The following is a 52,608-nucleotide window of genomic DNA, read 5'->3' as shown; positions in this document are numbered from 1 at the left end:
TGAGCAAAATGTTGGTTAAATGGAGATTTTAGTAATAGCCTGCCTAATAAGCACTAAATATGATAAGAATTAGAACATGCGGAATTTAGCTTAAGGTTATATGCCTTCAGTACGCAGTGACTTTCTAAACTGATTTTGTAATTAGGAGGATATTTTTAGCTTACTTTTCATTGGAAGGTTTTATTATACTCATCTTAATACATGTAATTTCACTTGAATATTTTCTGATTCAAAAAACGAATGAATCTTTGCCCCTTGGTGCAGCACAGTGTGAAAGAAAGAGCTTCCATTTTGTGTTACATCAAACTTAAGGGATGGTGAAACCACGCAAAGCGGTAGGTCCCTGTGATCTAGTGATCGTCCATATGAGGTGCTTCCTCAGACCCTGACGAAGGATGAGTAAGACACTGGGGAGCCCACCCCGGAGGAGCCCACCCTTAGTGTAAGGATGGCCTTATTCACAGAGAATGACAGTGCCAGGCAATGCTGCTGGTTACACAGAGGAAGGGCCTGATGGGATGCCCCAGGGCGCCTCAACCTGAAGGGTGAAGACTTAAGGGGGCGGATGGCAGAGTCCTAGTGCAGGGAACAACACTTGCAAAAGCCAGGAGCCTGGAAAAGAGTGTGGTGACACCAAAGCCTCAGAAGAGGCAGTGAGGGCAGTGGCCCCAAGGAAGCTAGAGAGGACTGGGACGCCTGGTGAAGAGCCGGTGACAGAGCCAGGAGGCTGGCCTTCACCCCCCCCCCCCCCCCGTGACGGGACTCCAAGGGAGGTTTCTAAGCGGAGAAGGGATGGAAGCAGACGTATAGTTTAGAAAGGCGACAGAGAGAAGGGTGGACCGGGGGAAGTCCAAATGCCAAGGAGGGGGCACTGCTTTGAAGGACTTTGGGGATCCAGGGTCTCGGTGTGGCATCGTCCTGTGGGGTGTCAGGATGTACGGAAGAAGTGGAGGCCAGCGCTCACGTTCTGCCTGGACTCCTGGTTGGCTGCTGGTGGCAGATGTGAGTGCACTGGTGGAGTGTTTAGGACACTTTTTAGGCGACGTCCAGGCAGAGATGGCCAGTGAGCAGATGAAAATGTCACCTCAGGAGAGGGCCGTCTGGAGACACGTGGAATGAGTCAAGGCAGGGAGGGGCTTGGCTCATAGGGAAGACCAGGCGGTTGTCACGCAAATATTCAGAGGCCTTAAGGGAAAGAGATCAGATCTGTCCATTCCGGCCCCTAGAGGGGAACGAGGGCTAGGGGGAAGGTTTAGGAACCGGATTTCAGTCAACCTGAGCACCTTTTCCTAGAGTCAGAGCTGGGGGAAGATGGATAGGCAGGGACCTTGGGAATGTGTGCGCTGGTGTCTGGGGAGGGGTTCCCTCCCAGGCAAAAGCTGCTTTCTTTCCTTTCCTCCTCAACCCTCTCTTTATCACAACCGTCTTGTTCAAGGCAGCTGGCTAAGGAATCAATTAAAGCCAACCTACTAACTAGTAACTGAAACCCTCCCACCAAGAGTATTTGCATCCAAAAACGGGGAGTTTGTTCATTTAAACAAATGCCCTGTGGGTAGAATGTGCAGGAGAAGGTGCACAGGAAGGTCTTCCACCTTGCTCTGCCCTCCACTCCCCAACCCCGGGGGTATCCTAGGCACTGGAGCGCGCCCACAGAGGCAGGCCGCTGGCCCTGAGCTCCCTGGAGCCCCAAAGTCTTTCAAAGTGAAATCCATCAAGGGGAGCGGGCGGGCTGACCTCAGAAAAGGGCACTGGGGAGCGTGCCAGTCGTCCTGCTGGATGACAATCCCCCTAGACTCCCACGTCACACCAGGTCACTCCCTCCCCTCGACTCCAGTTACCCATCCGTGCCTGCTTTCGGTATCCGGAAGGGCACTGAACTGACTACCAGGAATGTACAGACCCCAAGGGTCAATGTGACCGGGCAGGAGAACTGGCTGGAGGTGTGGGGCACTCCGCTTCTCCTGCTCTCGCTACCCCATACACATCCCTGGTGGCCAGGGCCTCAGGGTCACCGAGGGAGCCCAAAAGAGGCCCCCGCGCTGGCCCCTTTCCACAGTCAGGGTCAGGAGCGGAGCGCAGGGGCTCTCCAAGACCCCAGTCTCTGCCTCGGACTGCCTCAGAGGCACCTCCAGCGAGGACACACTCCCCCGAGGTTGGACCCGAGGAGGCAGAGGCGGGGGTTCCTGGGTCGGTCCCTGCGGGGGACCGCAGAGGATGCGCGGCGTGGGCGAGGCAGAGGTTCGAGGGCGCGCGGGGCCGAGGCTCACCTGGCCCGTACCTTTCAAATTCGCCCCGCGAGCTGGTGCGGTCGGGTCAGACGAGGGGGCGGGAAAGCTAGGGCGCAGCTCACCGGCCCCCACCGGTCCTGCCTTCCCCCTCTCCCCGGGCGGGGCGCGGCCGCGGCGGGGAGGGAGGCGCGGGCCAGGCGGGAGGTCCCGGGTCGCGCCCAGCCCCGGCTCTCCCGCCCGGCTGCCACCCGGCCTCGCCCCCGCCGCGCGCGCCCTGCCCGCCTCCCCCGTTGCCGTGGCAACCCCGGGAGCCTCCAGGCGCGCGCCCGCCCGCCCGCCTGCGGGAGCGCTCGGCAGCGGCGGCGGCGGCGGCAGCTCCGGCTCCACCGCGCGCGCTGCGACCCGGCTCCGGAGACCGCTGTCGCCCCTGGCCCGGCCCCGGGCCCCCAGCGCGGCCCCCGACCCGGCCCCAGCGCTCGCCCGGCCGCTGGCCTCCATGGAGCTGCTGGCCGCAGCCTTCAACGCCGCCTGCGCCGTGGACCACGATAGCTCCACCTCGGAGAGCGACGCGCGCGACTCGGCGGCGGGACACCTGCCCGGCAGGTGAGGACGGGCGGCTGTCCCGACCCCCGCGCGTCGACCCCGCGCGCCCGGGGCCCCAGCTTGCGTCCCTGGCCGCGGACGCCGACCCGCGCGGCCTATCCCCAGCCCCCGGGCCCGCCGCCCTCCACTCCCACCCGCGGCCGGGTCGTGCCGGCACCCCACCTTGGGTTGGGGTGCGTCTCGGCCCTGGCCTCTGACGCTCCGATCCCTGCTCGGGGCCGTCTCCCGCGCCCTCTCCCGGGCGCCCTGGGCGCGCGCGTCCCGCTCGGTGCCCGCTCTCCGCGCCGCGTGGCCCTGGGACAGGAGCATCGCGACCCGAAGGGGGCCGGGGTCCGGCGTCGGGGTGACAGCGAGCGGCGCGGGGGGCGCAACGCGGGCTGGGCTCCCGGCCGCGGGACCCGTCGGGGCGGCCGGTCGGCGCCGCGGAGCGGGCAGGGCGCGCCAAGTTTCCGACGCCCGCCCGCGAGCTCCGAAAACATGGAGGTTTGGGCGGGCTGGGGTGGGAATGAATCACCCGGTCGCGCCCTGGTGGGGTGACAAAAAGGGCCTGTGGGGCCCTCCTGGCCGGGAGGGGCGGCGGCCACCGTCCCGGGCAGGGTCCAGCTGGCCAGGGCCGCTTGTGCGGACGCCCCTCAAAAGCTGGCCGAGGTGTGTCGTTGCTTAAAAATAACCGGCCCCTGCGCCTCCTTCTCTCTGGCAGCGAGTCGTCCTCCACCCCGGGAAATGGGGCCACGCCCGAGGAGTGCCCGGCCCTGGCCGACAGCCCCACCACGCTCACCGAGGCCCTGCAGATGATCCACCCCATTCCCGCCGACTCCTGGCGAAACCTCATTGAGCAAATAGGTGGGTGTCCCGGCGGCGCGGGCTTCCCTGGGAAATGCGGGTCCCGTGGACTCGGAGCATCGCGCTGCTGCGGAGATGCTGTTGCGTTTCTGTGAGCGAACGCATCTGACGTGGCTGAGGGACATTTCTGACATATTTGGTTCTGAATGGCTCCATGGGCCAAACTGCCACATGTTAGTGGTGCCTTGTAGTTAGGCTTCAGCTATCCTGCCCTCTCCGGAGAGGTCTACCGCCCGGCCCTTTCCCGGAGGAGCCCTCTCTGTGCCCTGGCCACTTCTGCCGAGAGACGGCGGGGGAGGCCCTGCTGGGCCACGCAGGAGGGAGGGCTCCGTGGGCCCCGGCCTGGAAGGGGCCCGCGGAAGACCCGGGAAGAGGGGCAATCTGCGGAGGGGCATTCTGGAGAGAGCCAGGCTGCCTGGTGGGATTCAGGGAGAGAAGGCAGTGGCCGACTTTGCACAGGGGAGGGAGAGGGAAAGGAGAGAAAACGTGGGAGCCCCAGTTAGGGTTAGGGAGGGAGGCCTGGCCTCACCTGCCCTTCCGGGAACGCGGCCCGAGGTGCGGGCACAGCCCGTGTGCGTCCAGCTCTGCGGAAGCGCTGTGAATGCAGACAGCGAAGTGAGAAGCGCCCCAAGAACTCCAGCACGTGCATTTTAAAGTCAAAAATTGCGGATGACATCAAACTAGTTCTTATGTGGTCCCCAGAGGGGGCAGGGAATGGGTAATGTGAGTTCTCTTTCCTCTGCTTAGAAAACCTTTTTGTTCTCCAATGTCAGAGCAGCAGTCTGTTCGTTAAAGTAAAATTCTGGGTTTGGGAATTTTCTTACCTGAATACATCATTGTCGTCCTCCATCCCAAACGCTCAGACGGAAGTGAAGTGTCTCGAGGGGAAGTGCAGCTTCCATTGCCCAGGAGACCCTGCCTTTGGGAGACTTTTGGGGCACCCTGCTGTCCTCTGGCAGAGGTTTTCCAAACTGAACCCTGAGAGGAGCTGAGCCCCTGTAAGCTGAGGGGGTGGAGCGCACACGCACGCTGCTAAGCCTTGCTGACTCCAGGAACTTTGTTCCCAGCGGGGCCCCTGGGTGTCAGGCTGGTGGCGGTGGTGGCAGCTTTTCCCTTTGTTTGCTGGGGGCATGGAGAGGGGCTGATCCGAAAACAAAGACTCCTGAAAACCCTTTTCTCCCGCTCTCTGCCACATTGTCCTTCATCGTGAGGAGGGCCACCTCTGCCTTGGCATACACTGGAAGCCTTGACTTCCACCCTCTTGAAAGGGATCCTCTTTGGGTAAGATCAATGTCATGATAGGAAGGAAGTTGGGGTGGGTGCTCCCGTCTGCATTATGGGTGCGTGGAGACACCTCTCCTGGAGACAGCTGGACCTGCTGGGCCAGTGGCCTAAGCTCGAAGCCGGGAGTCAGGGGCCCTGAGCTCTGGGACCTGCTCGTCCTGGCTCTGAGTTTCCTCCTGTAGTAAACAGCAGAGACCAATGTCCCGAGTCTTCCTCCCACTGGCCCCTGCCAGACTCTGCCAGTAGGATGGGAAATATCTTTTTCTGGCTCCTGGGCTGGATCCAGACTATGTGCTCAGAGATGTGCTGAATGACAGCACAGAGCTGTGGCTGCCTTCTCCTCACCTCCTTCATCATAGACATGAGGCCTGTGCTAAGCAGATTCCCACCACAGCCCTACCTGCTTTTAGCTCCGTGAATGAAGTGAATTCTTTGCCACGTATCAGGGAAGGAAGACAGTTCCTAAAGACACCGTGGAATTAAGCGGGGAGGAGAGAGGAATGAATATAGACCACTGTGCTGGATTTTGCAGTGGCTCCCACAGAGGCCAGAACAGAATTATGCCGGGATTATGCACGACATGGTATAAAATATCATTACAGATCATAGGCCCTGAGACCCTGTGATTGGTGTGTGTGTGTGTGTGTGTGTGTGTGTGTTGTGCACACACATGCTGTTGTTGTCTCTGACACCTAATGAATGCTTGCACATAGAAGGTGCTCACTAAAATATAAAAGAATTCCCTGCCCTTTAGAAGTGTCTATTTGAAGGATACAAAGAAAAAAATTATTCTCTTCAGCAAGTGAGGTTTTGAATGACGCTGGGGGCTTTGGAGGAGGAGCTGGGAAGCTACCTTCTTTTGAGGGCAGCACAGCCAGCCTGGTATAGATCATTTTAATTCAGAGAGCTGGGCACTGAGCCTTCTAATTCTGCATGGATATAATACCAGGTGCAAGATTTTACAAGTAAAGTTAATTTCCATATAAAGTTGTGCTTGCTGAATGTACTAAATGTAAGATAGGAAAACATGATATATAAACAGGACATTGAGTACAGAAATTTAATCAGATAACATATAGTTCCTCAGGTAAAGCTACTCTATTTCTATTATAATCTGAATTTTAATGCTAATAAAAATAAACAGGCTATGAAAAATGGTTACACAGTGTGTTGGATAACTCTTTGTAATCACAGTAACTCCAGGAAAATTGGTGTTTAAATTCATATTCTAAATGCTTCAGAAAGAAGTATGAAGGTTTAAGAAAATTCTAAAATTACTTGCATTGGGAGTCTTTGACTGAAAGTAACAGAATATCCAGTAAAAAATGACCTTAAACAATAGAAGTATTTTATCTCAGTTAATGAATCCAAAGGTAGGAAGTTCTGAGGTTGGTTCATTCAGCCAAGCAGTCACCCAGCTCCTTTCCCTCCACCATTCTCAGCATTTGGGCTTCATGTCACAAGATGGCTGCCACAGCTCCAGATATCACATCCTCAAGCAGCCATGTGTAAAAGAAAAAAAGGGCAATTTGTCTTCAAGTGTCTATTGGGGAAGGACATCTTTTTGAGAAGCCCTTCTCAAAGATGTAAGATATCCCCTTCCTCTCCTTGGCCAGGTTGTGTCACATGCTCATGTCTAAACCCACCACTGGCAAGAGGAAGGGAACTCTCCTGGTAGGTTTTGATCAGTCAACATTCACTCACTTCCCTGGGCACGGAATGGGTCAGCACCCAAACAAAACCCCTCCCCTGACAGCTGGGAAGAAGGAGTGAGGGGATAGAGGAGAGGCAGCCAACGGTGTCTGCCATGTGTCATTTCAGAAATATTATTTTCAACGCAGCTACCCACAATGCTGATATTTTCATCTCTTTTCAACATATATATCACAGTGAGATGTTGGAGCTAGTATTTACCCATGATCTGCCGACTGTAGCATACATAAGACAAATTTTTGAACCTTCAAAAAGATGCCAAATTAGTTAGATACATTTGTGACGCGTGGAAACTGCATTTTTAAAAGGTGTTCAATTCAACAAATATTTGAGTTCCTACTATGTGGGAGGCGCTGTGCTAAGCATCGAAAAGTGAATCTAAATCGACTTGTGGAAACCTGGTTTCTCTAAACCTCCGTCAACAGTATGGGAGTCGCAGGAGAATGATTGGTTCGATGTCGGCAACAATAATTCTGTCTTATGTTCGTGAGCCAGTTTACGTAGTGACGTTAAAGCTCTGTCTCTGTGGATCTTCAGTCTGGATTGCAGTTAGCACAGACTTCGGTTTTCTTTCTCATTCCTTTGTCAAATTAACTCCATGTTATATTCTGCAGGATTGTAACACTGTAAAATCACAGGATCTTCATTTTTTTGAAGTAACTGCTATACTTAGCATAAAGGCTTTCTAATTTAGCGTTATGGAGCATAGGAAGCCAACCGATTTAATCCACATGGCAGATTTATTGGGTTCCTGTTTATGAATATAATTTATCCAGCCAGATTCAGGATTTCAAAGTGTCTGTTTTTCTTTCCATCCTTTTTCTACCGTTTAGATATATTTAATAATTAGATAAAGAAGGAATAATAGCTAACGTTTGTACTGCATTGTAAGAGAAAGTGCTTTACAAGTGGTACGTTTATCCCTATTAGAACTTTCCTGGGAAAATCCTCTTTGTTTTATAGATAGATATCTATGTTCATATCAAGGGGCCCTGACCGCTTTCCAGACCACTACGTCCAGCTGCCCACTGGACCTCTCCCCCTGGGTGCCCCTCAGGTGCCCCTGGATCTCCCTATCGCCGCCATCCCCAGTCGGACCCTCCTCCTGTGTTCCTCGTCTCCCCGAATGGGGCCACCAGACTGTGTTGCTGAGCTGGTCACCTGAATATCGTTCATGACCCAGCACCAGCCCCAATCACCAGGACCCACCTTCCACTTTGTCTGTGTCCCCTGTATCAAGCCTGTGGTTCCGTTCCTGTGCCACCACTGCAGTTCAGGCCTCCGTCATCACTCTCCTGCAGAATTGTCGCAGCCTCTTTCTTCCCATCCACGGTCCTCCTAAGTTGTAGCCCAGAGCCACTTGCCTGAGGTCTCTTGGGGCCTCTCTCTTGCTTATGGGATAGACTGCCACCTCCACGGCACAGAAGGCAGACAAGACCCTTGGGGTCTGCCCCTCCCCAGCCTCACTGCCAGCAGGATTCCCCCCCAGCCAGGACCCCCCTCGCCACTGAAACTTCTGCTGCCTCTGTGTGAAGAGACAGTCTCTGCGCCCCGCAGCAGGATGTCCGGAATGGGTTTTCCCTATGGAGGTGCCACATCTGTGCCGATTCATGAGCACCCCCAAATCTTCTTGGAGACTTAGAATGCATTTATTTCAAGGACAATTTGTCAGGGACGGAAGTCTGAAACTGTGGGAGCAAAAAAGGAACGTTTCCCTTTTGAATCATAAGGTTGATGAAATATTCGTTTTTCCTTCAAAATGAGAATTTACAACTACTCCCATTTCACAAATGACTATACTTGAGTTTTAATAGTGAAGCATTTAAGGCTCTGGAAAGCATCCTGTTGGGATACAGAAACGTAATTGGGACACTTCCATCAACTCGGCGCACATTGGTTATTAACACATGAAGTTCCAGATTCTCGTGGTTTGCCAAGTGTGTGTGGGGAAAGCCTATGTTTGTGTGGTTGGATTTTGAATCGGTTCAGGGATTTCTTTACTCTTTGTTCAAAAAAACTTATGCATGCTGATCCTTCCCAAGAAATGAAGACATGGCAGTTTATCGGTGGTGTAGAGCTGTTTGCTGCAACATGTGCGGGTCTGGCTTTTTTTGTGTATTCGGACAGAGCATTCGCCCTTGATGACAGTACAAAGCCTGGATGTGGTGGTTTGGAAAGATCTTCACCTGAAACCTTTTTCTTTTCTTCACTGCAATTCTGTTTGATTTCAGGTCTCCTGTATCAGGAATACCGAGATAAGTCAACTCTCCAAGAAATTGAAACCAGGAGGCAACAGGATGCAGAAATACAAGCCAACGCCCACAGCTCCCCGGCCAGCGAGGAGACTCCAGAGGAGGAGGAGGACGAGGAGGAGGACGAGGAGGAGCTGGCGAGCCCACCCGAGAGGAGGGCTCTGCCCCAGATCTGCCTGCTCAGTAACCCCCACTCGCAGTTTAACCTCTGGCAGGACCTCCCGGAGATTCAGAGCAGCGGGGTGCTGGAGATCCTGCAGCCCGAGGAGATCAAGCTGCAGGAGGTAAGGGGCTGCCCAGGGGCGGGAGCTTCTGTTCAGAGTGCACAGGGGCTTTAACCAGTGTGGGCGAGGCTTCCTCTGTGAGTGGGGCTCCCCGGCTGGCTCACCAGAAGAATGACAGGCACAGTTTATCCATCCAGAACGTGCAGGAAAATTCACATGATTTCACAGGCCACGAAAGATACCTAGTTCTCTTCTAGGATAGCTCGACCCCAATACTGAGTGTTCTCAGATTGGTGTTCCATTAGACGGTAAGGTTGCATTCTTCACGCCCTGTTCTTGTTGTTGCGTATTTCCGTGGCCCCGTGTGAACGCTAACGCGCTGGGTGATGCTGAACTCGTTGTGACTGAAATAACCCCAGTCCTCTGTGGCTTACCTGTCACTCACGTCTTGTCCCACGACTTTATTTTGGAGTCCCTTGGATGAGTGGGGGCTCTGAAAGAAAGCCCTTGGGTACCCACCCCTCCTGAAATGGTGCAGAAATCTGGGGCTTGTGTCTCCCTCTTCCTTGGATGGTCCGGGCAGACTTTGTCCATCAATAGGCTGGGGCAGTATCATTGAGTTGCCTGACGGTTTCTTGCTGGCAGGGAAAATAACCAATTAAAAATGAACAGTAACCAAAATGAGTAGCTAAGAAATCTAAGTGCTCATTTTAGTTGAATGAAGATTATTTGGGTCTAGAGGGAAAATCTGTGGTTTAGAGAGACAAGAGTATGGTCAATAGTAAGGAGAGAGAGTGGGCGAGAGAAATGTGAATATGCAAGTGTGTGTCCATTGGGAAGTTTAAAAAGGGGAAGAAATGAAGAGATTTGGTTTTTTTTTATCTTGTTCAATCCAATCCCAACATCTCCACCCTCCAGGATCCCTCTCGCCCTCACCCCCCTCACCCCCCTCACCTGCTCATTCAAGCCTGTACTTGAACTTGCAGCTTGTCCCGGTCATGACTCCAGGCGTTCTCTCCTTCTTTAACCTCGTTACTCCTGCGCTAGATTCTAGAGAAACATTGCGCTTCTTGCTTATTTAAAAGGCAGCGCTATAAACTGTGCGCAGTTAATGACCAGCGCTGAGAAGAGTCTCCGACCAGGGCCATCTAACTCAGACTTGGGTTGTACGATGCATTTGCTACTAGGGAAGACTTGGTAAAGCTTGATTTTGGAGGGCCACCTAGGCTTCACCTGCGTCCTGCCCAGTAGAATCAGGAGAAATTGGTTTAAACTTTGACATCCTTGTGACTCATGAGCAGTGATTTGTAAATGGCTGCCTCGAGTTTTTTATGGAACTTCTGGTGTAAATAATGTCCAGTCATCAGTTCCTGATGTAGCTTCTCCCAGTTTCCCACTAAAATACTCATGAAGAGACATAAGGAAGCCACTCACCCCCACCAGAAATGAAGATGCAGAGACAGGGGATGTCCACTGAGTCAGAAGGAGCTGGACTGAGAAAAGCTTTGCCCACTGAAAGCAACCATGTGGAAGGTTCTGGAAGTCATGGAGAAATCCCCCAGCAATTGGCCATCCCACCTATCCCAGAGACCAGGGTCTCCCCAGCCACGGACAAGGCCATGATCACTAACGAGGACTTGCATATAAAAGGAATTATACAATACTATTTTGCATTTGGCTTCTTTCACGCAATATTGTCACTGTGGAGCCTTTTTTTTAGTCCTCAGAACAAGGAAAAGAGTCCAGTTTCTAGGGGGGAAATACTTATTTTTTTACCTTGATAATTAGAGAAATAAAGGTTTAAAATACTTTAGATAGCTTAGAGATAAACTGCAGTAGAACTTAAAGTGTGGTATAAACCTTCTACAACATCAGCAAAGCTGAAAGCAAAGCCTGTGTAATAAAAGGAAATGAAACGGTAAAAAAGCACAAAAAACAAATAGCGTAAAATAAAGTGGCAGAGTTAATAGCAAATGCGTGAGTTATAACCATAAAGGTAAATTGCTTAAATCCTCCGTTGAAAGACAGAAATCCTCCAATTGATTAGAAAACTAAGCCAGAGTAGAATTCGGGGCAAGAAAAGTTACCAAAGGGAACAGTGAGTTGTATTGTTAAAATATCACTTTATTTTTAAATGTTTTAAAATTAAAGTAACTCATTAATAAGTTTTCACTGTTTAGGAAAAAGTGCAAACAATGCAGATGTGTCCGGACAGGAGGACCAGCTGTGTCTGCTTTATCTGTCCTGATAAAGTACAGTCAATGCACCCTCTGATTTTGGAGTTTAGACACTTAGGGAGACTCTTCAGTGCAAAATCCTTAACAGATTTTTGTGTTTTCCCCAGTATTTGACTCTTGTTTTATTCAACAGCAGTTTGATTTGAGTTTTGGTTTTTAACAACTTGTCTTACTGAACTCAGAGATTTCAGCTTAGTTTTCATAAAAACAACTCCCTTTGCACTGAGAATTCTTTGATTTTTGTCATTAAAGAACATAATTGCATAGCAAGTACACCTGGCTTGAATAAGTTTAAGGACACACACAGGGGACTCACAGGTGGGGAGATAAGGGTGCAGGTGGCCAGGAGAGTAGCCTGCTGCCCTGACCGCTCGCTCGGCGGACGCTCGCGCAGCTTTGTAGGGAACAGTGCAGGTGCACGTGGGCTGCTGGAGCTCGGGTAGGAGAGCTCCTGTGTGCGTGCATCTTCGTGCTTGTGTGAGACCGTAGCTGTGGAGACAGGCCTAGAGGTGGAGCTGCTGGTCAGAAGTGAAGGGCGTTTGAAATGGTCGTGGATACTGCCAACATGCCATTCAAAAAGGCGTCGTAAATGTAACGCTACTCCAGCAGCGTGTGAGAGCCCGTTTCACACACCCTCCCAGCCCTGTTAGCAGAATTCTTCATCGTCACTCTAATCTGTTGGACGGGAAATCATATCTTGTCTGTCCTGATGACTTGTAAAATGAGCATCCTTTCTTACGCTCATTGGCTGTTTCCATTTCTTGGTCTATAAATGACCTGTCCGAATCCTTTGCCCGTTTTTTCTATTGGGTCATTTATATTTGTCTTCTTGATTGATAGCAGCTTTTTATACATTTTGGATATTAAATTTTTTTTATATGTGTCCAGTGTTTTCTCCCGCAGTATAGTTTGGGGGGGCGATGTAGCATGGTGGTTATGCACACAGGTGCTGGAGCCCAACTGCCTGGGTGTAGTCCCAGTTCTGCTGCTTCTTAGCTGTGTGACCTTGGGCAGGTAACTTAACTTCTCTGTGCCTCGATGTCCTCATCTGTAAAGTTGGGATAATCATACCTGCATCACAGGGTTGTGAAGATTAAATGAGTTAATACGGATAAAGAGCTGCAGACAGTGCTGGCGACAGGCTGACTTTGAGCACCTACTTGCGTTCTCACTTTGTGGTATCTTCTGTCATATAAAAGTCTTTTTTCACTTTTATAGAAAATCTGGCAGTCTTTTTATTTTTTTAATCCTGATCTCTGGCTGTTGTGTCTTATGATTCTGACGGGCCATCCCAAGATGTACGCTTGACAATGAAAAGGTCACTGTTAGAAACTGTCATGAACAGCCAAGTATTGCCGACTATCAGAAGCAGCAGAAGTTGCCATGAACACGACACTATTTCTGTAGGGCTGGGACGTAACGGGGACGGAAGGAGCCTGAACAAAATCGTGAGGTTGATTTAAAATGTTTTTACTGAACTATGTAGTCCGTGAAGCAGCACTGCCCACTGTGGTAGCCACCGGCCACGTGTGGCTGTGGACCACTTAACACGTGGCTGGTCCTAATTGAGATGTGTGTAGGTGTACAATACACACCGAAGTTTGAAGACTTAGACTATCTCATTAATAATTTACATTAATTGCATGTTGACATGACAATATTTTGGATGTATTAAATTAAATAAAATATATTAAAATTTCCCCATTTCTTTTTATCTATTTTAATGTGGTTACTAGAAAATTTTAAAATGTGAGACTCATATTTCTGTTGGACAGCACTGCTCTAAAGAGAGGCAATATTTTATTTTCCGGTGTCCATAAACACCACCAAAAAGTGCTTGTATATTAAGCCATTACAAAACGCTCGATAAATATTTATTAAAACTGTAGAGGCCATAATTTCTCACTACAGTGCAGTGAAACAAGAAAATAAATTTAAAGAGCATAAAAACCTCAAATCAGAAATGTTTCAAATGCTCCTAACCTTTGCAATAGGAAAATAAATGTCATAATTGCAGATTATTTCAAGGACACTGATGAGGATACTATTTTTTAAAACATATGGAGTGCTGCCAAAGCTGCACTTGGACAAAAATTCACAACCTTATATGCTTTAATTATTAAATAAGGATTAAATACAAAATTAAATGAACTAAGATGTCGGCTTGAGACATGAAGGGGGAAAACACACTCCTAAGGAAAGCAGATAGGATAGAGATCCAGAAAAATACTACATAAAAGTCATGATGAGATGAATGATTTTCTAGTAAAATATAAGCTACCAAAAATTGACTGAAAAATAAAAATTTTTAAATCACTAGAATATACCCCCAGGAACCAAAAAAAATCATCTACAAAAGAGATATTGCACCCCAAATGACCGAGTTGTGCCAAACGGTCAAACCACAGAAGAATCCCATGTTACCTAGAATGATCTAGAACAGCGCTGTCCAGCAGAACTTTTTGTGATGATGGAAACGTTCTGTATCTGCATCTCCAATAGGCACCAGCCACATGCGGCTACTGAGCACTTGAAATGTGGCTAGTGCAACTGAGGAACGAATGTTTAATTCTGCTTAATTTAAGCTAACTTAAATTAAATAGCCACACGTTGCCACTATATTGGTCAGTGCAAGTCTAGAGCGGGGATCTTCAAACTTTTTCTTAAGGGGCCAGATAGTAAATATTTTAGGCTTTGCGGGCCATGTGGCTTCTTTCAAACCTCTCGCCCCTCCATTGTTATGTGACAGCAACAAATAGACAGCATGTAAAGGAATGGATAGGGCTGTGTTCCAATAAAACTTTATTTACAGTTACAGGTGGCAAGCCCATGGGCCATAATTTGCTGACCCCTAGTCTCGAGCATGGAAAAGAGAGAAATAAGAAAATTATTTGAAGATAATATAATATTAGTAACCAGATCTGAGCATTAGCGCACATACACATTGAAACAAAATCCACAATTATAGTTAGACTTCAACACTCCTCTCACAGTAATCAGTAGGAGGAGGAGAAATAAAATCAGTGAGGATATAGAATTGAATGCCATCGACCAACTGGGACTAATTAACATTTATAGAACACTCCACTCTGCAGTAGCAGGATGCATATTTTTTTCAAGTGCACACGGGACATTCACCAAGATAGACCATAATACACTTTAACAACTTTAAAAGAATTGAAATCATACAAAGTACGTTCTCGGACCATAAAGGAATTAAACTAGAAATCAATGACATAAAGATTATAGGAAAATCTCCAAACACTTGGAAATTAAAGCATTATTTGTAAATAATCCCTGAATCAAAAAAAAAAGTCTCAAGGGAAGTTAGAAATAAATGAACTGTCCCTATTCACAGATGACATGATTGTCTATGTAGAAAATCTCAGGAACCTACCAAAAAAACTCTTAGAACTGATTATAATAACACACACTGGCTAAAAAAAAAAATTAAAATCCAATACCGAGTGCTGGTGTGAATGTGGAACATCTGGAACTCTCGTACATTGCTGGTGGGATTACAAGATGGTGCAGCCCCCCTGGAGAAGAGCTGTCAGTTTCCTATCAAGTGAAACATACACTTGCCATACGCCCCAGCAATCCCAGTCCTAGGGCTTTACCCAGAGCAGTGTCTCAACAGCAGCAATATCAACATTCGGGTTGGATCATTTGTTGTTGTGGGGGCTCCCTGTGCATTGTAGGAGGTTTAGCAGCATCTCTGGCCACTACGACTAGATGCCAGAAGCTCCCCTACCCACAGTTGGGACAACCAAAAATGTCTCCAGACCTAGCTGATGTCCCCTGGGGAGTGAAAATAGTTCCTGGTTGAGAACCACTGCCCTGGAGAAATTAAAACTTAGGTTCACACAAAAACCTACATGCGAATGTTTATAGTAGCTCTAGTCAGAATTGCCGAAAATCAGAAACAACCCAAATGTCCTTTAACAGAAAGATGGATAAACAAACTCTGGAACATCCATATAACAGCATACTACTCAGTAATAAAAAGAAACACACTATTGATACGCACAACTTAGATGAATCTCAAAGGCATTTTGCTGAGTGATAGAAATCGGAAAGGTTGCATGCTATATGATTCCATTTATTTGATGTTCTGAACAAGACAAAACTATAGTGACAGAACAGATCAATGGTTGCCAGGAAGAGGGATGGAGGAGGGTGTGACTAGAACTGGATGGCACAAGGGAGATTTTTGGAGTGATGGAACTGTTGTGTGTCCTGGTTGTTGTGTTGGTTATGAGAATCCATAGATGTGTTAAAATTTATAGAACTGTACACCCTCTAAAACAGGCAGTTTTGCTGTATGTTAATTTTAAAAAGTAAAACATTGTAAAAAGTGTTGAATGTCTTCATTTTGTTCAACCCAACAAGATAAGTACTCTCCTCCTCCCCACCAAAGAAAATAAGACATAGATCTGTCTCACTGTGAATTAAGGCAAAAATTTACATAAAACATAAGAAAATCAAATCTGGAGATACATTAAAAGAATAACATACATTGAGCACATATAAATTAATGCAAAGATGGTTAATGTTTGGGACCAAAATTTATCATGTTGATAAGTGAGAGAAGAAAAATACCCTGATGATCAGAGGTTGAAAAGGGAAGTAGTACAACTATTACCATGTAAACAAAACCCAGAAGGATTCTTTCTGAAATTTATAAAGACTATCTCAGATCTATAAGCAAAATCATACTTAATGAAGAATTGTTGGTGGCGGTAAAGACAGGACAATGATGCTTGCCAACACTGTTGTTGCTCCGGAAGTTCCAGCCCAGGCAACAAGACAAGGAAAGGAATAAGAGATAAAGCTGTAGAGAAGGAAAGTCAAAGGCATCCTTATTTGACAATGACGGCTGCCTGCTTAAAAAACCTGAGGGAGGGGCCAGCCCTGTGGTGTAGTGGTTAAGTTCACGCACTCCGCTTCGGTAGCCCGGGGTTTGCGGGTTCGGATCCTGGGTGCGGACCTACATGCCACTTATCAAGCCATGCTGTGGCGGTGACCCACATACAAAATAGACGAAGACTGGCACAGATGTTAGCTCAGGGCCAATCTTCCTCGCCAAAAAAAAAAAAAAAAACCAGGGAGTCAAAAAATACTGGATCTAATAAGGCAGTTAGTTCAAGGAGGTGTCCGGTTATAAGATAAACATGCAAAAATCAGTTAGGTTTTTTTAATACATCAGCAAAACCCAGGTTTCAATCAATTAGCAAGCTCTATCAATAAGAAAAAGATGAGTACCCCAAAGGAAAATGAGCAAAACACTTCTCAGAAAAAGTGCAAATGGCTAGGGATTAAATGAAAAAAGAAAAAAATCTAAATCACTGGCAATCAAAGACGTACAAATTAAAGCAACATTGAGTTACAGACTTTTCAAAATGGCAAACACTTTTGAATATATATACATTTAAAACCTAGTGTTGGGGGAATTTCTAAACAAGCACTCTCAAACCCAACTGATAGGAAGAGTATAGCACTGTTTGTATCAAAACCCTTACAAGAATATGTTTGTACGTTGTTTAGTGTTTCTATTCCTAGAGATCTATCTTGAAAATTAATCAGAGATGTGCACACTTATTAATTAGGAAGTCATTCCAGCAAAAATTAGGGGAAGAAGGGGGGGAAGAAACCTACATGCCCAATGATGGGGGAATCGTTTAGTAGGCTAGTGTACAGCTATGCAAAGACTATAAACATTAAAAATCATGTTTTCAAAAAATGAAATAGGTAAATATTTATGACCCGTTACATTTTTAAAAGGCAGGATAGAACATTACATCTATAGTAGAGTGGGCATAGAAAATAAGGATATTTTATTTTCTTTATACATTTTTGTAATTTCCAATTGATCAGATAAAGATATTTAAGTAAATCAGGATAAATGAATATATTTAAATAAATGCCTTCACATGCAGTAGTGAATAACACGGACACACAGGCTTTGATATGAGTTTCTCTGAGTTTTTGTAGTCTGACTTTTCATGTGTATTTGAAAGAGCTCAATGTGAGTTTCTGTTTTGTTAATATCTGGCAATGGATACTACACTGAAATCTTCAAATTCTTTGCTCCAAATCAATGACTTCTGCATTGGATCACTCTTCATTTATCCAAGCAAGTCAGGCAACTTCTGCTGCCAGCTCAATCTGTTGTTGGCACGTCTCTTTTTCTTTACGAAAGCAGCAGGTCGTAATGAACTACTGTTCACACAAGGAAAATACCCCACAATGACGGCCTTTCGGTAGGGACAAGTCTTAGTCATTGAAGAGTTAGGATTTAAGAACGAAATTGTATGTCTTTCTCCTCCTTTTTTAAGCAAAAATGAGGTAGTTGAAATTGGAAAGTGTTGTCTTAGATGTCGTGTAGGATTTTCTTAGTTTAGTTTTTGTTTTTTAACTTATTCTGAAGCTCTTGCTTCCCACTCTTCTTTTTGGAATGGTTCTTGAGTTACTGTTTGAGAACACAACGTTACGAGAAAATAATTAGACATATTCAAATTACAAAGTTAAGAAGGAGGAAGTGTAGACAAGGGAGGGTGTTCAAATAGGGGGTGGCAGGGGGCTTCTCCAGGAGGTGGTGGAACACAGAATTGTCCTGAAAGGAGAATAAAAAGCAAGGAGGAGGGCCAGTGACGGGGCAGGGGTGGGGACAGTCACTGCCGGTGACAGAACAGCAGAGAGGACTTGATTCTCGCCACACGTGACACAGGTGTCCTGAGAAACAGGAGAACCTTGAGGGGCCGTCCGCGGCGGGGCACCTGGAGCAGTCACTGGTCGTGTCCCCAGCGTGTGCCAGGAGCCTGTCCAGGCAAAGGGGATAGGAAAAGGCGGTCTCGCCACGGTCCCTGATCCTGGTGAGCTGGGTGCGCAGAGCTCGAGAAATGAGCAGGGACTATTTTGAGTATCTCCATGGAAACAGGGACACACGTACGCTCACGTGGGGCAGCACAGCCCCAGCGTGCCCAGACAGGACTTCCAGCTTCGTCCTGCTGGGAAGGAAAGGGGAGGGGACACCGTGTGCAGTCTTTCCAGGGATCTGTCAAGTTATGGCGTAACTCACAGTCTGAGGCTGCTCAGCCTTTGACCTCGGAGTTGTATTTTTGTTGTTTTTCAACCTGTTTTCACAACGTAGAACTTAAAGGTACTTCTGTCTTTTCCAAAATAAAACTGTTTTAGAAGGAAGTTACTTAGAGTTTTTAATATGATGTACCTCTACCAAAAAATTAAATCATGATTATTTTATTTACCATCCCTCATTGAGTCATATATTTGTCTCTTTAGGATAAACCCTAACAATTCAGCAAATTAGCCCGAAATTGGAAGGGGGTGGAGATTTTTGCCCTGTGGTTTAAACCAGACGATAGCCATCACACAAAACATCAGCTATCTCCTATTCGACTTGATTTAGAAAGCTGTAATTAATTTCACTAAGTTACAACATTAGCATTTACCGTTTTTAAAACGAATACTTTGGATAAATAATTTATGCACCTGATACAAAGTTCAAAAAGAGCAAACAAAATTTCAGTGAAAGAAAGTCTCCCCCGACCCAGAGTGTCTGTGTGTGTGTGTGTGTGTGTGTGTGTGACACAAATGGTAAACTACCGTGTACATTGTTATAAATCTTTCCGTATCAGCCCAAATAGAGTGCCTCATTCTTTTTCTTTTCTTTTCTCTCTTTTATTTTTTTTTTTGGTGGCTTTATAGGGCTCCATTGTTTATGATGTTCCCTAATTTATTTAACCAGTCCCCCCTTGATGGACATTTGCAATTAGAAATGTTGTTGAGTTTCAGGGATGTTCATTGCAGCATTATTTATAAGAACGAAAGACTGAAATCTGTATGATGGAATACTATGGGATTGCTAAGTGGAATTGTTGAGTTAAAGGCTACTTGTTTTTTAAATTTTGAGAAGATACTGCCAAATTGTCTTCACACTTCGGCCACGAATGAGGGTGCAGGTTCCCTCTCCCCAGTGTGGTACATTATGCAACGATCTTATCTCGTCAATGTGCTAGATGATAAATGCTATCTTGTTGTGGTTTTAATTTGCATTCCTCTTACTGTGAGTGAGGCTGAGCATTTTTTCAAGCATGCATCTTTTAAAATTTATACTTATTTTAGTATGTCCTTTTTTCATAAATGATCTTATTAACCAGGTCATCTTGAGAAAACTTAACACTTGGCAGTCATGACATGTGTGAGCTGGCTGGGGCTTGGGGTTGTCCTGCTGGTGGTGAGGGGCCCCCAGACCCCCCAGCACCTGCATGCAAGCTCAAATGTAATGTGTGACCTAGTCCCGCAGCAACACCGGGATGTACTCGTCGTCACCCCACGTGACGGCCGAGGCCCCGGGGCCCCGTGAACTCCCTCAGCCTTGGGCTTTCTTGCGTTTCCCGCATGGACTAGAGACCCTGCTGCAGTGGGTCAGGGCATGGGCCTGGAATCCCACCGCATCATCATTATTCATGGAAGAGGTGCTCTAGGGGCTTCTTCTTAATTCAAAGCCTTTCTGGAGTCACTTTCTTCCCTGCTAGGGCCTGTGGGCTGTGAATTACTGGACTGGCTGTACAAGCGAGGAGAGCTCTGTGCCTTTACAGTCAGATCACGGAGGGAGGCAGAGCCTGGCAGAGCTCAGATGCAAATCCCTCCAGGGTGGCTGCTGCCGGCAGAAAAAGGACTCTGAAGGCCCCAAAGGAGAGCAGGTGTGGCCTTTGATGGAAGGCCACCCCTTCCCCCAGCCCCTGCTGACACCCCCCAGAGGAGAGAGGAGACAGCGGCCGTCCCTGCGCAGACAGCTCGCCTGAGCGGCTGGGGCGGCCTCGGGCCCTCGGGGGTCCTGGCTGGTCTTTGGGGTCTGGGGGTGCACAGGGGCTGAGCATCTGGAGCACAAGGCCCGGCCTTCAGCAGACCCAGGCGGCCGTAACTCCCGCCGGCACATGGGGGGCACGGAGCCTGGACTGTGGGGTCTGAGCCAAGGTGTCAACGGGCGATGTCCCACGGCCTCTGAGGCAGCCGGAGCTGCAGGAGGGACACCGCAAACCTTGGCGTTCTGGCCCAGCTTTCTCTCCGTCCCCTCTGACCCTAGACAAAAGCAAACGCGCTAACAGCAAGGTCAGCCCCGGGCAGTGCCCTCATGCTGAGGACTCAGGGTGACAGTGTGGAAGAAAGGTACGTGTGGAGGCTTTGGGGCTGGGGGCCCCCAGTCCTAGGCGCCAGGGGTCCTCAGACTCTTCTCCGCCTCAGAATGACCTGGGCGTCTTGGTAAAAGACAGGTTATGCATGGGTCTGGGGAGAAGCCTGGGAATCTGCGTTTTCACAAACACCTGTGGTCAGGGAACTAGGCTGAGAAATTCTGGCTTTCTTTTTTTTCTTTCTGCCAAGAAGACTCTTATTAGTTCTTTGACTCAGCCCTTTCCAGAAACCTTCCCTGGCTCTCCGCTTCTCCCCACTGCCAGGTCGAGGCCCATTCCCATTCACTGTGAGCATCACCGCTGAGCTGTAATTGGCTGGTGCCCAAGCCACATCCTCAGTGGCATGTCTGTGTCCCTCTGTGTCCCCAGCATCCAGCCTAGCCACATCCTGGAGGTGGCTCTGGGCACGTATTCATGGAACCAGTGAGCTGGGAAGGGCTGGACAGCATCACAGACCCTGGCTCCCCAGCAGTTGTGGTCTCCTGAGCTGGTGGCTTCCAATGGGGCAGAGATCAGGTCTTGGTCATCTCAGGATCCCCAGTGCCCGGCAGTGCCCAACTCTTAGTAGGTGCTGAGTAAACATTCAGAGCATTGGGGTTCCGGCAGCTGCTGCACCAGGGGGCCAGGCCTTTTAGGGAGCCATCCAAGAGAGGAGATGACATTGGACATCCCATCCAGCAGGAGCCAGGAAAGAAGGAAGAATGACAAATGCAGCTAACAGTGTCCTTGTAAATAGACACAGACTGCCGCCAAGGAGGAGAGGCCTGAGGAGCTGGGCCTTTGGGTGGAAGTTATGAGTCGATGGGTGGTCCTAACCCACCTTTGTGATCGACTGACCAGATGCCAGGACTCATTCACATCTGAGCGGTAGTTGAGAGGTTTCCCTTTACTTATTATTAAGCACCCACTTGAAATCACCATGTAAAGCTAAATAGACGATTACGAACCTGGAAAGAGCCTGTAATCCAGTGTGGGAGGGAGGGAGGGAGGAGGCTTCTGCATAACAGCAGCCCGACCTGCAGGGAGATGGGGCACTGGCCTGGCGCCGCTGGCCTCTGGGCTCACGGGAAGACCTTGGCATTTGTGTGGAAGGCCATCTCCTGGCAGAATGGTCAAGGCATGGAGCCTCGGAGTCCAAAGGGGGCTGCCTCGGCCCTCTCTGCACAGTGAGGGCCGTCAGGCGACCTCCAGGGTAGTGGGCACCAAAGGAGGCGACACGTTGGAAGTACTTAGCATTGCGCCAGACACGCGTTAGGTGTTCAACGAACGGCAGCTCTTGTTATGTGCAGCCTCCTGCCATTCATCTCTGACCCCCCTGCACAGGCGAGTGGAGAGAAAAGGGACAGCCATGGCCACCGTTTACCAATTAAGTGCCACGCCCGTGGATGTGCCTCAGGCAGGAATGTCATGACTAAGAGAGAAACGTAGCCAAGAGTTTCCTGGACTCAGAGGGAGAATGATGCCCCAGTCTGGCAAAGGGGCAGCGGGAGCGCTCAGCGGTTCTTGCAAAACAGCCTTTTTCTCCCCGGGGCAGTTTTTTTGGAAGCAGCACGTGCTATTTTATAGAGTATCAGTAAAGTCGTTAGTCTGGTCCAGTCTCCCCCGGGGCACGATGGCCTGCGACAGAGAACGTCTCCTGTCCCTCGACTCTGGCCCTCCGTCTCGTTTGCAGCACTTTGGAAGAATGTCTGACTTGGCCTTGTTCCCTGAGAGGTGTCTGTCCCGTGTCAGGAGGGGCCTCCTGCGCTGACCCTCCGGGCCACCGTCAGGTCAGACGGGCAGTGAAGGTGCCATGGACTGATGTCCGGCCCAGAGGACGGAGAGGGACGGAGTTCTTGGAGCCGGATGGGAAACAGGTGGAGCCTTAGCCAGCTGGGCGGCCGTGACAGCACACCTCAGACTAGGAGCTGAACCACAAACAGTTATTTCTCACGGTTCTGGAGGCTGGAAGGCCAAGGTCACCATGCAGCAGGGTTGGTGTCCACTGAGGCCTCCCTCCTCGGCTTGCAGACGGCCGCCTTCTCACTGTGTCCTCACGTGGCCTTTCCTCTGTGCCTGGTGTCCCTTCCTCTTCTTAAAAGGACACAGTCCTATGGGATTAGGGCCCCACCCTATGACCTCATTTAACCTTAATTACATCTTCAAAGGCCCCATCTCCAAATGCAGACACATTGGGGGTTAGGGCTTCAACATATGACTTTTGGGGGGCACAGTTCAGTCCATAACAGGGGGGAAAATGCAGGCCACCTGAGCAGATTGTTCTGTCCCCTTCACCCACTCAGATGGGAATTCAGACCCAGCCACCGCGGGCAGTCTGTCCTGGGAAGGAGCCTGCTGGACACAGCAGACAACCACAGCAGTGGAGGGAGGTGGTGGGGCAGCTTCAGTCCTCGGGCAGCCCGCGTGTCTCTGGCTCCCATGGAGGTGGCCCCGGTGACTCAGGCCACACAACAGCATGGTGATAAAGGGAAGGTGGTGGCAGCAGAGACAGCTGTGGTTCACTGACACCAAGGTCGGGAAGCCGAGAACAATCCAAAGCAGGGTGGACCGTGTCACATGGGGGTGCCATGGCGAATCCTGAATTATAGGAAGGAGACAGCGTAGGTGAAGGACCAGGCAGAGACCTGTGCAGCCCAGCGCTTTGCTGAGGCTGGAAGCACTATGGACTGACGTGAATGGGGAAGTGGGAGCGGGTGTGGACCGATGAGGGAGCTTGCCCGGCCAGACGGTGGGAACTGTGTCGCACAATGAGGTACCACTGACTGAATTGTCTTAGATCTCAAGAAATTCTGGGTCAGTAGACTGAGCTGTTAAGGTTGGCGCTGTTGGTGGCTGTGTTTCCTCCAGACTTTTCTTGGTGTCCCTGCTTCCTCGTCCATCCCGCTTGTTGATGAGTCAGGTCTGGGTGAGCCTAACCCTGGGCCACTCCAGTCCTGCACCACGTGAGGTCCCTGAACCCAGCAGCACCCATGGCCGGCGCTACGTTAGAGGAGGATCCCGGCTCTGTGCGTCTGTGGGGTGTGTCCCTTCAGCGGGGTGCAGTGCTGGCGGGGTCTGCAGTCTCGGAAGTCTCTGGACTCCCCCGGGGAGGGGAGATGCTCGCCAACTGAAGCCAGACCCGGTCAGCTCATCCGAGACTGTGTGGTGGTGGTCCCGGCTGGAACTCAGTGACTTCTCGGATATGTTGTTTCCTTTCTTCGGAGAAAAATCTAAGTTTACTGAGAAAAATATGACCCAGTGCTTACGGAGCGCAGCGGGGTAGCCTGTGGGGAGATGGGCACGGCTTCTCGTCCGCGGGCCGGCTTGGGAAGCGGTGAGCACGTACAGAGCTCAGGAGCAGCAACGCTCCCTGGACTCACGAAGACCAGGCCGTGTGGTTCTGGCCCCACGGCGGTCAGTGGGGATGGACTGACAGGTATAGACAGGAGCCTGTTGTTCCCCTGCGTGACCCCCTCCAGTGGCCTGGCGCCAGCCCCCACTCTCCCGCCTCTGTCTCTGTCACTCCGTCTTCCAACCCCACCAGGCGCCCACATCCCTTCTCTGCACGGCCGTTTGAGCCCCAGGGAATGGGCTTTCTTGTCATACTTTGGGACTCAGCCTCAATGTCGCCTCCTGGGACAGCCCTCCTTGACCCCTCTGGCCCAAGCTCCATCCCGTGAAGCGTGGTCCTGTGAAGGCAACGCCCAGATGTCGGGTGGATAATGACCGCAGATGGCAACCACCGGATATCAGGTGGATGATAACCCCAGGCGGCTGCCAGGTGCTTTGAGCTGGGCCAGCTCCAGGCCAAGTGCTTTCCGCTGGGGACTGTGGTTCCCATGTTGCACGTGTGGAGACAGCGGCTTAGCGGGATGAAGCAGTTCTCATTCATGGCAGAGGTCTGGTTAACTCCAGGGCCGAAGCCTTGACCACTGTGCGGCTCAGCTGCCTGTGGTGGACACCAGGCCCATCACAGCCGTCGCTGACTACACAGCCACCTGGGCTGGCCCCTCTGAAGAAACGTCCAGAGTTGACCAGATCTTAACCTTAGAGAAGGACCCAGGCGGGAGTGGGCTTAGCAGTAGCAGGAGTGGGAAAGGCCAAGAAAAGTAAAATGATTATTAGCAGATATCAAACGGGATAGTCAAGCGCTAAGAGCGCCACTGGGAGACCAAGCCGTGATTCATACAATTTGCATCAGTCTGACTGAGTGTTCCCCGAGGATAACGATCCTGCGTGAGCCCAGCCGCGAGGGCGCACACGGCAGCCTGGTAGTGGGCAAGCAGGGGCCTTGACCAGCCCCCGAGGAGCAGTGCTGTGATATAGGCGGCCGGTTTATCAAGGAGAGATTTCCTGTGTAAGGAACCCACGCTCACTCTCACACACTGACTCACACACACATACACACTCACATTCACATACACACTCTCACTCACATACACACTCTCATACACTCATTCATGTAGACACACTCATACACTCACACACATATACAAAGTCATACACTCATGCACATATACACACACATACACAGTCTCACACACACACACACACACACATCCTCCTGTCTGCTCTGCAGCCTCCCTCACCCCTGCCCTTCACTCCCGTCTGCTGTGTCTCTGCTCCGACAGGAGGTGAGCTCCATGGTGGCGGCAGGGAGTTTTCCGTGGTCACCCTGAGGGCCTGGTGCCTAGACCAGCGCTCAGTAAACGTTTGTGGAACGAATGGATGAACAAGTGCATGGATGAAAGAATGAATGAATGAACGAGCAGGGCCTGGATCCCTGTTGGCTCCACACTGCCATGCAAAGGCTTAAATGACTGAGAATAAAAATAACATTGATAAGGAAAAGACAACCGTATTGACGTGGCAAATAATTTGACATGTAAAGTGAAGACTCCCTGGCAAAGGCAGCTTCCCAGGTGACTAACCACCTGTAAACAGAGCGAGGGGTGCGTGCTGTGGTGAACGGCTCAGCCAGGACCAGTTAGTGGTGACTTAGGCCCAGGGCCTCCGCGCGTCAGCAGCCGAAAGGCCCGCCTGTCCCCACCCAGCTGGCCGACCCCTACCCCCCCAGAGGTCAGGACAAAGATACCATCCGTCCAGGGGATCTGGGTGACACAGAGCAGGATGGCATGTACATGCACAGTCCCAGGCACACCTAACAGGTGTCACTCAGGGAGACTTGGTCTCCTGGACATGCCTCCCTCTGTGGGGCCATGTTTCAGGAGTGGTATTTTTTTCTCTCTTGGCATCTGTAACGCTCGTGCGTATCAGTTTGGAGGGTGGGTTTAGTTATATTTGCTTAGATTTTGCTAGCTGTAATGGCCTGACATTTTCTTAAGAAACTTAAATTTAGCAGCAGGAAAGTGATTTGATTTCAGCATCTGTAACAGAGAAGCCCCTGGAAACTTCCTGCCCATTGGAGTCTCAGTCTTCCCAGGCAGGGCTGGGGTAGACACAGACAGAACGAAGCGTGGGTCATTGTTCAATGCTGGGGCCACAGCTCTGCCGTTAGTGAGGCCAGTGTGATGTGCTTTCCATGACTTCGTCTTTTTAAGTAGACCAAGCAGCTGTGACTTGCGGACAATTACAGGGAGGCCACGGGCTCATTTCAGCTCCTCATCTCATTGTCACTGTCTTCAGTGAGGCACGGACACTAGGGCACCAGGTGGGTTCTCGCTCCTGCTGGTGGCCCAGGGTCTGTAATTGGTGGGCCACCCCTGGGGTGATGTCCCCGAGAACTTTCTCACTGGTGCTGGGCAGGCTCATGCGATTGGGCCCCCCCAGGTTCACCAATATGTCACCTATTTCAGAATGCTTTGCCAGGTTGGCTGTTTGTCCGAGCTTTGCATGAAAGCAACAGAGTGGCCGCTTGGCATGCCGCCTGCAGACACCATTGAACCCCTGCTCTGCCTGCCGTGACACGGCAGGGTGGGTAGTGGCAGAGCCCAGAACTCAGAGAATTGGGTTGGATCTCTGCATTTCCACCATCCAGCAGTATGACTTTGGGGGCATTACTCAACCTCTGTGTCAGTTCCCTCTTGGTGAATGGGAGCTTCCTGTATGTCCGTCCTGGGGAACCTGTGAGGATTTAGCGAGACTGAGCCCCGTGTGTTTGGAGCAATGCTAGTCCCTCCCCCACCCCCTTCTTTTTTCCCTCTCCTGCCTCGCTCTCTGTCTCTCTTCCTTCCTAACCCCTGAAGCTTAGCTGTCACTGCCAGAGCCTGGAGCCCTGGATCAGGGTTCTGACCAGTGAGGAGGGTGGAGGGGCCGGGCCCCATAGTAAGTGAGATGGGGGGTGGACAGGACACAGGGGAGGGACCGGAGCCCCCTGTGCTTACACTGCTCAGTTTTTCCATCCCTCCTCTGTCTGTCTGTGTTAGTTTCGGGGCTGCTGTCACAAATGACCACAAACTGGGTGGCTTAAAACAGCAGGAATTTACGCTCGCACAGTTGTAGAGGCCGGAGCCTGAAATCAGGGTGATGGCAGCGCCATGCTCTCTCCGAAGGCCCCGGGAATCCTCCTGCCTCTTCCAGCTTCTGCCGGCTCCAGGCCTCACTCCAGTCTCTGCCTGTCTTCCCGTGGCCGTCTTCCCTGTGCGTCTGGGTCCCAGCTCCCTCTGCCTCTCTCTTATAAGGACACCCATCACTGGGTTTGGAGCCCATCCTAAATCCAGATGCTCTGACCTTGACATCCTTAACTATACCTGAAAAGACCCTTTTTCCAAATAAGGTCACATTCACAGGGCCAGAAGTTAGGAGGTGGACACAGCTTTTGGGGGCTACAATTGACTCCACTACACTATCCCTTCTGAGCAGCCGGTGTGCAGCCTGAACCGGCCCTAGGTGGAGGAACAGCGGGGGTGATGGGGGAGAGGAAGGTGAGGTGGTCCCAGGGTGGTCTCAGGAAGGGTCGCTGGGTTTGCTTGTGAGGGAGGAAGGAAGGTGGCCAGGATCTGCTGCCTGCACCTCACAGAGCGACGCTCGAGAGCACAGAGACAGATTAGTGTTGTTGGGGTCGTAGGCTCAGCAGTCAGGTCAGCATCACGATACGGAATAAAGGTGCCTCCAAAAGTGCATTAGATTATGGATTTCTTTCTCTCTTTTCCAAAATGAAAATTGCTTTATCGATTGCATTGTAAGATCAGACCATGAGAGAAATAATACGTGCTCAAAATTTTCAGAGAATTTAAAGGGTAAAGAGAAGAGAGTAACAGTCCCTCTCAGTTCTACCCCCTGCCGATATCTGTGGTTGACACGATGGCCCGTTCCCTCCCAGACATCTTTCTGGGCGTGCGGAAGTGGGGTCCCTCTGCTGCTGACTTTCGCGCCCATCCCACACCAGGAAACAGACCCGAGTCACCTTAGCCGCTCTCGGGGCTCCGAAGTACGGCTGACCCCTCCTGTTTTTCCCTTGTTCATATCTTGGACACTAGGCAGTCCCCAGTTTTCACCACAGTAAACCACAAGCGCCCTAAGGGTGTGGCCGCTGTACGTTTCTTGCGGAGGGTGAGTTTGCCACCAGCGTATGGAAGCCCCTTCCTCCACGCGCCCGTCCCAGCAGGCCTCGGCATCAGTCTTTTTTGACTTTTCAAACCTTTGCCCGGCCTGCCTTGGTGTCTCTGTCTGAGAACGGGGTGGACACCCTCCTGGAGGGCGAGTCCTCAGGGGTGACCGCAGACTCTCCTCTTGTCTGCTCTGCCCGTGTCCCTGACGCAGGCCATGTTCGAGCTGGTCACCTCCGAGGCCTCCTACTACAAGAGCCTGAGCCTGCTCGTGTCCCACTTCATGGAGAATGAGCGGCTGAAGAAGATCCTGCACCCGTCCGAGGCGCACATCCTCTTCTCCAACGTCCTGGACGTCATGGCCGTCAGTGAGCGGTGAGCCACCCACTCGGGGCCTTGTGGGGCCTGGCTTCCAGAACCTTCTCCGCGCCTGGGGCACAGCTGAAGCTGGTGGCGAGTGCTCATTCCACTGGCTTCTCTACTTTTGTGTGTTTGGAATTTTCGATGATAAGACATAAATAAATATGTAAAGCCAAAGATCCGCCACCCCTCGCGGCAGGGCGGCCAGTTGCGTCCCCCTGGACGGGATGTTACCTGCAGGCCCCTTCCCATCAGCACGAGTGCTCTGTGTGTCCCACACAGTCGGGGGGTCCGTGGCGAGTGTCATGACCGGGTCCCCGTGTGTCTATGTAAGCGGCTCTATCCTGATGTCGTCAAGCCCTGGCTTGGTGTGTGCAGCGCCCCGAGACCCTCTGCGGGCCAGTGCCGAGTGCAGTCCGTGATTTATGCTCTCTCTCCAATTCGATGGCGTTGGCAACAGCTCGTGGCACTGGTTACTGGCACTCTGCTTATGTTTTGCCCATAGGAAGAATGGGACAATCTTAAGTGGAGGATGAATAGACCTCTGTTAATTGACTCTTGCGAAGAAGAAATGAACTCCAATCGTCTTGTTAGGAAAAAAGATCCATATACCGTTTTCACTGGAGGCCGTGGAGTTTTGCAGCTAAAAGTGCAGAACTCAGCTTTTGGATCAGCTGCTCCAACCCTGCGTGTTCAGATGTGAAACCGAGGTGTGGCGGAGTGGGGGCCCTTCCCGAGCAGTAGGGGCCTCTCCACACCTGTGGTGGGCACCCTGGGAGCTGCTGGGTGGGTCCCTCCTCCACACGGACACCCCTCTTTTCTGTTTGCAGTCCCCCACCTCCTCGTGGCAGCCCTGCCCAGTGGGCTGGGAGGGTGAGAGCTGACTGAGACCAGAGCAGCCTCTGAGACCCCTCGGCCTCTGCCACTTCACCCTCACTGTGGGGAGGGGTGTCTTTTTATTTGTGTATTTATCTTTTATTATGGAAAATTCCAAACACGCACAAGTAGAGACACCAGTGTAAGGATCCCACGCTTCAGCATCAAGGTTCACCCACAGCTGCCACCCACGGGATCACTCTGAGGCAGATCTCTGCCGTCATTTCATTTCATCTGTAAACACATCACTATGTATCTAAAAGATAAGGTCGCTCTTTTAAAAAGTCTCCTAAGGGCCAGCCTGGTGGTGTAGTGGTTAAGTTCAGGCACTCTACTTTGGCAGCCCGGGGTTTGCAGGTTCGGATCCCAGGCGTGGACCTATGCACTGCTTATCAGGCCATGCTGTGGCAGGCGTCCCACATATAAAGTAGATGGAAAATGTTAGCTCAGGGCCAATCTTCCTCACTGAAAAAAAAAAAGACTCTTAATGCTATTATCCACCTAAAAAACTGAACAAATAATTCCTTGATGTGACCAAATATGCCCCCAGCGCTGGGATCTCATCGTGTCCTGTCTGTTGGTCTGTCCCAGCCAGGTCCCTTGGTGGGCATGCATCCTGAGTCTCCCCACCCAGGCACCCTTAACTCGCCGCTGCCTCCTGCAGGTTCCTCTTGGAGCTGGAGCGCCGGATGGAGGAGAACATCGTCATCTCGGACGTGTGCGACATCGTGTACGATTACGCGGCCAACCACTTCTCAGTCTACATCACCTACGTGAGCAACCAGACCTACCAGGAGAGGACCTACAAGCAACTGCTGTGAGTGTCCCCAGACTGTGGGGCCGCCACTCGGCACAACCATGGACGCAAAGCCGTGGGCCCTGGGCCTCTGCTTTCCCAGAACGGTATCCAAGCCCGGTAGTTCTAGGGCATTTGGTGTCACTAGAGAAACATTGACCCCAAGACAGTCAGCCATGGCGCCCACTGGCCCTGTGTCCAGACAGCCGTGCAGAGCAACCGTGAAGTTGAGAAAAGAGGGTGTGAGGCCAAAAGGATAATAACTCGTGGCCCAGGATGTCAGAGAGTGGTTTGAACGAGAGACAAAGGCAAGAATGGGGCCGAGGCAGTCTTTTTGGTGGTTCTCCAGCAATGCCCTAGATTTATTACTAATCTGCCCATGTTGTAAACTTAATTGGGGTTTCGACTGACAAGATAATTTGTCAGTCAATTTGCCCCTTTTTGAATTCTTCGCATCTCTGTGCCATGCCTCAACGGCACTGTAACCAGCAGTGTGTTCCTAGCCCGACTCGGGAGCCCCAGAGGACTCTCTGAGCCTCACATCTAAACGTTACTCTTCGCGGGGCCTCTCCATCAAGACGTGTAGTGAATTGTGGATGTTTTAAAGCTTGAGTATTAGGGGGTTTACATATTTTATGTTTGATTGAAAATTGGGATTTGAGGGAATCAGGATGCCATTTCTGAGGTCAAACATTAAGAAGGCAAGCATGCAGGAGAATAGGAATCTAGATATTCTAGAGGGGCGGGCCCCGCGAGTGCAGACCGTCTGAGCCCGAGGAAAAGGCAGAGTGCCATGTCCCCAGTGACACACAGTCCCGGGCCTGCATCCGATCCCTCACAGTAATTCCCCGGAGCCCTCGTCCCTGTGGCCCCGGCCCGCTGCCGAGCTGGTCTGCAGACGAGATGCCCGCCTGGCAGGAAGAGCGCAGGTTCTCCCGCCTGCCGCGGAGGCCTGCCGCCTAGCCCTGTCCCTCTGTGGGTCTACCTTGCCGCGGTTTCCTGCCAGGTACATCACTGAGTGAGTGTCTGATTCATAGTCTTAGCCACGCGAGGAATGCTTGTCCTCCCACACACAACGTATTTTGCTAAGTCTTCATGGGGCAGGCATGTGAAGCGGTAACTGCTATTTGACTGTACATGAACAGTTTATTTTCCATAAAAAAAGAAGAGATCTATGTGTTTTCCGTGTCTGTGGGCCTGCTGGTTCCTCCGAGGCTGTGATGGGGAGGACGTGCCCCGATTCATGCCGCCTGCCAGCTGGAGACCCACTCTCGTGTCTGTGTCCCCAGCCAGGAGAAGGCAGCCTTCCGGGAGCTGATTGCACAGCTGGAGCTGGACCCCAAGTGCAGGGGGCTGCCCCTCTCCTCCTTCCTCATCCTGCCTTTCCAGAGGATCACGCGCCTCAAGCTGTTGGTCCAGGTACCGGCCTCTCCCACCCGCCGCGCAGACTGGGCGTGCATATGCTGCTGCTGCAGACCGTTCCCTTTGGTCATTCCAGGTCTCTGCTAGTTTTCCAGGAAGTCCATTTGTTCCACGAATCCTAATTAAGCTCGCACTGTGTGCCAAGCAGGGGAGGACTCAGCCCCTGTTCCCAGGGAGCCACATTTCGGGTGTAGAGATTGACAAACACACACAGCCAGGAAGTGGTCATGGCTGTGAGGACAGTGAAACAGAGTGACACAATACCTGGCCACTGCCACTTGGGGGGTCAGGAAATACTCTCGAACAAGTGACAATTAAACTAAGACTTGGCTGACAGGGAGGAGCCATTCAGGTGACAGGGAACTGGTTGTGCAAAGGCCCCGGGGCAGCAAGGTTTGCAGACCAGAAGGCCAGCAGTGAGCTGGGGGAACATAATGGGAATGAGTAGGTGTGGAGATGTGGGCAGAGGTCAACCGGGGAGCCTGGTAAGACACTTGGCTCTGTCCTCAGTGTGTCAGGAGGCACCTAACCTAACTGACACTTGTAAGAGCTCACAGTGGCTGCCATGTGGAGAGAGACGGCAGAAGGGCAAGAGTGAAGTGAGGGAGGGTTAGGAAGTGATTTGAGAAAGAAAGGTGGCTTGACTGGGGTTGGGGGTGGGATGGGCAGATCCTGAAGGGAAATCAGGGACGTGAGCCGTGGACTCGCTTCTGTGGAGTGAGAAGGAAGGAGAGGAATCTTCCAGATTGGGCAGCTTGGGGCATGACGCTGTTTCCTGCAGTGGGGACGACGGGCTGGGGACGATGGGGTTCGGTGTTGAACTGGCGGAGTTCACTTTGAGCAGCTGCATATTCAGGTTTAGAGTTAAAGGGGGAGTCAGGGGGGCGGGACCTCTGGGCATCTAGGTGGAGTTAATCAGAGAGACCTCCAAGGGAGGAGAGACAGGGGTCCCGAGACCCAGCCCTGGACACTGTCCCAAGAAGGAAGAGTGGTGCGGGAGGAGGAAGGCCCAGAGGGCTGGAGTCACAGGAGCCTGGAGAGGATGAGATTTCCTGAAACGGGGGCTCCAAGGAGTCAGAGACCCCTGGTGCCTTCTGCATGCTGTGGGGCGCGTTTGTCCATGTCCCCAGCGGAGGGAAGCCACCAGCCAGAGGAAGTGGATGGTGTGGATCCAGCCGTGGCTCTGAGGGGAACGCACTGAGATGGTGACCTGTGAGCCACAGTTAGGGGAGGTCAGAGGTCAGACAGGTGGGAAGCCAAAGGCCGTGGGCAGCTGGTTCCACTGGAGAAACGGCGTCGTAAGGAGAAGAGGTTGGAGCCCAGGACAAAGGGGCTCAGAGACCAAAGAAAACAATGTCAGAAGAAGCTACCCCCTGGGGTAGCGGGCGAGAGCGTTGTAGGAACACTTAAAGAGGACGAACCCACATCACAGGACACCTGGGAATGAAGGAGTCACGTGTGAAATTTTTTTTTTTCCTCAGGAAGACTGGCCCTGAGCTCACATCTGTGCCAGTCCTCCTCTATTTTATATGTGGGTTGCTGCCACAATATGGGTGACAAGTGGTGTAGGTCTGCGCCCGGGATCTGAACCCAAGAACCCAGGCTGCCGAAGTGGAGTGCGCCGAACTTCGCCACTATGCCACAGGGCCAGCCCCTGAATTTTTTTTCAACTTGGAAAAACTGAAACAGAAGACAGTAACATTTCCTAATTATGCAGAGAAAAAAAATTTTAAGAAATTTTATAGGAAAAGATTTTATAACCATTTTCATATGGATATATAAAAACCTAACTTTTATATGATGAAAACCAACAAAACTAAGATCAAGACCTACCTTAATGTTGTCATGAGGAAAACAGTGGAATGGGGGTAGGGGGTCCGGACAGTCTGTGGAGCCATCGGGGAAGCATTCAGAGGAAGCATGTTCGACAGGTGAAGGTGGGGTGGGGTGTTCCAGGTAGAACTGCCAGTCACTGCATAAGGCGGGTACGGGGGTCCTCAGAGAGGCGGTTGGCATGCGGGGCACGTGCACCCGGCTAAGGAAGCCACACCATCTCCATCTGAGGCCACGAGCAGGAGCCGCCTGGTCATATGAGAGTTTTATTCCAATGAGTAAACATGGAGCCTGAACCCGTTGGTTGGAGATAGATTTGGGAGTAAGGGGACGGTTAATGACAGGGTTTGGTGGCCCCACATTGGGGAGGGAGGGGCGAGGAGGGGTCTGAGATGACCGCGGGTCTCTGGCTGGGCAGAGGCAGCGGGAGGGACCTAGGTCTGCTCTGGAGCCCAGGAGAGAGGCCTGAGCGTGGTGGGCAGCTGAAAAGGAGTGCCCAGCATCCAGCGATCAGTGGGGGTGGCGTGGTCATCCGCGGTCTTCGGGCACTGGAGACAATTGTGGGGCAGCAGTTGCACGCGGCAGGTGGAGGGAGGTGGATGTGCTCAGACGCACCCAAAACTCCTTATGGGACAAAGGCAGATGCAAAAATATGGGCACGGTGAGGACAGCTCGGCAGAGACCGTGTCAAGTTTGGAGAGTAATGCAGACGTGCAATTTATAGGCAGAGGCAAAATGAGCATCATTTTCTGTTAATTCAAGAAAATTGAACAATTAGAAAAAAGACATTTTTATCAATAAGAACAGAGTTAACAAAGCCTCGGGGTTGTTGTGACTACGTTTCAAATGACAATCCCAAAGGAGAGGGTGGGGAGGCCCCTGGTGCCCACCGTAAGCATTGAGCTCCCCCTGGGGACAGGGCTGGCCCTAGGCTTGACTGTTCCCTCACCTCTGAACCCTGCCCTCCCCGCCAGCAGTGGCCACCTCCTCTGCTTTGAGCTTCGTTGTATGGAGATTGGGGCTCTGGCTTGGCCCTCACGTTTAATCCTCATGGGACACTTTGCCTTGTGGTTCTCATTTTAGAACCAGGCAAGGCTTTGGGGCAAGATGCTCAGCCTTCGGTCCAGCTGAGGGTTCTCCTGCCCTCTGTCCGTCACCTGGAAGGGCTCTTTGTATGTGGATGTCACAGCAACATGAAGCTGTTAGGACCAGTGCAGCAAGGAGGCCACCACTGCAAAGCGGGGGTGCAGAGGGGAGGAAAGGCCATACGTTATAAAAATTAATGCAGACTTTCCCTGTGCTCAGAACATTCTGAAGAGAGTGGAAGAGAGGTCAGAGCGTGAATGCACCGCCTTGGATGCCCACAGAGAACTGGAACTGGTGAGTCGTGCTTCCTCTCTCTATACTTCCCAATAAATTGCTTTCCTCATCTACACCCACCTTCCTGGTCCTGCTCCCTCATATGTCGGTGGGTCTTTGGAAAATGCAAATTCATTTTACTATTTGCTTTTGCAATCCAGAAAAGTCATGGGGTCTAAAAAATAGGTCGGTGCAGCCTGCGCAGAGCGCCATGTCCTGCCTTCTCCGCTGCGGGCTGTTGGTGTGCCCGGGGTGGAGGAGGCAGCAGCCGGCGGTGTTTACCCGTGTGGGCCTCTGCTGCCACCCACAGGCCGGGTCTCTCTCATCAGCTGCCTCACCGCAGGCGTCTGGGGCCCTCAGAGGCCCCACGCTTGTCCTTGCCTGTTTCCGGTGTCTTCCCTCCCGTGACACGTGCTGAAGCTGGTTCTGGCTGTCCTTGTGCCCTGACGTAGCTCTGCCCCGCACGCCTCTCCTCCACGCTGCTCCCGTCTCTCGAGCTGCCCCTCTCCTCTCTCTGCGGGAGGACTCGCTGGCCCTGCCAAGCCCTGGCAGAGAGGAACCCATCTCCGCTCCTGATCCTCGGAGAGAAGCAGTTCCTCCTGGAAGTCGCCAGCAGAGTAGGGGTCGTGCAGGAGGGGTCAGGGGATGTGTCCGTTCTCGGTGCTCAGCTAACGTGGATCCTTCTGTCTTGAAGTGCTGTCTCCTGTGTTTGGCTCCTGATGTCAGCTGGAGCTGAGAGCCGGCTCTTGGCAGCTGTGTGAGAGCGGCTCTGTCATGCTGGTGACCCTGTGAAGGACGGGAGCCTGGTGTGGGGAAGTCCTTTCCACGTCTCCTACCAGCAGCGGCAGCTTAGTAAAAGGACGAGCCTCAGTGGGCGTCTCATGGTGGCTCTAAGCCCCGTGGAGCAAAGAGGTCTTCTTAAGTCATTTCCCCCAGCCTCCCCTCGAGTCCGTTACTCAGACCAGTTGGCCACCGAAATCCTTCTGGCACCCTTTGAATATTGGGGGAAACAGCACTCCCCTCCCAGCCTCGTCGGGGAAAGGCTGGAGCCTCGAGAAGGCTGGTCGGGGAGGGTCAGTGACCTGTGAGCTGGGCAGCATTATTGGGGCCTTCTGCCCACCCCTGGAACTCACATACCTGACTGGATGGGAGTTCATTCCGGCCCCCACTGGGCAGCTGGCCTCACCCAGAAGGTGAGTCCAGTGATGGCCGCGGCCTGGGAGAGGCCCACGTGCCCCAAGGGGTCTCCCTGCCGTCAGCCTGGGCCAGGCAAACATTTTCTGTTTCTTAAATTCTTTTCTGCTTGTCATCTCCCTTTCTTCTCCTTGTAATGAAAGGTATACTCTTGTTTCTCATAGCTTACTTTTTTTTTAATAAAGGTGGGGTTTTTTCCTAATATATAAAAATAATTGATGCTCGGGCCGGCCCCGTGGCTTAGCGGTTAAGTGCGCGCGCTCTGCTGCTGGCGGCCCGGGTTCGGATCCCGGGCGCGCACCGATGCACCGCTTCTCCGGCCATGCTGAGGCCGTGTCCCACATACAGCAACTAGAAGGATGTGCAGCTATGACATACAACTATCTGCTGGGGCTTTGGGGGAAAAAAAAATAATAATTGATGCTCAATACAAAAAAAACATTCAGAAAGTACTCGTAAGTAAAAAGATGATGGTAAAGATCACCAGTTATCCCATATGCCCCTGCAGACATGCTGGGGCTTGCCCTTCCAGACCTCTTTCCAAACAGACGCCGGCACACACAATTGTATTCTTTGCACAAAGGGATTGTGATATATAAGCCTGCTGTGCTCTCCATTCTAGTGCATGTAAAATTATTGCAATTTTTAATGATTTCAGAGTACAGGGTTATATAGATATATTAGTGTCAATCCCGGTTGGGGGACATTTAGGTCGATGACAGTTCTAATTCTAAACAATACTGCAGGGAACATTGTAGTGCACATGTCTTCAGGCACCGTCCTCATGCACAACTGCTGAGTGCCTGCTCGGTGCCGGCTCTGTTCCAGACACTCATGATCCAGCGTGGAGTGTTGCTTCTTCCGAAGGAGTCCCCAGAAATCCCAGGAAATGCAGTTTATTAGGCCTCTTGGTACCTGGGTTGCCTCCAGGACAGTGGGGAATCTGCACCGCCCCACAGCGTGTGACAGGGCCCGTCTCCCACACCACCGCCAGCCTGGAGCCGTGTCTGCCCTTTGCCTCTTCCAGTCGGACAGATGGGAAAGGACATCTACTTGTTTAAATTCGCTTTCTAGTGCCGGCCCCGTGGCTTAGCGGTTAAGTGCGCGCACTCCGCTGCTGGTGGCCTGGGTTCGGATCCCGGGCGCGCACCGACACACCGCTTCTCCGGCCATGCTGAGGCTGCGTCCCACATACAGCAACTAGAAGGATGTGCAGCTATGACATACAACTATCTACTGGGGCTTTTGGGGGGAAAAATAAATAAATAAAATTATAAAAAAAAAATTTGCTTTCTAGGTGATGTGAGGGGTTGGCATCCTTTTATTTGTTCCCTGGAGTTTACTTCCTAGTGAGGGCAAGACACTTTCTCCACCAGAACCAAGAGCCATAACTAACAGCCCCACAGGTTTTCCAACTGGCCTTTGTTCCAGAAGGTGCTGGAGCAAGGAGCTCCCACCCTTGGGAGACTGGCCAGTCTCAGCTGTGGTGCCAGTGTCGGGTCCCAGTGGTTGTTCAGCCCTCTGGGGCCCGAGTGGGCAGAAGGAGGTGGCCGGGGAGAGCTGGTGCAGGGGCCTGACATGTCCTCCTTCTCGTCCCAGGTGGTGAAAGCGTGCAACGAGGGCGTGAGGAAGATGAGCCGCACGGAGCAGATGATCAGCATTCAGAAGAAGATGGAGTTCAAGATCAAGGTGAGCCCGTGCCCATCCACCTGTCCCGACCCAGCCCGGCCGGCTAGAGCATTGGTCACTGGCCCAGTGATCACTGAATGGCCACCCTTGGGTCTCAGTGCAGGGTCACGTCCACCGAGGCCTTCCCTGCCCCCACTCGCCACGCTCCATCACACCAGCCTAGACTATCTTCTGAGGGATGGTGTGCGGGGACCTGGGAGCCGCTTGCCCGAGTCGAATCCTGCTCTCGTTTACTGGCTGTGTGGCCTTGAGCAGTCAGCGGGCATGAAGTCCATGACAGGGACCGTTCCAGGGATTCTTCAATCTGGAGGATTTGAGAATCTGATGGAAGTTACTGCCTTCTCCCCCAACTTTACCTAAAGCTTCAGGCAGCAGTGAGCCTGCTGGGCCCTAGGGCCTGGGTGATGTGGGCACATGTGAGGTCACACTGGGTGTGGGAGCTGAGCCCCCGTCGAGGATGCGGACGTGGCCTTCTGGGCCCCCCATGTAGCTCGTCCAGCTGTCAGGTGCCAGGAGCCTGCCCCTGCGCCCCGGAGTGAGGACCGCAGACCAGGCCTCCCAGCCTCGTGGTACCCAGTTCTCTTCTCTGCCTCTGAACTTGGCCCCTTCTCTGATTCTACATCCCATGGGCTGAGCCTGGTGGGGGGATGACGACACACACACAGAGGCACCCACACACACCCACTCACACATGTGTACAGACACACACAGTACACATGGACATAGAGCACATATACACAGAAGCACAGGCGGATACATACGCAACAGACAAATCCAACCTCACACACAGGCACAAATACACACACACACACACACACACACACACCCTGCCCTTCCTGCGTCTGCCCAGGACTCGTCCATTCCTCTGACCAGCGCTCCGTGTGTTCCGGGCCCAGCGCAGCCCTCACATGCTGTCACTCACGTTGTGATTCCAGCGAGGGCGCTGGGGGGCCTGGGGGAGGGGCGTGGAGGGACACGGCCCTTCTGACGCCATCCCCCTCGCGCAGTCGGTGCCCATCATCTCCCACTCCCGCTGGCTGCTGAAGCAGGGCGAGCTGCAGCAGATGTCCGGCCCCAAGACCTCCCGGACCCTGCGCACCAAGAAGCTCTTCCGGGAGATTTACCTCTTCCTCTTCAACGACCTGCTGGTCATCTGCCGGCAGATTCCCGGGTGAGCGGCGCGACAGGCGCCTGGCGGTTAGCAGCCGCCGCAGGGGCTGCAGCACGGAGAGGATGGGGCTCCACTGTGGCCTGGGGGGTGGTGGGTGGGTGGCAGGAGAGAGGTTGGGCTTTGGTTCAGGTTTAAAGGGCCACTCCATTCTTGTCCAGCTTTGGGCCTTTGGGCAAGTTTATTTAAACCCCCAAGCCTCAGTTTCCCCTCCTGTCGAGTGGGGGCTTCACTCCTTGGGATATGGGGAGCCCAGCTCAGCACCTGACACGTAGTCAGTGCTCAGCAGAGGGGCCGCTGTGGCGTCATCAGTGCTGACCCCTTGCCTGCTGTCCATACCGTGGGAGGGGTTCAGGTGGCGGGCTTCCAGAAGGAGGGAGTAGCCAGAGCAGTGGGGCTGGTCCTGCTGGCTGGCTGGGGGTGTTCCCCAGGGACCCCCAGGCCTCCTCCAGACTAACATGCCCGCCCGGCCACCCTGGGTCCCCAGAGACAAGTACCAGGTGTTTGACTCGGCCCCGCGGGGCCTGCTTCGCGTGGAGGAGCTGGAGGACCAGGGCCAGACGCTGGCCAACGTGTTCATCCTGCGGCTGCTCGAGAACGCGGACGACCGGGAGGCCACCTACATGCTGAAGGCGTCCTCGCAGTGAGTGCCTGGGGCCGCCACCCCGGGTGCTGCCCAGTCTCCTTCCAGGCAGAGCCAGGCTCCAGGGCTCCGCACACGCTGCCCTTCCCACCCCAGACCCTGCAGGGAGGGTCTCTGTCTGTCGGGGAGTTAGGGTCAGGTGTGGGGCTGTTAGGGGGTGGCTGCACTTGCTGGGGGTGTGTATGTGTGCACGTGTGTGTGTGTGCACATGTGTGTGTTCCCTCTGGGCCTCAGACTCTGCGTGGGCCCCACGACACGTTGTAAACCCTCAACTACCAGTGAGCTCCTGTTGCTGTGTGGCCTCGGGCCCACCTCGTCACCTCTCTGAGCAGCCAGGCCACCTGCCCTGCAGCCCCAGCGCTCTGAGAGACCAAGATCGGTGTGGGGGAGATGCTTTGTGAGCCGGGGAGCCTAGACGCCCTGTGTGGGGCCCAGCCAGCCCCCCTCCTCCCCCAGACTCACAGGCGTCACCCCTCTATCTCGGTCCAGTTCCCACCGCCTGGGGCGGGGGTGACGTCAGCCTTCCCCGGCTTACACTCCTGACAGACTGTGGCTTCGGGGCAGCTGGCCGCCCAGTGCTCTTTTGTGGCTTAACTTTGGGGTGTCAAGGGGGGCTCACCCTCACCTACTGCCTTTAAAGCTGGGGAGATTATATAGGGCCCCCTGCCGCGTGCCTCCCTGCTGGACTCTGGGCACCCTCCTGCTGTAGCCCTGGGCGGGGTCAGGACCCCGGGGCCAGCTCGGTGGGGGCCGTGGCTCTGCAGTTGGACGTGTGTCCCCTCCCTGTCGCAGGAGTGAGATGAAGCGGTGGATGACCTCACTGGCCCCCAACCGGAGAACCAAGTTTGTGTCCTTCACGTCCCGGCTGCTGGGTAAGTGGTCCCGCGGGCAGGGGGCGCTAGCTGGGTGGGGCAGGTGAGGGGCAGAGGAGGCTGCGGCCTTGCCCGCCGCACTGCATCAGCTCTTTGCATCCCCCTGAAAGGGCCGGGCTTCCAGGCCAGTGTTCCAGCGGCCCCGTGGCCTCCGGGAAGCCGCTGGGATGGCGCGAGGGTTCTGTATACAACTGCAAGCTCTGTACCCATGGGGGACGTGGGCGTCCCTGAGCTTTGCAGATCTTTGGAGGGTTCACGCAGAAATAAGTCACTGGGTCTTAAGTGACAGGTACCACGAGGAAACCAGGAGGGATCTGAGCCCAGAGGCAAACGCCGGTGTTCTTGGGGGTCGCCGGTTGTCTGAAAACCTTACAGCATATAAAAGGGCGCAGGTGCAGTGCCCGATAGAGACACTCTGTCCCTACCAGGCTCCCGGGTCCTGACCATCCCGGCACTGCCCCCAGGGCCACATCCCAGGTCCAGAAAGTTCCTTCTGAAGTCGAGAGTAAGGGCCGCTCTCAGCCTCTGCACCCCCTTGTCCTGTGCTGTTTTCCCAGAACTCCTGGCTATTTTAGTCTCGTTTTCTCTGGAGCCACACCCTCCCCCCACCTTCCCCAACAGGAGCCCTTTGTCAGATGCTGCGGAGTCTGCGTTGCTCTTCAGGCGGGCAGCGCGTCCCCGTAACGGCCGGGGTGGGGCCGGGGTTTGCCTGTGCACGGGGCAGGGCGGAGACACAGTGACAAGGACGTGCCCTCCCTCTGCCCTCCCTCAGACTGCCCCCAGGTCCAGTGTGTGCATCCGTGCGTGGCCCAGCAGCCGGACGAGCTGACGCTGGAGCTGGCCGACATCCTGAACGTCCTGGACAAGACCGAGGACGGTGAGGCCCGGCTGGCGCCTGTCCCGCTCGGGGCCCAGCCCCAGCGACGAGGTGGGGCGTTCCAGCCCCAGGTGGAGAAGCAGACGTCAGAGCTGGCTGAGGCGCAGGCGGAGCCCGGGGCCCTGCCGCGTCTCCGCTCCCTCAGACCGCTCTGTCCATCCTGGCCTCCCCTGGCCTTTCCTCAGAACAGAGCCGACATTGCTCCCAGGACCTCTGCTGTCCTTTCCCGGAGCTTCGAGGTCCACCCTCCCCGCTTAGCACCCGAGCGCCTGGCTCTGCGTCCCCTTCCCCTCCTCCTGCCCTGGCCTCCGCCCACCCATCACAATGGGAGGGGTGACGGCCCGGAACACCCTAGACCCTGTATTTGCGATGAGCTTCCAGGTGAGCCTGTGACCACCAGGCTCCCGGGTAGGCCAAGCAGCCACCCCCCAGCTCCTGCCCACCCCTGCTGTTGGTGCCAGTGCCAAATGAGGTTTGCTCCCCTCCCCCGAAAACTTGACCCCTTATTTCTACACCGGTTGCTCCTAGTCAGAATCCCCCAAAGTGCACGAAGCATCCCCCTCCCCCAGGTCCTCCTCTCCTTCAAGCTCCTGGCTGGCAGGCCTCAGGCTGGTGACCTCAGGGCAGGACATTTCTGCTGTTCCCAAATCCCAGGGGCTCACCCGGCATTGGAAGAGCAGTGGCCCCTGCCCTCCCCCTGCAGAAATAAACAGCCCGGCCCCTCTCCCGCGTGGCCTGCAGAGGGGCACCTCAGGCCTCAGACCCCAGGTCTTAGCCCTGCCCTGGGACCTGCCAATGGGCCCCGGGCAGAGACATGGTGATCTTAGGGGGAGGGAGGCAGGGCCAGGGCACTCTGCTGGTGTCGGCCAGGTCACGATGGCCACCCTCAGCTGACCACCCAGCTCTCCAGGGAGGGCTGCCCAACACGAGGGTGACAGTGGCCTTCCAGGCTGGATAACCAAGTGGTCAGCTGCCACCTCCACCAGCCCCTTGGGGACTGACCCTTGGGGTCCCCTGGCCTTGTCTGGGGCGGCCTAGGATTGCTGAGGGTTGGGAATGGGTTCCAAAGGCAATCCATTTAGGAGACACTGTGGCATGGAGCACGGCTGGTTCTGTGCACACGCATCATACTCCTCAGGAGGATGTCGGGGCTGCACTTGCCCAGCTCAGGGGGGACAAACCCAGTCTGAGCATCTCTGGCAGGGGTTTGCAGAGCAGGGCCCTCTGCAGAGGCCGGCTGCTCTCCCGCCTCTCCTCGCTCTGCTCCCCGCACAGACAGGAGCCCCGGCCTGGAGGGAGGCCCACCCTGAGCCCCTGCGAGAGCTCCTGACCCTCCCTATCCCCTCCCCGTGCAGGGTGGATCTTTGGTGAGCGTCTGCATGACCAGGAGAGAGGCTGGTTCCCCAGCAACATGACTGAGGAGATCTTGAATCCCAAGATCCGCTCGCAGAACCTCAAGGAATGTTTCCGTGTCCACAAGATGGACGACCCTCAGCGCAGCCAGAATAAGGACCGCAGGAAGCTGGGCAGCCGAAATCGGCAATGACTCCTGGCCCCCAGCCTGGCGGAGGGATGTGGGCAGCTGGGAGCAGGGCCCGGCAGGCGAACCCCGACAGATGGTGGAGGGACCCTGGGGGTAGGCCAGCGCCTCCCCAGGCACAGGGGGTGACCGGGGTGCCCCGTGCGGGAGCCGTCCCCAGCCCTCATCCCTGCCACGTGGTGCGTGCTCGTGTGTCTTGCCCTCACTCACAGACCGGAGGACGGGTGCCCACGTGTCTCCTCTGCTGCATTTGTAAACAGGAAAGTGTATTTTAAACAGTATTACCCCACCGCTCCCTCTTGTCTCTTAGAAGGAGTGGCGGGGCTTGGCATGCTCCAGGGGCCTTCCCAGGCCCTGGAAGAGGCCCCAGACCCAGGGCGTCCTTGGCCGAGGGCAGGTGCGAAGGTGATGACTGTCATTACCCCCGGCGCGTGTCCTTTCTACCCCGGAAGCCAGCAGAGTCCGCCAGGCGTGCAGGTGGACCGCTCCTGTCTGATGAGCTTGATGGGCAGACTTCGGTCCCGATTCAGAAGGCTGAGGGACCAGCCGCCTCTGCTCACCGCCTCTCAAACCTCGCCAGCCTCTGGCTGCACGGCCAGGCCCTGCCTCGTGGAGGGCCTGCCAGAGCTTGGCCGAGGGCCCACGCGCCCCTGGCTCCCTGATGGGCTGCGTGTAACTTGTGTCTCTGGCCTCTTTAGGAGCCCAGCTGTTGTGAGGAATGAGTTGGTCGCTGCATCCTGTATCAGTTATGGTTCCAAGAAAAGCAAATATCATTTTTGGCTGCATTAAAAGAAGCATCATGTACAAAATAGATGAGGTGAAATTCTACTCTTTATTTCCCTGGTGCACACAGGAATCAGGTGTTTGGTTCTGGGCAGGGAGAGAGGAGCCCCCTCCAAGGCCAGCGGAGGAGGCAGCAGCTAGGGTTGGGGCCTCAGGGTGGAAGTGGATTTGGGCCTCCACTAACGGAAGGACTTCAGAAATAGAAGAAGCTGTTTGAGGGAGTTGAGGACACCCTTCTGCAGCAGTAGAAGTGAGAAGGCAGGTTTGAAAGACCACAGTGGGACTGCGGTGGTGGCACCAGGGATCTGATCACCAGGCACAGGGCTGGGGCTCTCTGGCCAGTCACTGATTACCCAGAGGCTGCAGCTCCTCCCGGGGCCCAGCTGGCCCTCAGAGCCACCCCACCCCCACCCCCTTCAGTCCTGGAATATGGAGAACCCTGAATCTGACCCCACCCAGGCCTGCCTGTCCGGGACCACGCTCCTTCTGCCAGGACACACTGGAAGCCCAGGATTTAGATCAGGTGGGACTTCGTAGCATCTTCTCTCAGGCCACTGCACGGCGCTTGGCGTTCTTCCGCCCTCAGACCCTTTGAGAACTGGATGAACTCCTGGAAGATGCATTCACATGCAACACACTGGGTTCAGCTGGGGAGGGACCCCCTGGTCCCAGGGAGGGGCCGGTGCTCTGGGGGCCTCTGTGCTGTGCACCCCAGGGGGGAGTACCTGCCCCTGAGTGCCCCGGGAGTGGCGGAAGGGGAGATGTGCCGTTTCTGAGCCCCATGCTGCTCTGGGGGTGGGGGTGGGGGGACAAAGGGTGGGAGGTGGCCGTTGGTCCTGGCTGTGGTCCAGCTCTTCTTTTTGAAGCTGGGAAACAGCATCCTGGCTGGGATCATCTGCTGTAAAGAGGGCTTTTTTGGCTGCTGGAGGTTATGAGAATTGAAATCATTTAAACAGTTTCATGAGCACTGGTCAGTTTTAAAACAAACAGTCCTTTACAAGCAGAAACTTTTAAGCCCTGATATGTTTTAGGGAGTGTGTGTGGGTACCACGTGTGTTCATCTGGAGTGTCCAGGAAGAGGACACTGGTCTTAGCCCAAACAGGTGTAGCCAGGAGCTCAGGGACACCAAGGAGGCCAAGATAGCTGCTAGAGACAACGGTGAAACAGAGGAGGAGGAGGAACCGCCCCCCACACACACTAGCACCCACGCGTGGGGACCTCCCAGCCGTCCATCACGGGGGTGTTGCAGACACTCCCTTAGGCGGAGTTCTGGTTTCTTCCTTGCTGTGCCCACAGCCGGTCAGCCACTATTTTAAATCTCTCAATTATAAAAGGTAGGCTTCCTGGGAAGTGTGGGAGACAGAGGGCAGGACCAGGACGAGGACGGAGTGTCAGGGCCGAGCTGGAGGAAGAGGGCGCGCTGGGCGGTTCCCCTCCCTCCCTCAGCACGTCCCCCTCCCACCAATGCGGAGTTGAAGCCAGGAGAGATGAGCTTGAAAAGGCTTTTTGTTTTCTTTCTCTAAACACGCGACACTCCTGTCACCTGCAGCCCAACCCCAGCCAGACCTGGGAGCCCGCCTGGGACTGCGCGTCGATAGTGGGGTGGGGGAGAGGGGACAGGGCCGCAGCGCCCAGGCTTCACCCCTCGCTCGTCCTGCTCCTGGGGCTCTCTGGGGGAGAGGGGTCCCCGGGTGTCCTGGGGGTGCGGGGCTAGGGCTCCGAGCCCACAGATGGGGCCCCGACTGCCGAAGTCAGAAGACACACCCCCGCCCCACCCCCGCAAAATAACCCGGCCTCGGGTTGGGGGCCCCGAGGGCCGCCCGCCACGCACAGCCCTAGCCCCGTCCTCCCGCCCCCACTCCCCAGCCAGGCTCTGCCCACACCCGGCCGCCCCCCACCACGCCGCGCGCACGCGCACCGCGCACGCCCTCGCGGCTCCGGTGGGGGCCCGGGCGCACGCGCACACAGGTGCACGTGTCGCGCGCTGTCGCCTCCTGCTCGCCCACTCCCACGCCGACACACTGGAGACACGAGGCGCACAGGGGTGAGCCGAGTGGCGTCGGGCGGGGGCGCAGCCCCTTTATTCGCTTCAGGAGGCGGAAAACTTTCTCAGCGCGACGACCACGAGCGCCAGCACCACGCAGGTGGCCAGCAGGGCGGCGATGACGATGGCTGCGATGGCGCCAGGCCCCAGCGAGCCTGCGGAGGACGGAGGGCCGTCAGCCCATGGCCCCGGCTCCCCTTCCCTTCCCCCTTCCCCGCCCGCCCGGCCCCCGCCCCTACCGCCGCCCTGGTCCAGGCGCTCCCCCGCCGTGCTGTCCTCGGGGCCCGGCGCGTCCGTGGGGGCGGGGGGCCCGGTGGCCGCGGGCTCGCGGGCGGGGCTGGTGCTCTCCAGAGGGCCTTCTCCCGACGGCAGCTCGACGGGCTCATTCCACAGGGTGGGCGCGGGCTCCTGCGGGCCCTCGGCTGCAAGTTCAAGGACAGGCGCTGGGGCCCCGCGGCAGGGCGACAGAGACGTCGCCCCGCGGTTACCAGCTGGGAGGTGGCGCTGTGTGCGAGGCTCTGGGGCTCAGCGCTACCCCAGCCCTCCCATTTCACAGCCGAGGTCGAGAGGCCACATGTGTCCCCAGAGCCCCGACTGGGGCCAGGCTGCTCCAGCCCAAGTGAGGACAGATTGATTGGGGTGGGGGCGGGGAGTAAGGGACCAACAGGCCCTCTCAGAAAAAAGCTGTGAGAGGCAGGGGGACATGGGCCACACCAAGGACCTTGGGCAGGCACTTTGCCTCTCTCAGAGGACCCTGGGGTTCCCTATCTGAACTGGGGGGCTCTGTAGTCCTGAGTGAGGTGACACTCGTGAGGGTCCCCCTCCCCCCACAGGGCAGACACAGGTCAGCCTTCACCGTGGAGAAGAGGCCAGGAAGGTGAGACAGTGCCCCCTCCAGGAACCAGGGTCCTTGCCCACCCTGGGCCCCCTGAGGGGCCACTGCCACAGGAGGTGGGACCTCCTGGGGAGAGGAGAGGCCCACCCCACACCACAAGGGCAGTGGCCTTAACCTAAGAAAAGACATGCAGCCCACAGGACACGGGGTCCAGCACCCACACATGCCTCTGTGTCTGCGGCTGAAAGCCCAAAGGGCCTCCATATCCTAAGAAACTGATGCCAGCACATCGCTGCCTCTAGACAGAGCAGGGCCAGAGGGGTGGGCAGGGGTGTCTGCCATCACTGTAAGGGAAGCCCCAGGAAAGGGTGGGTGGGGACCCCCCACACACACAGAAACAAGCTGGGGTGCAATCAGCACATCAATCCCTGGGCAGCCTTTTCAGCAGCAGCCTCTCTCTGCTCATGAGTTGGGGTTTGCAGGGTTTGGGGTACCCAAGGGCCCCAGAGAAGAAGACAGGCAGAGAGGCCTGCATGATAACCCCTGCCCCGTACCCCACCTCAGCTCCAGCCAGCCCACACCAGGATCCTTTCTCAAGGATCCTGGCCTGAGGAGCCCCAGAGCACCACCCCAACCATGGGGTGCACCCATGGTTGCACCACTCCAGCCTGTCCATCCTTCCCAAACTGCCAGACAGGGGGCGCCAGACAGCCAGTAAAGTTCAAGACCAGGATGGCAGCCAGGCCTCCCCACCCCATCCCTGACAGTCAGCTTTAGTGGGGTCAGGCCTGCCCGTGCCCAATCTCAACTGTGATCCAGAAATGCTCAGCCCACAAGGAAGCAGTCCCTAGAATGGGTCTAGTGGGTGTCAGGACATGCCATCCTATTGACTGTGTAGCCCTGCTTCAGAGCTGAGAAAACCATGGCTTAGCTGGGCCTTGGCACTGAGTGCTGCCGGGAGTCTGAGGCCCCTGGACAACGCAGTACCCGGTGTGCTTCCCAGGAAAATCCCAGGAAAGTTGCCATTTGGTTAACAAAGCCCTGGCCAGCCCACCTGCAGGTCCCTGGGGCACCTTTCACCCCTGAGGGCTCCACCCATGAGAGCTCCCCCTGGGCCCAGACAAGCCAGACCCACGCCCCGCTTCTAGGCCCCCAGCTCCCAGAGAGGGCAATGCTCTGGGAAGACACAAAGGTACCTCTGGGGCTTTCCTGCCAACAGTGCCCAGCGGGCCAAATCGTAGGCGACATCAGCCAAACCCAAATACAAGGTCGTCTTAAAATAACTGGGCTTCCAAAAATGTCAAAGGATGTGAAAGACAAAGGTTGAGGAATTATTCATCTCCAGATTAGAGACTAAGGAGATGCGACAACTAAATGCAACATGTGTTCTTGGAAGGGGGGGCTGGGGTCCACTGATGAAATCTGAATAAGGCCGTAGTTTAGATCCTAGAACTGTATCGGTGTTCATTTCCTGACGTGGATCACTGACCCTTGTTATGTAAGAGAATACCCTAGTTCTTGGGAGTGTTGAGGGCAAAGAGGCATGATGGCTGCACTTCGTCTCAAAGGGCTCAGCATTCAGATAGGCAGGTGGGCAGACAGGCAGGAAGACAGGGAGAAGAGCGAATATGCTGGTAATTGGTGCGTCTCAGTAAGTGGTCTCCTGGAGTTCACTGGATTATTCTTGCAGTTCTTCTGTAGATGTAAAGTCCTTTCACAGTAAAATTTTACAAGGTCCCTGGCTCGCCAGGCCCTGCCCCTGCAATCTCCCCTGGGTCAGCTCTGAGACTCGGCTTGCAGGCAGGGAGCACCACACATTCCCCAAACCTTGCCTAGGCTGGCGCCCCTTTTCCGGAAACACCCTGGCGAGGAGGCCTCCCAGAGGCGGAAGGCCCCTGCACCCAGTCGAGGGGAAGCTTCTCCTCTCTAACAGGGCCCAAGGCTGAACTGCAGTGCTGGTGTCTGAGGGTCCCCCTTAACCCCCCAACTGTGAAGACCACCCCATGAGCAGTGGGGAGGTGACCCTGTCAGGCCTCCCTTGTCACTGCCTGGGAGGGCAGGGGTCTGCAGCCTTGCTGCCACCGTTGAAGGCTCCAGGCCCGAGGTGTGCTTGCCTCAGGCTCCCGGGGGCTGGGCAGAGAAGAGGCCTCAGTGTGCCCACCGCTTGGCAGGCCCTGAGGTCTAGAGCTCGCAGACTCTGTCACTCCAGACAAATGGACAAACCACTGGCCCCCACTTGCTCACCACACAGCCAGGACTGAGCCCCAGGCAGGCACCTCCCTGTCCCACCACTGCTAGCCAAAGCTCACCTCCAACTGCCAGGCACCTGGTCAATAGGCTGCCATGGGGCTACTGGGTACCAGGTCCAGCTGACCTGGGTGGCGTCCGAAGAATCAGCCCTGAGCTCAGGAGGAGGAGGAACAGGCCCCACCGCCCAGGGAGGGCAGGGGCTCACTCCCCGGAGCTAGCCAGGCCGGGGTGAGCAGGCCCCCTCTGCCCTTTGCCGGAGCTTGGGAGCATCTCTGGAGGAGAGCAGGCCCTCTGAGCAGGCACTCAGGAGGCACAACCAGGCCCTGTCCCTGTCTGCCCCAGTGTCCCTGCCTCCCTCTGCTTCTCTCCCAGAAGCCTGGACCCTCCCTGCCAGACACACCGACCCAGGCCGCCTAGTCCCTGCTGTGCGTACCCCCTTCCAGCCCAGGTCCTCCAAGACCCAGCTGGTCCCTAAACCTTCAAGGGGCTAAACCCATAAGGCTTGCAAATCAAGAGGGCGAGGTCCAAATCCTGGCTCCATCACGCCTCACCCTGGGACCTGGCAGACTTTCATCCCCCAACTTCACCTCCCGACCTGTGAAACATGTTGGACCATGCCTCTCTCAGCCCACACAAGGCGGTAACTGCTGTCATCACCATCCCCAGCTGCTGCCTCGGCCCTGATGGCCCCCCTCACTGGCCAGGCTGCTCCATGTGCTGTGCATCTGCTGCAGCTGGCTGTCACGGGAGATCCTTGAGAGCTGGTCCAGGACTCATCTGCACCCAAGCAGCCAGGGCCCTAGAGGCCAGCCAGCTCCCTGGAGACCCGGATGGGTGCCCCAGCAGCCCACACGGGCCAGAACCATAGCCTTGACTCAGCCAGCAGCCCTCCAGCAAAGGAGGTGCAGCCAGCGGGGAGGGGCCAAAGCATTTTCTTATCCTCGTCTCCATGTCTCCGCATTTTCTCAGTTTGCCTTAAGGGGAAACAAAGATTAAAGACAATGACCCACTCGCTCCCCAAATCCATCCTGGGGAGCCATGAACAGAAACGGATGGCAGGGAGTGTGCTGGCAGCAGGCCCCATCTGAGGGGGGTGGGGAGATGGGGCAAGAAATGGCACGCATGAGCAAAGGCGTGGAGGATGGACCCCACGGGCACGGAAGGCGAGCAGTGAGCTGGCTGCAGGGACACTAGGTGAGGACAGAGAAGGGGTAGGACCAAGGAGGACCTGTGATGACACCCCAACTCCAAGGACCAGAGTAAGCAGCGTCCTGCGACTCCGAGCTCTGACCGAGGAAACCAGGAGAAGTGAGGGGCCTAGTGACACCACCCCAGGCCAGGGCGCCACAGGCTCTCCCCCAGCCCCACCGCCCCAGCTGCCCTGCCTTTCGGTAAATAAGTTTGTTTAACGCTCACTCTGACCACAGGGCCCCGAGGCCAGGCGCCCGTGCTCACAGACGGCCTTTGTGCGGGCCATGAAGGGCCTTTTCATCCCCGCCCTGGCCTCCCGCCCGCTCAACCTGGCCTGCTCCCCCCGCCCCAGCGGCTGCGGCCACAGGAGACCAGCAGGGAGGGCAGCAGGCCGGGCCCGGACCTCAGCCACAGGCCACTCCTTCCCCGCCTGCCTGCTCCAGGGCCCCAGCCCACCGAGCAGGGATGGGGACTGCCAGGCTGTGGACACACCTGCTCAGAGCTCCTAGCCCAGGGCGGGTGGCCGAGAGCCTCCCTGAATGGTAGGAAGAACGACAGCCAGCCAGACCCCAAAGGCTCCGAGGTGGAGTTGGCCTGTCTGCTCTCGGTGGGACACGTGGAGGGGGTGAGGCCAGGTGAGGTCGCGCGACGCCAAACACGAGGCCGTCCCTGAGCATTCCTGTGGCGGCAGACGAAGCCCACCCACCCAGGCTGTGTATGCACAGTCTGATCCAGGGCCTCTGGCCGGCGGCCTGGGCTGGGAGACCTGGCTGCTCAGGGAGAAGGAAACTGGACAGGAGCTGCCCAGACAGCCCCAGACCCTGGGCGGGCGGGCGCCAGCACCTTCCCCTCCACCCGCGTTGACCACCAGGAGGCAGAAGCGTCTCATTGGGGTGGGGTGGGACACTGGGGGGTCTGCAAGGATCACAGCCCCACTATCCCCGCCACAGAAGATGCCACCCTACACTTGAGGGCACTTCCTCAATTCCTGGGGCACTGCACCAGCCCCCAGCTTGCCCAGCTGGCACCTCTCCCACCAGAAGGGAGGCTGGACGCTTTTCCAGCTTGCATGAGAAGGCGATTCTGCCCTGAGACCACCCTGCACGCAGCAAAGGGGCTGGGAACGTGTAGACACGTTCCTCTAACATTTACTGAGCCCTGCCGGCTGCCCAGCCCGTCCTGAAGGCTCCTGGCTCTGAACTTGGTAGGCCTACAGTCCCCCGAGAGGTTCTCACCTTCGTACAGATTGAGGAGAGGCAGAGAGAGGCTGAGAAACAGCCAGGGGGAGGCAGAGCAGAAGCAAAGGCAGGCTGCAAGCTTCTCCTGGGGCATCTAGAGAGAGGCTGGCAGGCCCACGGGCTCCTCGCCGCCACCCATTTCCTCCCGGTGTGTGAGCCCGAGTGTGTGGCTGTCCCACCAGCTCACGTCCTCCTGCAGCTCTCCCCGGGGCCACACTCACGCGCTGGTCTCCACTTGCCTCCCCGACACACCCACAGACACTCCCCTGAAGCCCGTGATGTGGACAGGGTCTGCGGGGTCCCCCCACCCACACAGTTCTCCAGCCCAGGACCCCCCACGGGGGCCTGAAACACTTCTCCTCTGACCCACCTCATGGCCAACAGAGGTTGCTTTCTTCCAGGAGAAAGACCACCCATGCCCCATCTGTGCCTTTTCTCTCTCAGGCTTCAAAGCCGGCCTGGGCCAGCCCCTCCCAGCGCAGAGCCACAGAGCTGCCCGGGACTGGGGCTGAGGTCCCGGGAGCCTCCCTCCCCGGGTCTGTGGGGACACTACTTCTTGCCGAACCCCAGAGCCAGCCATTTTGGCCTCAGCACAGAGCCCAAGTCCAGCATCCTCACGGGTTTACGGAGGGGTCGAGGGCCCAGTGCGCTCTCAGGAATTTTTCCCGACATGGGAATAGTACCTGGGTCTTCACTCTTGAAGAACATTTCAGAAAACCAGCAGGGAACGGCTTGCAGGGTTTGAAAAGTAAATGGTAGGGCTCTGTGGTCTTCTGTCCAGGGGCCTGGGGCCTCTGGCCCCTCAGCCGCTTGCCCTGTGCCTGGTGCCCTTCTTGACTCTCAGATCTGGAAGCCTTCAGATTTCAGGTGCTGCAGTCATCCCCATGTCCCCTAGGCAGCTAATGTCCCTGGTTCTGCTCCCCAAGTCCCCCTCCTACTTCTAAGGCCGTGTCCTGTGGCTAACAACTCCCCGAAACATTCAGCACAGCTCCTGGCAGCCTGTCTCATGGGAGCCCTCCCCCGATCACCCCAAACAGCCGCCCTATCTCCCGCAAGGGGCTTCTATCCAGTGGGCACTGGAGAATCTGGCCCGAGGTGCTTCTTGGCCCCAGAAGGCTGGTGGCAGCAGAGCCGAGGGAGCACCCTTACCTGTGAGCACCGCAGGGGCCAGGACCCCAGAGAGGAGCAGCAGCGCCATGCGCAGGGCCAGACACAGTGCCATCCTGGCCCGGAGTGAGTGAGGCAGGCAAGCAAGCAGGATGCACCGAGGACTGAGCTGGTAAACTTGAAGGCAGCGGGAAAGAGGTATCAAAGGGCTGGGAAGGGTTTTCATCAATGCAAACTCTGTCCTCCTGGGACACCGCGCCCGCCCCCCCAACACACACACACACACACACACACACACACACACACACACACACACACTAAAGCTTACAGAACTGACGGCTTTCCTGAACTCGAGCAGCCCCACCCTCAGAGAAGGAAAAAGGAAATTGCTCCCTTTCCCTCTCTTTTCTCCTCTCCTCTCTCTCTCTCTCTCTCACACACACA

The 52,608-nt window shown here is 54.5% G+C and overlaps 2 protein-coding genes across 2 annotated transcripts; one reads left to right on the top strand and one right to left on the bottom strand.

Moving 5' to 3' along the window:
- The first annotated feature begins 2,651 nt into the window (after nucleotides 1–2,651).
- Nucleotides 2,652–43,526, top strand: NGEF (neuronal guanine nucleotide exchange factor). The gene is made up of 13 exons (XM_058533228.1): nucleotides 2,652–2,831; nucleotides 3,532–3,674; nucleotides 8,903–9,207; nucleotides 28,301–28,461; nucleotides 29,987–30,139; nucleotides 31,408–31,537; nucleotides 34,679–34,753; nucleotides 37,526–37,615; nucleotides 38,623–38,786; nucleotides 39,271–39,426; nucleotides 40,219–40,298; nucleotides 41,071–41,175; nucleotides 42,531–43,526. Exons 1-13 carry the CDS (start codon nucleotides 2,725–2,727, stop codon nucleotides 42,719–42,721), a joined length of 1,860 nt encoding a protein of 619 aa, XP_058389211.1. The 5' UTR covers nucleotides 2,652–2,724; the 3' UTR covers nucleotides 42,722–43,526.
- Nucleotides 43,527–45,481: 1,955 nt separating this feature from the next.
- SNORC (secondary ossification center associated regulator of chondrocyte maturation) lies at nucleotides 45,482–52,354 on the bottom strand. The gene is made up of 3 exons (XM_058533236.1): nucleotides 52,207–52,354; nucleotides 45,783–45,965; nucleotides 45,482–45,698 (listed from the first exon to the last, which is right to left on the bottom strand). The coding sequence occupies exons 1-3, from the start codon at nucleotides 52,277–52,279 to the stop codon at nucleotides 45,589–45,591; spliced, it is 366 nt and encodes a 121-aa protein (XP_058389219.1). The 5' UTR covers nucleotides 52,280–52,354; the 3' UTR covers nucleotides 45,482–45,588.
- Between the last annotated feature and the right edge of the window lie 254 nt (nucleotides 52,355–52,608).

The sequence above is a fragment of the Diceros bicornis genome, chromosome 37 (genome assembly GCF_020826845.1).
Source record: "Diceros bicornis minor isolate mBicDic1 chromosome 37, mDicBic1.mat.cur, whole genome shotgun sequence".
NCBI classification, from domain to species: domain Eukaryota; kingdom Metazoa; phylum Chordata; class Mammalia; order Perissodactyla; family Rhinocerotidae; genus Diceros; species Diceros bicornis.
The sequence above is the reverse complement of the archived record's forward strand: the minus strand, read 5'-3'. Positions and strand labels throughout refer to the sequence as shown.

Coding starts and splice junctions, on each gene's coding strand:
- NGEF (XM_058533228.1), top strand. CDS start 2,725: ATGGAGCTGCTGGCCGCAGCCTTCAACGCCGCCTGCGCCGTGGACCAC. Junction 2,832..3,531: donor GCGGGACACCTGCCCGGCAG/GTGAGGACGGGC, acceptor TCTCTCTGGCAG/CGAGTCGTCCTCCACCCCGG. Junction 40,299..41,070: donor CTTCACGTCCCGGCTGCTGG/GTAAGTGGTCCC, acceptor GCCCTCCCTCAG/ACTGCCCCCAGGTCCAGTGT.
- SNORC (XM_058533236.1), bottom strand. CDS start 52,279: ATGGCACTGTGTCTGGCCCTGCGCATGGCGCTGCTGCTCCTCTCTGGG. Junction 45,966..52,206: donor GGCCCCTGCGGTGCTCACAG/GTAAGGGTGCTC, acceptor TTGAACTTGCAG/CCGAGGGCCCGCAGGAGCCC. Junction 45,699..45,782: donor GCGCCTGGACCAGGGCGGCG/GTAGGGGCGGGG, acceptor CGTCCTCCGCAG/GCTCGCTGGGGCCTGGCGCC.